The sequence below is a fragment of the Excalfactoria chinensis genome, chromosome 1, assembly GCF_039878825.1.
Source record: "Excalfactoria chinensis isolate bCotChi1 chromosome 1, bCotChi1.hap2, whole genome shotgun sequence".
In the NCBI taxonomy this organism is placed as follows: Eukaryota; Metazoa; Chordata; class Aves; order Galliformes; family Phasianidae; genus Excalfactoria; species Excalfactoria chinensis.
In genome coordinates, this window is record NC_092825.1 from 8,941,280 (window position 1) to 9,013,368 (window position 72,089).

Genomic DNA, 72,089 nt, shown 5'->3' on the forward strand with positions numbered 1-72,089 from the left:
AGGTCAAAATGAGGTCTCCTCAGAAAGTTCTCCAAGTTGAACAGGTTCAACTCCCTTAACTTAACACAAATATATTTGAACAATGACACCAGAATGATGGTTCATTTGACCTGCTGTGAATCACTGCATGGTGAAATCTGTCTTAAATGCAGCTTTCCTGTTTCCATGCATATTTAGTCCATTGTCTTACTGAGATCAAAACTCTTCTCAGACTAGCCTTTTCATCATCGTCCTAAGGACAGTAATGCTTATTGCACACACAGATTTCTAGTCCCTAGAAAACAAGAGGCCTTCAGAAATTAGGTTTCATTTCAGAATTATTTTAGTTGTTGAAATATTCGTGCCAAATACAAAGGCCTTAATTTCTGTGGTTTTTTTTTTTTTTTTTTTTTTTCTGAACTAAGTTCTTCATAGAGAGAACAGGCTTCACAAAGAGGCTGTGGATGCTCCATTCCTGGAGGTGTTCAAGACTAGGTTGTATGGAGACCTGGGCAGCCTGGTCTTGTACCAGATCTGGAGGTAGGTGGTCCTGCTGTGGTAGGCGGGTTGAAACTTGATGGTCGTTGGGGTCCCTTCCAACCCAAGCCTTTCCATGATTCTATGATTCTGTGACTTTAGTGCAAGATTTTAGCAGGAAAAAGGAGTGACTATAAGTGGGATGCAAAAATTAAGTAGACAAAGGAGGGCTGCAATATTGTGGTAAAAATGGCAGTGGAGTAGTCCAAGGCTTAAAGTGTCCATAATCTTCTTTTTATGAGAAGAGGCACTAGAATAATGCTCAGTTCTCCAAAATTTTCTAAAAGTGGTTTGTTTACTGGATAGTAATTTTACCTCCTCTTATTCACAGAAAGTTGATGTTTCTTTTATTTCTACTTGATCTTTGGAAATAATTCATTCTTGAATTAATTTGTGAATTTACTTCTTCTGAGTTTTCTTGAGAATAAAAAACAGTGGTAGTGTCATTTAATAATTAGAGTCACCAATTCATCATATGAACATGAAAGAATCTATTAAACTGAGGATTTAAGGGATTCACTTAGGATTTGGAGAAAGCATTCACTGTTAATCCTACAAGTAGGAGCAATAATGACTTTCACATCTCCCACTCAGCATCAGAAAATAACAGAGTACGTCTAATACATAAAAAGTCTGTCCTGCTTGAGATGTAACTTAAAATGAATTGTTCTTGTGAAGTATAACTAAAAGAAATGCTATAATTACCAAGTAGGAAGGAATAAGACACCTATCCATGATATTTATTTAGTATTCTTTTGAAAGTAACAAATATCCAGAAGAGAGTGACAGAGAACGGGAATTAAATGTTTATGTTCAATCACTGTATGTATCTCTAATTCAAAATTCGTTTTCTGATACTGAGTTTTTTTTACTGACATGTCATCGTACAGGGGAAATTTGATATTTTCGGCTTTTTGCTATGCTCATGAAACATGTCACTTGAACGCCAGTCCAGAAGATGCTTAGAAATAGCTTCATTAAGAGTACAAAAGAATCTCTGATTTTCTAGTCAGCTGAAGGCTTACCAAAGTAACTCAGATGTTCACAAAAATTTTCAAACCTCTTCTTCCATATGAACTTCAGAATGTAGGGAAGCGCCATTCCTTCTCTTTTAAAATAGAGGAACTGAGGAGCAGAGAAGCCACAAGTCTCTTTTCACAATGTGTCACACTTCCATGACTTTCTCAACTTTACTTTGTAGATGATGGATCTTACAAAATTCCTTCCTCTAAGAAGAAATGAAATAATAAAAAAGACTAATTTCAACACTATGTTCTGAAAATCATGCAGTTTGTGCATGTCTAAAGAGGGAAAGTAAGCTCCTACTAAGAAGGAGTAAGCACTCATGCCAACAGAAAGTGCCTGGAGACTGTGTCTGGTCTTTGAAGCAGATTCAGGCTGAATACATCTGGGTAACCGTCGTTTGCAGTCTCTGCTCTAATTGATAACAGTAATAACAGGCACATTCTTGTCAGTAGCTTTCAGGATTCAGAGAAGCATTTACAACCTGGGGGCACTTTATTCTTGCTTCATCCTGGGCATTTCAGATGACAGAATGAAAAAAAAGAAGCTACCTGAATGGTAGTTTTAGGGTTTTTTGTTTGTTTGTTTGTTTTGTTTTTTTGTATTATATTCTGTTCACAATCTCATCTAGCTTGACTTCAGGTCATCGTAGAATCTAGTATTATTTTTTTCTTTTCTTTATTTTATCACAGAGGAACATAGGCATGCAAACAGCTTTCCTAACAGAATTCACTGGATGTCATCTTTGTTCAGAGAACTTTGATGTTTTTTGCACTATTGCTCCACAATGAGGTTTGTTTTTTTTTCTGTCATGGGCACAAAACTCCTCACCTGGTTCACATTTGTCTCCTACATACATATGATGATGTTTGCTCAACAATTTAGTTTATATCTAATTTACATTTTAAAATAGAAGAACAGCACAGAATTAGAGGTCTATATTTCAGGCATTTAAATTTAATCTAGATAAATTCCACCTTGGAAGCTGCAACTACTGTCACATGCAGAAAGCCAAAGGAATGCTGAGATCTTAGGAACAGCAGTTCTGTCTGGTAAGCAGACTAGAATGATATGGTTTAATATTGTGTTTATTTATTTATTTATTTTTAATAAGTCCCGTGCTCTCTGAAATCCTTTGCTCATGGGTAGACTATTGATGTTATATGATATGCACAGTGCTGGCTCAGGAAAATAATTCAGACCTCCAGACTCCAGATTTATTTAACTCATACTTGCCAAGAATGGATGAGTCTGAGCCATTCAGGACATTAGGGTGATATCGAGCTACCTGAAATGAATCACTATTTCGTTGTTTTAGTGAAAGGACATACTCTCTCTGATGAGGACGGTGTGTTTTCAATAATTTTTATCATATTTCAAAACACATGTTATAGTGAAGAGGTAAAAAACATGTACAGTAAGCACTTTAATGGCTCAGAAACACAAAAATAATGAAGTATTTCAGTTTTTTGTTTGTTTTTGTGTTGTTTTTGTTTTGTTTTTAATGATTTTTGGCCTTCAAATGCAGCTGCATTTCAGCATTCCCTGAAAAAAACTGCAGAATTCCTAAGAATTTTTTTAAAGAGAAAGCACTGCATGCCAAGGAATTGCAGTGCACCACATGTAAAAGACCAGCATCTGACCATATGAAGGCACACCAATATTTATGTAGTTTTATATTACATTAGAACAGTAAATCTGTGTTTTCTTAATGAGATACTATAAATAATGCTTATCCTGACTACATTAAATGCTTACTGAAAATAATAAAAAAGCTTCAGAATAATGTAAAATGAGACTTTCTTGAGGAAATGCTTCTGTTCAGACCATGAGCTTTAGTCTCATGTCTAACACAATGCTTTTCACATTCTTCAAATTTACCATGATTTTGTAGAAAATATTTTTCTGATATCAGGAGACTCCTCAAAGCCACCTTTACAGAATTGCAGTTTCAACATACAGGGACAAAAGAAGAAAAGCCAAGGCTCAAAGAGAGTTTACAAAGGTCAGTGAGATGTCAGTCAACATAAATAATCTTTTTTAAGTAAGCCAACAGCAAGACGAGATCTAAGGAAAACACGAGACTTATACCTGAAGGAAATAGTCACTTAACAAGTAGGGAAGAGGATAAGGCAGTGGTATGTAGTGCACTGTAATGGCTTACTTCCCCTGCCCCCACCCACCTTCAGCCTGGCCATTATGCCCAAGGCTGATAACATTTTCTTGCTAAATACTATGATTGTTGAGTCAAACACCTTACCCTAAAATTAGTGAGCAAGCTAAGAGTCCCTTGAGCTCTAATATTTATTGTAAGGGACTAGTTGCATCAGCTGAATATTCATAAGTCAGTGGGGCCACATGGGGTTCACCCCAGAGTACTGAAGTTAGTGGACCTCATAACTGGACCCCTCTCAGCAATTTACCAAAGGTCATGGGAGTCTGGGGCAGTTCATCACAACAGTCTTCTACTCTTTATAGTTTTGGTTATGTATAAGAAAAAGACAAGCAGTAGTGACTTGTTTGCCTTAGAATTAGATGTAGTCAGTAATTACAAGTCTCCAGACCATTTTTCCAAGTATACAACAATCTTATCTTTGTTTTAATGTCTGTGATATACTCCATGTCAATAAGCATACAGTAGAGAATCCTATAGCCCAGTCTGTCTCTGTAAGGAACATATACAAAGAACTATCAAATAAAATTCTTTGTAGTAGGAAAAAAAAAAAAAAAAAATTAAATTGTATACTTTTTTTTTTTTTTTTTAATAGTGTTCCTTCTTATGTTGAAATAGTAGAAGTCCAGCCCAAGGTGTAATGTAAAGGACCTGCTTGCTATACTCCCTAGTTTGATCCTAATTTGATGCATAAACGCAGAAGCCAGGAAGAATGACCATCACTCCCTAGTGTAATTAACTGAACAGTAACCAGACACCAGAACTAGGCACGTAGCTACACTGCTTATTTTAAACCTTGTATGAAACTAGAGGTTATAGCATTCTAAGCATTCCTTGAAATGCAAAGTAATTTTGATATTAATCATATCAAAATTTTAGTAATATAATGTTCAGTTTGTTTAGCTCAGAATCTAAAGTTAACTGTGGCTTTGAAGATTTTCTACTTATGTTAATTAAGCCTTAATGAAAACTTCCCATAATCAAGCTTGTTAAAAGTCAGCATTCATTAAAGACTTACTCCCCAGTATGGATTAAGTGCAGAAGTGCTTGAGCTTCCATAGACATTCTCAATTTATTTGTAGATATTCACACCATTATGTGAATAACCACAGTTATGGAATTACTCTTGCAAGGAGTCAGGAATAGACACGTGGGATTTTCAGAAATACTTCAATACTTTGTAAGAGGTCAGATTCTGAAGAACATAATGTATTTATGATTGAGAATATCAGTGATGGAGAAAATGGAAAGTTCAGGTCTTATGTAAAAGAGCTGATTTCACTCTTTGCTAACCAGAGCAGAAATCTAACAACATTAAAAAAGTTATTTTTATATGTCGAAAAGATAGGAATTATTACCAAGATAGGCAACAACCTAGAGATATGAGAATAAGGAATAAATGAGCGGGGAAACTCTCCATGGGAAAATTCATTGAGGATCACATAAATCTGGAGATCTTTCCTCAAAGATATGTTATGTTTTTATTTAGAAGGCATTCATTCATTGAGGATGAAGAAAATAAATCCTTTGGTTTTAAGGTACAGTGATAAATTTTGAAAAATAGAAATCTTTCCCTGAAATAATAAACTAAATAAATAATTACTGATCATGTTATGGAAAATAATAATAATAATAATAATAATAATAACAAATTCAGGAACTGCAGTTAATTTTTATTTTAAATTTTGTTTGTTATCTGGAAGAAAAAGACCACTAGTAAGCTGCTATCCTTTTACCCTATATTAGGATTTCTCAAAATCATCAGCTAAAGCTTCAAGTTGGAATTTTTGTGTTTTAAAGTCTGTTTGTTTTAGCAAGCAGCAGATGGCAGCAGCAACCACAAAACTATGTGCATTTAGGCAAAGGTGCTCACAGATAGCAAGTTTTATAACTTCCAGAAGGAGGAGAAGCTGATCTGATGAATCAGAACAAAAGTTTTAAAGAAAAAGGAAAAAAAAAAAAAAAAAAGAAAAAAAAAAGAAAAGAAAAAGAAAAGAAATAAAATGTAAAACTGTATTTTTGCCTGATCAAATGGTGTAAATAGTACACACATTCTTGAATCTGTATGAGAAGTCCTGGGGTAGCCCATAATGTTCAATTTTATATGCTGGCTGTGTTGTGCAGGCAGATCAAGCTGCTCAGCATCTCACATGTGTGGGACAGGCAGGGGTCTCCTTAAATGGTGCAAGGCTGTGCAGCTAAAATTTATTATACAAAAATTAATTATGAATCCTGCTGACCTGCTACTAGTGGGTGTGTGTACGTGGGTGGGTGTGCTCGTTTTTTGGCGGTTATTTGCATGCAGAACTGAGGTTCTGCATGTAACATTTTTAGCTAATAAGAGGCTCTAGAAAATCAGAGGAAAAGGAAGCACTGAAAAATTAACAGGATTATAGTACAATTTCTTCTGAAAGGGACTGCAGGAAGTTATGTCTGGTCTGCTATGGTTTGATTTGACAGGCCTGTTGAGTCTGAAGCATGAAACAAAGCACAAAGTATTGCAGAACAATTTATGATCACCTCTTGATGTGGCAGTGTGCACTTTCTAATCTCAAAGTTGATTTTCTGTACTTAGTCATCAGATGTCAGACATGGATTAGATTCTCCCATGCCCTCATGAAGGGATACGGATGGTTTGATTAAGAAAGCAAAGGTGAAAAAGTTTGTCTTTTCTCACAATGAAGTTCTACCATAATATTTTATGTGCTAAAATTCAGAGAATGCAATTTTTCCACGCAGATGTCAGTGTACAACTGATTGTTGTGTATTCAAAAATTCATTAGTATTTCTGCTTCTATATCCATTTTCCATTGAGTAATAGCATGGACCCACTTGTCAGATGCTATTAAGATAGCACAAGCAGTTGAGGATTGTGGCAACTAACATAAGATGGAGGTTTAAACTGTGAAGGTAGCACCAAGATGGCTTGTTGGATTTCACCTAGAGCATGTTTTATTGATTATGAGCAAACACTCTGTTTTGCCAGGAGATGGTGCCATAACTCAAGAAAAAGTTGATTTTGCATTTAGTGTTTTTAGTCAGAAGGTAAAGCAGAAAAGCAGGATGCATTATTTACTTATTTATTTATTTAACACTACTATGTATTGTTAACCTTAAGCATTAAAAATGAAGATAAAATAAAAGTGCAAAGGTTTGAGCTCCAAGCTATTCTGTGTTTCAGATGCTCACTAATTTTTTTTCTCTCTTCTCCCCTTCCTCCTTTCTCAAATTGTCCTGACTCGATCTGTTCTTATAGAATCCTTACCTTTCATTATTGGTTGGTTCTGTTTATTTTTTAATTCATGTGTTGAAACTGTTTTGCAGACAGAATATTGATCCAAATGTCAGTTTTTTTCTTATGAACTAAGAAAAGAAAGTGAAAGATATTTTGGACTGATAGATAAAGAACCACGATCAGAATTATATCAGAATTAATGTTGTTCTGCAAAACACTGGAAGAAGACCCCACTGCTTCAGGAAGCTTGGATACTCTCCTGAACCTCCTTTCCCGTAAACATGGCCAGAAACCATAATTTTTAACCAAGAATAGCCCATGTAAATTGCATGAGCTCTTCACCTTTTCTCGTGCTTCTCATTTTATTTTTCTTTTTGAAATATTTTGTCCTAAAGTAACCCTGGACATTGCTATACACAACAAACTGTATCACTTACATGAAAAGTTTCAACATGGCAGCCAAATGTGATTAAGCTCAGCCACAGGAAAAGCTTGAAGTGCTGGCCCAAGGTGGGCCCAAGACCCACCTGAGGTCAGGTCACTTACCAGGTGCAACTGTCTTTTCTGCAGGTGCCAGGGGGTTCCTTATGAAGACAGCACAGTCTGTTTATTCTGCTTATAAACCCAAAGAATAATCACAAATCTCTACCTTCTCTCCATGCCAAAATTGTGATAGATTATCCAACTTAAATTTTTTGCACAGCTTACTCCAGGCTTATTGTTTCTTTCTGTGATGTTGCCCATTATTACTAGGAACTGCAGTCCAATCTCACCCATAATCTTCCAGGAATGTATCCAGTTTGTGGGTGAAAAAAACTAAGGCATTTTATTCCATTTCCTACAACTAGCACATAAATGTGTTTATTTATTTTGGAACTAATAGTGATACCCCCGGTGGTGCACAGTGGAAGAACTGCCTCTTGCAGCACCGGAGGCCTGGGTTTGAATACCAACTGTGGTGCAAGTGGTAGAAGTGCCGCTCTGCAACACAGAAGGCTCGAATCCCGGGAGTTGGACTCGATGATCTCTAAGGTCCCTTCCAACTCACACGATACTATGATACTATGATACATGTCAAGAATCCAAGTTACTGGCAGATCTGACACAATCCATATATACTGAAGAAATCTATCCATAGACTTCATTTAGATATTAGAAATTTTGTTGATTTTCATCTTAGAATTGATGAATATATTAGTACTTGTATTCTCACAGTTGACAAAAGGCATATATATGCATAATAAGACTTCACATTCAAAAAAAATTTGCATAGTAATAATTGTCCTTAGTTTTAATGAAAAATACCTATAAATACTTAAACACTAGGTTTTTACTGCATTTAGAGAGCCCCATGCTTGCTCTGAAGAGCTCCTGACTTGCAGCTCTGTTTTAACACACCAGTGGTAAGCTTGGAGCTGTGCAAAAATGGCTTTATAAGTAACAAAAGGAAGAACTAAATATATCATTTGGTGTCTAACATATGCAGTAGTCATTGCATATTGTAAATCTGCACATCACACAGAGGTTAAGAATGATGAAGAACAAGAAAGGTACAAATCTATGTTAGCGTTTAGAAATGACCCTATATTCTCTTTCAGGATGAGAAATGAGTTGAGAATGTGATGGTGCAGGGCTTTGTCTTGATCTCAATAAGAGAGCAGATGAATTAGTTTGATAACTGCTTAATAGGAGAGAATAAGAAAAGGAATACAGATAATGAGCAAACGTTACATCACTTCAGATTCTGGGCACCTTGTCAACAGCATTGGAGATATCTCATACAGAAATTCTCATAGTTCAAAGCACATAAATCTTATCCCTACAGAAAAAGGAAATGAAAAGGGACTGAGGAGTGTTGGTTGATGCTCGGCTGAACGTGAGCCGATGGTGTGCTCAAGTGGCCAAGAGGGCCAATGGCATCTTGGCCTGCATTAGAAATAGTGTAGCCAGCAGGAGCAGAGAGGTAACACTGCCTGTACTCAGCACTGATGAAGCTGTAGCCCAAGCACTGTGTTCAGTTTTGGGCTCCTCACTACAAGAAAGACATTGAGGGCCTGGAACATGTCCAGAGAAGGGCAATGAAACTGGTGAGTGGTCTGGAGTACAAGTCTTTTGAGGAGTGGCTGAAGGAGTTGGGATTGTTCAGTCTGGAGAAGAGGAAGCTCAGGGGAGATCTGTTTTCTCTCTACAACTTCCTGAAGGGAAGTTGTGATGATGAGGGGCTTGGCCTCTTCTCCCAGGCAACGAACAGGACCCAAGGAAATGGCCGCAAGTTGTACCAGAGGAAGTTCAGATTAGACATAAGGAAAAACTTTTTCTCTCAGAGAGTAGTCAGACTCTGGAATGTCCTGCCCAGGGAGGTGTTAGAGTCAGCATCCCTGGCAGTGTTCAAGAGGCATCTGGATGAGGAGCTACAAGATATGGTTTAGTGGCTTGTGGTAGCAATGGTAATGGGAGGACAGTTGGACTACCTGATTTCTAGGTCCTTTCCAACCTTGTGATTCTATGATTCTATGAAAAGCCATCCTTGGTCTTTTAACTTATTATAGAATTTCCTTTTAAGAAAACAACAGTATTCTTGAAGAATGCTCACATAAAAACTTCTTGCTGTACTGATAGAGAAAGACAAGGCCATACAGATATCAAGTGGGAGCTGCCTGCAGATTCCCCTGTAGCAAACTGCTGGCTGATGTGGTTCTGCAGTCAAGAGGTTTTTGCAGCACGACACAGCCCTGAGAGCTGTGCCAGAGCTGCACTCAAGCTGTTGTGTGGATCAATAACATCTAAGTGTTCAGCAGTTTCTCAGTCAGGATCAATATATTCCACTCCTTGATTGACATCCAGTTTACCTTTCCCAAGAATATTATGTTACAGATTACATTAATAACATACAGGCTTCTCAAGCCCTAAGTACAAGCCCCAGTAGAGCACACATATCCTGCTGAAGATCACTAACTCCTTAAATGCACTGTTTTCTGAAAGGCTTCCAACATACCCCACACTGATTCTACAGTGGGGAAGAAGAAATCATCAACACGAACAACATATTCCTTCTGACAAAGGACTCCAAATGCTTACAACACACCACCCACCGCCACCAGAATGAAACTGCCAACATTAGAAGCCAGAGAAGTGCAGAAAAGATGAACATCAGGAAATGTAGTAGGAACAAAGTGTATGTATAGAAATTTAAATATTCTATTACTAACAATAAGACTTTCTTTCTATATCCTCTCAGTATTCTACTATCAGTATTATATCTGAGGTAATGATAATTAAATTCTGGATGTTTTTATTAAACTAGTAATAAATTTTTGGTTTTGTATAAGGTGCCACTAAGACTCATAACTCAGTTGGATACGCATAAAAAAAAAGAATAAATAAAATGATAGAGTAGTGGTACTGCTTTTAGGGTATATACATTTTTTCACTCTGCTAAATTTTTGTAAAAATTATTTTTCTCACCTTCATCCAGAAGATAACTATTTTATTGTATTATTTTCTTCCTCTTTCCTACTTCCTTAGTCTTTTCTACTGACATTATAAAATTTTCTCCACAAGAACCACACTTCTTTATCTTTCAGAGATATTTCATGTCTAACAAATATGTCATGTTTAACAAATATTTTTTAATTTCTGCTTAGTTTTGAAGTGTGCTCAGTCTTCCTTAAACCTAAAGAAGTGCTCTGGTGCTCAAAAGATAGCTACTTTTTTTCAGCTAAATCAGTGCAACATAAAAACCCTTCACTTTTTAACAAATGTTAGCAAAACTCATTTTGATCTTTAATTTGATCTCTCTATGAAAAGTAGGCTTTCATGAAAGGAGCTTGTCAGTTTTCTGCATTGGTTTCTAGGCTGAAGGTTTCTTATCATTCTATTTGTGTGAAAAAGGCACATGATATTTACTGAATTGTGAGTCAGTCCTGAGATTTGAGGAGATCATGAGTCATTCACACCTGGAGTTTTTAATGTCTCAACAGCAAATCTCTTTCACTCCAAACTTACTTGCTACATGTTGACTTGGCTTACTTGCTAAGTCTGCCTTCACTGCTATACCACTTCCAGTAAGTTCTTCTTCAAATATGTGATGCTATATTGTCTGAATGCATGACCCATTATGGACATGATGTATTAGGATACTGACTGGGACATTGTCTGGTACATAACATTCATTTAATTTTGATGCTAAAGCAATATAGCCCTGAGAGCTGAGTACAACCTGAGCTGTGCACAAAAGAGACAACAGACAGTATGTATTCATCACCTTTAAAACCTTTAAAACAGAAAGGATGTAATAAGAATGCATAGAGAGAAGTAACAGCCCTTATGGGAACAGAGGCAGAAGGGATAACATGATTGCTGCAGCCTTGTTTCCATGGGGAAGGATACCGTGCCATGGCAATGGAGATGGGTATCTGCAGAAGGTCCTCCAATTCACCTGGAAGAAGAAGAAAGACAGTTTTCCATTCACCACATTTTGTTGCTGCAACTCAGAAGTCATTTCCCATGCGTTCTCTTTTGCAGTGTAACTAGGTTAAGTAAATGAGAATTTTAAGCAGGTGTGTGGGTATGTGTGCCTATGCATTTTCTCATCCAACCTGCCTTTGTAGTAAGGTGATTGGTACTGCAGCCCTAAGTTAGTAAGCTTGGATGCAATACAAACAAGATGTAGAATCAGCAACAGCTTCATGGATAATTGTTTTTTCTACAGAACATAGCATGTACCTTTTTTTTTTCTGTTCTTTTACACCCATATAACTGTATGCAGTATACAGCACTTCCTAAGCATTTAATGAACATTTTTAGACCATACCAGTTATCAGTTTACATATACATTTATGATCCTAGCAGTTTTAAAGCAATTTTATCCCTCGCCTTTGTGGCAAAATTCTTCAGACTATATTGTAAAGGTGAAAAAATAAGTTACATTCACACTAGTGGCATTTAACTAGAAGAGCTTTTTTTGTCTGGCCGTAGTACAATCATTCCTTCAGAAAATAGTTTCACATATAAGTAGGAACTTTCCTACTGATTTCAGAGAAAACTGGAAAACTAGAAGACAGAAATGTGGGACCAACAAATCTATTGCCATCAATAAGTCGATTTGTCACCTAATGCGATTATAATTGCAGATAGATCAAATTGCTGGAGGAACATAGTAGCTTTTAACCCTGCAAGACCTCTCAGATAAGATTTACATTTCTTCCAGAAGGAAAAAGTAGAAGTAATTTAATGAATCAGAACTTGCAAATGGGTTAACTTTTCTAAGATGTGAAATGGAAAGATAAGGTGGTACATGGGGAAATCATGAAGGGAATAAAAGGATGCAAGGAATACAAAGTATTTAATTGGCTCAGCTTATTGAAGCAATAATACGCTTCAACAAAATTATCCTTCAATAGTTTTCTGCTTATATATATCTCACTAGTCTGAAACATGTTTTATTTATGTAATCATTTATTTTAATGAGGCAACATAATTTAATGATTCCTACATAGAACTATTTTCCTTGATCTTATTGGCTAGGAAGTCTAATTATGATACTGCAGACCTTTCCAGGCTGCTTTTTGTCCTCTATGAATGAGTACACTAGATGGCACTCAATGTTTATTACTCAATGAATCTAAGTCTTATCCAGAAATTAACAGTAACCACCAAACAATTCCTGAGATTCCCATTGCCTTGAGCCTGAATAGTTGAAACAGGTATAGACAGCAACAGAAATTAATAATTTTCCAATGATGCCAGAAGCAGAACAAAAAGGTTCTATACACACATCCAAGTAACGTGCAATGTACTTTTAACAAGTCAAATAAGAGTCACCTTTAAATACCTCACCTGGAAAAGAAGCTTTGCTATATATGCATTTCACTGTGAAATTCTATCACTGTTTATCTCAGTCAGGCAGATCAGGTCATTCTTCACCACAGAGCAGGAATATGCAGAGTTAATGGGAACATCTCCAATGCTTCTTTTTACCATTTCCTCTTGGAATACGTGTTTTCCCTATCACTCATAATCATGTTCTTCTCCAAGCAAGTAAGCCTAGGGATGGAGCCAAGTCCAGGTCTTATTATCTCCCAGACTGAGATAATTTCCAAGAATAATAAGACACAAAGCAGCTGCAAAATTAGCCACCTAAAAATACCAAGCAGCTATAGCACTAGCAGGGTTTTAGAGACTGATACCATCTCAGATCACTGGTTTTTATTTCTCTGCCCAACTTTCAGATAACCAAACTCTCTGGAACCCATCTAAGGCTTGGTTATGAGCGCTCTCTTCACTCCTCATCAATCATCACAAGACACTGCATACTATACACCTGCCAAGGCTCCAAGCAGCCAAGTGAAAGATAACTTTTATAACTAAGTAACAGTCACAGTGAAGTCAGAATCTTTTTCACAGTGATCACCTGAGACAGAATCAAAGACAGTATCTAGCCTGTGCTACACAGCTGTATGAATATAGTGCAGCATTTTGAAAGGAAACTGGACAATAACAATTCAAGTTATCAATTCCTTTTAAAGACTGTCTGCCATTGTACTAAAATTTTTACTACTGTAGGCTTGTTATTGCTACTGACTTTAAAAAATCTGAAAGCTTACAACTCTCTAAATCTGTAATAGAGAAAGAATATGCAATGACCCTAATCTGTAAGCAAAGATCAGGTTCACAGTCACCAGAGGAGCCTCAACATCCATAAGTCTATGAGTCCTGATGAGTTGCATCTCAGAGTCCTGAGGGAATTAGCTGATGTAGTTGCCAAGACACTTCCAATGATACCTGAAAAGTCATGGCAGCTAGGTGAAGTCCCTAGTGACTGGAAGAAAGGCAATGTCACAACCATTTTTAGGAAGGGTAGAAAGGATGACCCAGGGAACTACTGACCTGTCAGTATCATCTAAGTGTGGAGAGAAGATCCTCCTAAAAGTATGATGAGACATATGGGAGGAAAGGAAGTGATTGGGGATACTGAGCATGACTTCTCCAAGTGCAAGTTCTGCCTGACTAACTTAGTAGCCTTCTATGATGGCAAAATTACTTTAGTGGACAAGGGAAGAACCACTATATAGTTATCATCTATCCAGACTTCAGTAAGGCCTTTGGCACAGTACCCCATAACATCCTTCTCTCCAAATTGGAAAAATAGGTGGACCATTCTATGGATGAGGAACTGGTTGCAAGTCTGTACTGAGAGAGTGGTGGTCAATGGCTCAAAGTCCAGGTGAAGATCATTGACAAGTGATGTTTCTCAGGGGTCAGTACTGGCACCAGTGCTCTTAAACATCTTCATCAGTGTCATTGACAGTGGGATCAAGTGCACCCTCAGCAAGGTTGCTGAAGACACCATGATGTGTGGTGCGACTGACATGCTTAAGGAATGGGATGACATCCAGAAACCTAGACAGGCTTGAACAGCAGATCCAGGAGTCATCCTGTTGCCAGCTGGGTCATGGCAACCCTTGCTATCAGTACAAACTGAAGGATGAAAGGATTGAGTACAGCTGTGCCAAAAAAGACTTGGGGACACTGGTGGATAGCAAGCTGGTCATGAGCCAGCAATGTGCACTTGCAGTACAGAAAACCAAACTGATGCTGGTCTGTATTGAAAGAAGTGTAGTCAGCAGGTTGAGGGAAGTAATCCTGCTCCTCTACTCTCCACTGCTGAGAATCTACTTGGAGTACTGTGTCCAAATGTGGAGTACTCAGTACAGGAGAGATGTGGGCCTGTTGGAGTGCATCCAGAGCAGGGCCACAAAAATGATCCAAGGGATGGAACACCTCTCTGACGAGAACAGGATGAGAGATCTGGAGCTGTTCAGCCTGGAGAAGAGAAGGCTCTCAAAGAGACCTGATAGTGGCCATTCAGTAAAGGGGAGCTACAAGAAAGAAGAGGACAGATTCTGTAGCAGACTTTGTTGTGATAGGACAAGGGGAAATAGTTTCAAATTAAAACAGGGGAGGTTTAGACTGTATATGAAGAAAAAGTTCTTTACACTAAGTGAAATGAAGAACTGGAACAAATTGCTCAGAGAGGTGGTAGATGTTTCGTACCTGCAGACTTTAGAGGTCAGGATGGATGGAATTCTGAGCACTTGATCTATCTGCAGACGTCCCTGCTCATTGTATGAGAGTTGGACTACATGCCCTTTAAAGGTTCTTTACAACTCAAATGAGTCTATGACTCTATGATAATGCCATTCTTCAATATCATGCACTAACCCATAATTTTTCTTCAGTTTTATTAAATCTTTGTGCGTACAGAAGGAAGGTATTACTGTCACTACAGCTGAAAGTAGAAGTTTAGGCCAGCATTTTAGAGTCAGAACTGAGCAGCCTTCCTCAAGACAAAAACTTGGAAGTTTATACATTATATCTGGATGAACAACCCTGAGGAAAGATTGGCTAACATAGAGACCATGTAAACAAACAACAGATGTGCAGAGATTTAAACTGCTTTCACCCTGATATATGAGTAAAATGTCACTCTCAAACTTAGTGATGGAAAGACATGACAGAGAGGAAAACAGGATTATGCCTTCATCTACTGGTAAATCCTAATAGGAGAGTTCTGTAGAGCTTCTCCTAATAGGAGAGTAGGTTATCTAGATCATTGGTAGTCCATTACTGGAAAAGGAACAGACAGTGATAGAGAAGCTCAAATTTACATGAAGATCCAAACATGACTCTTCAGTGGAGCTAACAAGTAAACAGCTGAATGATTTTCACCACATTACATGAGTTATTTCACTTTATCAGCAGGACATCGCAAAGGACAGATACATCACTATCTTCATCACTTGGTCCACAAAGAAGATTACAAAGATTCTACTCTGTATTTTTTTAAGTTGAGTAAACTCCTGCCTGCACAAATTCCAGTAGAAATCTAAGCCCCACATATTATCCCTTTGGCTATATGGCTGCAATATTTTTTTAGATGAACAATCAGTAACATGTAACCTAAATCCCTATTCCTAATTCTTGCTGTTCAGACTATGAAGAAAGGAAGTTAAGAAAGTTTTAAGTACTTTCATCTGAAGGAACCATATTCAGGTGACATATTTATTACTTTGCATGTCTTTTTATAGAAGAGAGAACCTGGAAAAAGTGACCAAAGTACATAAAGGTTGCTGTGTTTGGACTTTAAGCGTGTCTTTCCTCATACCAAACATAATAATATATTTGAAAAATGTCACAATGTCACTGTGAGCTGTAACTCCATTGCAGGCTGAGTCTGCTCTACAGAGAAATGTTCTGTTTGCCCCCGAAACTTTGGGTTCACAGCAGAGAGATTTAGAATTTAGTTACATGAAATGCAAGCATCTATTTACTTTCAAATTATTAAAAAATTTAGTTTTGTTGCATGAATTCAGTAATAAAGATTTATTTTTTTTTTTTTTTAATTTGGGTTATGATTACATGCTAACTGGATGAAACCTTCTCAGCAGCTTTTCATAAAACATTTCAGCAAGCCTAATTTGTTACCTTTTTGAACCTAAGAATTTCTGAAATTTGTACATCAGTCAGTAGGTATACCAGTGGGAATCCTCTCATCAGGAAGCCAGAAAAAGTTTGGTATTGCAGCTTTTGCTGTAGTTAACTTTTACCTTTCAATAATAGTCGATTCAGATGGTAGAGGAAACTTTAGGCTTTTTGATTATGAAAAGAACAGAAAGCTTTTCCCGATAGGATGTGTCCTTTTTTTAAACCGAATAGCCCATAGCAAATGAAATTGCCTTTTATGAGGAACTCTTCAGTATTTCACTGTTAAGGAATAAGACTAAGTGAAGGGCTTTTTCTCACATGTAGAATGTTTCTGAACGGTGCTATTAATATAAATTCTGGCTTCATTGTATTTTGTTGCTACTGGAATCTTAAAGTAATTTCATTTGCTCTGTCTTGTGTTCTGGAAGCTCTCTATCCCTGCTTTATTTATTTATTTATTTATTTATTTTTTTAATGATGTTCTTTCTGTAGCCAGTGGGGAAGACATTTTTATATTTTGTTTACTTCAATGATAATAATATACATAACTTGAGGTCTCAGTATGACATCAGTCCAAACAGCAATAAAGTCATATTAGAAACAGTCATTCCATTCAGTTATTTTACATTTTATCCAGGCTTTTGCTGCTGATTTTCAGTAATACTGGACAGTTCAGAATTATAGGAACCCCATTAACTTACTATCTAGAATATATACATTTACTTACTTTATTAATTAAAAGACCATTTAGATGAATATGAATTGCAAGTGTTGCAGATACAACTACCTCAGAGTAAGGTGCGATGCATCAGGCATAGTATTAGAGCAATAGAATATTAAAAGTAGTATAATAAGCATAGAAGAACAAGTTCTACTGCTTTTTGCAGGAAGACCATAGCTACTCCTTAAGCCAGTGTATTTCAAAAAGACCTCTAGTCACCACTGATAATCTTTTCATTATTAAATCGTCCCTATGCTTCATTGTATTCAAAATTTCTTTTAGTCTGAATTTTTATTATTCCACTATCTGGCCTTTGAGTCATCTGCATATATCTAAAATGTAAAATGCTTGTCCATCTTTCTTACTTACCTCGAGTTTACACTGCTTCATGAAAATTTATCTGGTTAGCACACAGAATTTATGTGACTGTAAGCAGGATTCTAGTTCAGCTATTTAGGACATTTTCCTGCAGTTTTTAAATGACTACCTGTTTCCTGAGTACAGGGAACTATCAGGACAAGACAGACACCTGGACTGATTTGTAGACTGGATTCCTGAACTTTCTTATTGAAGTAACATGACACTGTTGTCTCGCTCCAATTAAGGAGAGAGGCAAGGTTCTTTTGATAAGTTATGCCCGGCGTGAGATTAAGAAGAAAAACATTCAAATGTTGATCCGGCCAGTTTATTAGAAATAATAGACAGCTGAGGGAATGGGAAAGGGAGAGCAGAGAATATCAAAATTAGGGTGATGGGGACAGGAAAGTGGGCGATAGGAAAGGTGGAAAAAGGCGAAAATTACAGGAAGGTGGGGAAAGTCACCTCCTGGATGCAGCAGCGTCCCGTTGCACGTTGCTTCGTTGGTCCAGGGAAAAACAAGCGTAGGGGAGAGCAGCAGCAGAGTGGCAGGCCGCAAGCAGCAGATCGGTGTAGCGCAGAGCAGGAGGTAGAAAAGACAGCAAGGTCTTGGGGAACAGCGTGGTCTCACGGAGCAGAGAGGTCTCATGGGCAGAGTCTCGAGCAGTAAGCCCAGGTGAATCTGTTAGCAGCAGTAGGACGACGATGGGGGAATCTGAGGCCAGAAACCTAATTCCGTGGCTTGTCCATGCCCTTTTTATCCTACTTCTTCCCAGCCTTCGCAACATTTTTGGAAGGCTTGGGTCATATTGATGTGAATACCTCGGAGATGGCCCTCTTCCTTGAGATAGGCCCACACAAAAGACCACTTTAGAGCCATTCATCTGTATCTTATCTCCCTTTTGTAGCTCCTGGACTTGTCCATCTGTCATGTCACCTTTAAACAAAGGGGTTCTGGAACCTTGGTTAAGACTTTCCTGGACTTGTCCTCCTGTGTGTCTCAGACAAAGGGAGTTCTGGAACCTTCGCCAGGCTTGACTGAACTTGTCCATTTCAGCAAACTTCGAGACAGTAATGTAGAAGACTTGGCCTCTTACAACTGTGGTGGTAGTTTTAGCATACAAGGGTTATGAAGCCACAAGAAGAGAAGGGAAATGGGATTCTGGAACTTACACTGACATCATCGAGTTTGGCTGAATAGTAGAGGTATTTGGTCCCAGCTCCCAGGAAACGTTTTGGATTTTTTTACCTGATGAAATTGTACAATCGCTTTTCACTGAATCAGTTTCAAAGCATTCTGCCTTCTCCAAGGGTTTTGCTCCAGTCACAAGTGTTTGAATCAGGCTTTCAGTAGCCAGTTCTTTAATTTGCTTTAAGTTTCCTGCATGCCTGCCTATATAGGCATTGAAATGCCACAGTTCTGAAGACTGTCCTGTCCACTGGCGTGTGAACGTTACCTGGTCATCCACTGAGACACGGTTAATACTCAGAAAACTTCCATGTCCTCAATTCAGACACTTATGAATGTGCATAGGCAACTAAATTCAGCATCCAAATATTTATGGAGCTAATCTAGGAACAGTCAAAATTAGAAATGCTGGATAACAATCTGGGATGAATACTTGAGGAATGAGCACTCCTAGACAAACAACCTCTGATCCTTCTGGGAAGGCTATTAAATGTAATTAGGAGAAACAGACAGTGTGTTGGGAAGAGCTAACAACATAGCCAAGTCAAAAAAGTCACATCAAGTTAAATAAGAAGTTTGTAATTAGATCTCATCCATACACAGGCATAACAATTTTAAAGAAGATCATTTGTTTGATTTAGGATATGATTTTCACTTGTCTGTGTCTATGACTATGTATCTTACTACCATATTTATGTAGAAAAAACAAGTTGTTAAAACTTTACTTGTTGCGAAAAAATAATTTTCAAGATCTGAAATACTTTAACTATACCAACGCAGCTTAAATGATGGAAGCAGAATATGAAGAGGCTTTTCCTCATCTGCTTGTCTTTGAAAGCACTGAATGCCTGATAGTTTAAAGTTACTATCGTAGCTAAATTTGTTTTACTTATATTTCAAAGTCTGGTTATCAGAATTTGTAACAAAAGTCTGTAGAAATCTATACCAATCTGCAAAGTTATAAGCTTCTTTCTAATTACCATCATATTTTACTTTAAGTAATTCTTTATTTTAAAAATCTTCCACTTTTACAATATTCATATTCAGCATAAGTTCAATACACTAAAATATTATAATTCTCAAAACAAAGTAGTTGCTGCAGTTCTCTTAAAGTTATTATTGCATTCAATCTTATTTATGAAGATATGGTAGACTTCTGAAATATAACGCAAACAAAGAAACAGTTAACAAGAAAACAAAAATAGCTCATTACATGCTTAGCATGGTGGTTTCATTACTACCCTACACAAATTTCACAGTTGTAATAAGATATGTAGTAAATGTAAGTTATTCTGAGACTAAAAGCACAGCAGGACCATCTTCTGTTTTGCTTGGCAATTTTTAATTTTTATGAATCATAATATCTTAATTTGAAAATTGCATAAAAATAGTGCTAAAATGAAAGGAAGGAATTTTAGGACTCTAGTTCATCTAATTATTCATCCTAAATGTCTGAATCTTAAGAATTAATCATCCAAAATAAGTTCTGTAGGGAGACAGGAGAAGATATTTCTGAAGGTTTTAGAAAGAGATCTGGTCTGTTTAAGTTTGACATTTAATGGGTAAGCTGCCACCAGTCCTAATCAGTTAGGCCATATAACCAGTTATGTTACTGTCATGCAGCTGACAATGCCCTATTCTACATAATCACATTGTTTTTAGAAAAGCAGGCAGAGTCAATCTATGCATTAGGGTAAAATATCCTTAACTAAATAATGCAAAACATATCTTAGCTTTTTATATGCAGCTTGTATGTAAGGTAAGTTCTCAAGAAGCTCAGAATATGAAGGATCTATTAACTTTCATGAAGAATGTCCCCGTGTTATAGAAATAAATTGTGTAATTGTCTTAAGTGTTAGAGGAATGTGTTATGTAAATTCAGTAATTTGGCCTACTGTTTGTTCGCTTTAGCTTGTTAGTGGAATGTTAGGTTACAAGCCTAACCCCAGTGATCATATCCTGGACATGGAATTCTTAGTGATAAATTCATACAGTCCTACTCCACACTCTACACACTCCACTATGTGTATTTGTTGTTTTAAATATATCCATTCCTGACTGAGAGTGCCCTATGAGTATCCAGCTGTGTAATGAGACATTGTTTTTCAAGGTACAAAGACATCAAATAGCTTCAATGGTGGGGACATGATTCTTTTTTGTGGGCCTATTCTAGTAGCTGTATCTTGTACTGAAGTTAACAAAGGCTTTATTATGAATCATTTGTTTGTCATAAATACAAATATAGTGTGGGTGGGGAAGTATACTATATCAGGGAATTTTCTAAGGGAGAACTTTGGAAAGAAACAAATCTGGGGAGAAAACTTTTGCTCTCATTACTCTAGAGTGTCTCATGATTTCCAAGTATGAAACCAGTGGGAGTCTCTGTTCTGAATTATCTTTTGTTTTCATTAAATTTGATTTTTAATATATTTTTTTTAATTTTATTTTTTTTTCTCCATTCTTTCACTGTGGGAATAACTTGGAGTTGCACAGTGCTTGCCAAAAAAAAAAAAAAAAAGTAGAGAAAGAAAAAGTGTTTTATTTGCATTTACCTCCAAAACATAAAATTATACGTTTTTTTTTTCTTTTTTTTTTTTTTTTTTTTCTCCCTCAGACACCACTGTGACAAGCCTCTACCCAGACATAGAGCCAATGATCACAATCCTCTGACTGCAATGATCCAGTCAATCACTTACCCAGTGAATAATCTAACCTTCAGATCCATATCTCTACAATTTAGAGTTAAGAATATGATATGGGATGATATCAAAGGCCTTGCAGAAGTCTACATAGATTACATCAGTTGTCCCTCATTTGTCCGCTGTTGTCACTCCATCATAGAAGGTCACCAGATCAGGCATTTGGTGAAGACATGCTGACTCCTTACCTTGCATATGCCTTAACATAGCTTCCAGAATGATCTGTTCCATGATCTTCCCACAAACAGACACGAGGCTCTTCAGTCTGTATATTCCCAGATGTTGCTTACTACCTTCCTTAGAAATTGGGGGTTGATAAGTTTTATGCCTATTGAACTGGCTCCTCGCAGCAGTCATTTTACATTTTTAAGACCTATCTCTAAGAATCTACTCAGAAATTTGCAGCACATCTTTTGTTTGGTGTCACCATATTAGTGTCTTTCAAGCATCAACATCACCAGCTTTAAAGCTGCAATTGAAGAGCTGCCCTATTGCCACATTTCTGTAGCAATACTAATTATTTTCAGATACTCTGGGGAAAAAGGGTACAAAGAATAGATGCTTATTAAAAAACAATCTACTTTTGAATGAAAAATGTAACTAATCACTTGCCTATGGTAATGAATATCCAATCAGGTACATTCATCACTTTCTACTTCACTGCATTGCCCTTTAAACTGAAATGTAATACTGTTCTTTAGAGACTCAAAGAGCAGATTTTAATTAGCAGCTCAGCATAAACTATGTACTTGTTATGACTAAATGCAGAACATTCCTGAATGTTCTGCTTCAAATTCAGCTTCAATCACACTTGCAGCATAATTCCATTGACGGCAGGGAACTCAATATACACTGGGGATGAATTTGGTCCTAGGAGTTTAAAGCTTGAAGAAAAAATTAAGGGAACCAAGAGAAATAAAGAATATTCAATGAATTTGTGGTGCGTATATATCCTTCTGTTGAATTGTTTCCAAAGGCTTTTTTTTTTTTTTTTTTTTTTCTTCATAATTTGTTGTTGTTGTTGTTGTTGTTGGAAAAAGCTGTTCAAGATTTTTTCATTTCTTTATTTTTGTAAAATAAAGAAGCAGCCATACCACAAAGGATTATAAAATTATCATATATATTAATCTGATGTAGAGAAAGAAATTTCTGCCAAGATTATAAGATGGTTAAGTAGTAGCTCCCACTACTCGCAGGGAATTTGAAATAATTTAGGCTTCTGTGATCATGAGTTTCCCACCTTTAATATGTCCTGCAGCATACACATGCCTCTCACATCTCTCCACTCAAGTCTATATTTTCTAGGGATGTTATGAAATAATACTGATTATATTTGAACTGATGGCAACCAAAAATCTTTTCCTGATAGTTGCTGTTACCAACTTATCAATCTCAAATTTAGGTTAGCCAATTTCATATCAGCTACATCAGATACAGTGTTGTTGCACAATAGATGATTTTGTAAGAAGTTTTCATAAGGCTCCACTACAACAAACTGCTTGGAACACTGTTTTTTATTTTTATTTTCCAGGTATGTGTTCAGTCCTCCTTGTACAAACACTTCAGTACATAGGTAAGGAAATCAAACAGGAAAGAACACAAATTTCTAACTCTAACTGCACTGATTAAAACATGACAGCCATAAAATATGCTTCCTTAGCATAGAGCATCAGCAGTAGCCAGTACTTTGCTAATAATTTTGGGAATACCAGATGTTGTTCTTTAGAATATTTTTCATCATACCTAAGGTTATCTGTCTAGCTTATGGTGGACAAGCCTTTCTAATTAAGATCACTGACAACGGGCTGAGCTATCAGTTAAGGGCAAAAGCACACATGCAAGGCATTGATCCAACAATGCATCCAGACAAACTCACTTTACTATTTTGATGTCTTCTGTGAAACATTTATGTGTTGAAATTACTTAGGAGAAGGCAGCTGAATTTGGTCTATGACTTGTAGGCATTGTCGTACTGAAAATAAAATAATTGCCATCTATTTCAAAGTAAATTCACCAATAAAAATACAAATAGCTTTTATTCTATTTTATTATTAAATATTAAATATTATTAATATTTTATTATTTATTATATTATTAAAATATTAAATATTATTATTAAATTCTATTTTATTATATACGAATAGATTTTATTCTTATTACAGTACAATATTCAGTACAAGAATACAGCAGTTTTTATTTATTTATTTATTTATTTATTTTTATTACTGTTCTAGTATGTTGAATATATCCTTATTTGTGTCTGGAGCAGATCTCTTTACCCTGGCATCTTACTGAAGTAAGTGCAGTACTCCCTCCAACTCTGGTTTCACATCACTTGCACTACCTGGCTCCCATTGTGGTAGTTTACTCCCTTGCCTCTTCATCGCACATAACTAATCTCTAACTTCTTTTTTTCTAGTGTTTCCAGTTCTTTGCCCTGCTTATCCCACACAGTGTTAAAACAAGAAGGAAAACTAAGATAGATAGATGTTTTATTTTCCCTCTTTTCTACACAAGCATATAAAAAGGGGTTATTATTATTGTATATATATATAGACATTCCCTACATTCAAGTGCTTTGAGCAGTATATATAGCAAAGCATGGAGTAGCCCAGCACAGATTTTGAAAGCCATCTTGACTGCTGATCAGAAGGCATCGTATTTGAGTCTAGAAAGTAATGGAGACTGTTTTAAAGCATAAATGGCTCGATTAATTGTGATTAGTTTTAAAGACGTAAAGTCATATTTCTGAATTCAAAGCTTACCTGCTAGCAATTTATCAAATTCCCTTTGCTTGCAGTCTCTAGAATTTTTTAAAAAGAATACATTTTCTACCAAGCCACATTTGCTTCACCTTTTCTGAGAAAGCGTAACTGCCCTGAGTTTCTATAAATAAATGGACTTAACAACAAAACTGAGGCAGTGATCCAACCTGACCATTTTCAGCCCATAATTTGATTCTGAAACAACCAAAAGAGGGTTATTTTAGTGGCAGAAAAGTAAAGCTACCCATCAAGTGATATAATAAATAATTCCTAATATTTTTTTTCCATTAAATTCAATGAAATTTTTATTTTTCACAATAATTACATGAGTAAAATCTCATATATGCTAAAAAGAGAATAATAATAATAATAAAAAAACTAAATATATTATTGGATAGGTCTACTAGATCTCCAGTCATTGATGATGCTTTTCATATTTCTCTGGAAACAGGATGTAGAAATATGCTTGTTCATAGAGAGAGGGCAGTATTATGACATAGAGCTATTACACTTTATGCAGAACTACCTGGCTTAGATATTTTAAGATGTATTAAAAGGAAATAACATTTTCAAAGCCACCTAATAAATTTGGATATACAGAGTATTGTTTTTTGATTTTCTGCTGTTGTATGCTTTCAGTAGTAGGCAGCAGTAAAAGAAAATATCATAATGTTGTTGGAGGCCCATAATCCTTTTTCATCTATCTATGTATGATATATATATATATATAAGAGAAATCTGTTGTGAAGACTATCCTGAGGATACTTAATCGGTCTTTGAAAATACTTACATTTTCACTCACCGTTGAAGTAACAAAGGTTTACATGAGTTGACATTTCACAAGAGCTCATCCTTGTGTTAGGTGGTGGAACTCCAACTTGAATCCCTACGCAGTACTACAGTAAGCCTCAGGTAAGTATTATTTGACTGAAGCTAGAATACTACTAGCACCACTAACTGAGAAGCATTTAAGAGGCAGAGCTCTTGATGAGTCTACAAATGGAAAAACTTAGGAAAGGCTCTACAATCCTAAGAAATGCAGTGAATAAAATTATTATGATTCTGTCTCAGGCATATTTCTTATTAGTTAAACGAAAGTTTAACACATTTGCAGCTTTTAAACTGGAGACTGCAGAATTTTTGTGTTTTTGTTTTGTTTTGTTTTTTTAAGCTGATCATTAAGTCTGTAAGATTTTTAACAGAAGTAATATGAAAATGGAGGCATTAAAGCCTGATATTCATAGTCAAGAGAGAATCAAAATATCCTAAGAGCATGTACCTCAGCAAATCTCCTTTAGAAACATTATCGAGATAACAAATTAATCATATTATCCAAGAACATCATTACTCACATATAGGATTAGGCAAAGAAAGGATTAGGTTATAAAATTATAATTTAATTTGCTCTTTTGGCAGAAAAGTTTGTTCCTGAGCTGGAGCTCGGCCTGCATCACAGAAGTGAACAAAATAAACACAATTATATTCAAAACCAATAGGAAATGTAACTGATGTTAGAGTGTGTTTGTCATTCAACATCTTTAAATGGAGGTTTTCCATCAATGATTTTATTTCACAGCCTTCAAAGGCTGAAACATTTGTAAGATACTTTATTTTTTCCACATTGATATTCCAATTAACAATATCTGTTCGATTAACTAAGATGAGATTGAGTACAGTTAAAATTGAGACTGGCAGAAGACTGCACACATTATTGGTTGATTAATCTACTCAAAAAGTGCGGAAATGAAAGCAGTTTCTTCATGTGACCATTTTATTAGATATAAATAGTTATATTTATTTGTTATAAATGGATGCTACAAATCCTATGCAAACATCTAAGATTGTTATAATGATTAACTCACCTCATGTCTTTTACAGAGAGCATGTGAAGAGTCCCTCATCTGCGAGTAAAATGTACACACTGGCCAAAAACCTCTGCTAAAAATAAAGGATAAAATAAGTAGGTATTAGTCCTTTATCACATATTGATTTGTACGTTCTACAGAAATGCACAGCTAATGATGATATGCTTTTACTGACATATGATAATACAAGCCAGTTTCTCTGCAGATATACAATTAGCACTTACTACAAAATAAAGGCATAGCAGGAAAATCACTGTAAATGACTGTAAAACATATATCACTGCAAATGACTAAGGTTAAGTTGTGACAATATGGTATTTCTTCTATGACCTAATAAATATTTAGAAAGTACCCTGTGCAACTTGAGTAAAAGCTTAAAATAAAGGTTTTGTGTTTGATACAACAGTCTGAGATCCCAGAAGGAAAAACAAGCTGAGAACAATTGAAAATTAAAAATGGATGATATGCTTCATGTATTTGTAGGAATTTTTATATCAGCTTAGCAGTTCATTTCTGTTAGTTTCAGTCTACACATTTTTTTTTTTTTACTTTTTTTTTTTTTTTTTTTTTTTAATTTAATCCAGTAGCTGCGTATTGCCTTAGTGACTCTGCACTCAAATATTAGTATATGAATTTTAAAATATTCACAAACCTAATTAAACCTAATATGATTTCAAGGGCTGTTACCATGCTAAACTTGATGGAGCTGGTTAAAATCACTGAATTAAATGGAATTTCTTACTCCATAGAAGTTTTATTGAGTTTATGTGTTGTGGATGTACTCATAACTAACAAGAGGGTGGAAAGATGGCAGACACAGAGATGATGCAATCTGTATGAGAGACAGATTTGGACGTCCATCCATACTGGAGAATCAATATACATACCACTTCAATTATAAAGACCTTTCTATTAGGAACAAATAAACAAAGAGCAAAACAAAACAAAAAGCCCCCCCAAAAAAAGAATAGAAATGGTCCACAGTTGTATGCTAAAAAATGTAGTGCAATTATTGCTAAAAGACATTATTGTGTGCCTCCGGTGGCGCAGCGGTAGAATTCCCGTTTGCAACACCAGGGGGCCCGGGTTCGAATCCCCCGCTGTGGAACAGGGGGTAGAAGTGCCGCTCTGCTACACAGAGGGCTCGAATCCCGGGAGTTGGACTCGATGATCTCTAAGGTCCCTTCCAACTCGCACAATACTATGATACTATGATATGATTATACCATGAATATATGCATTTCTCCATTAGATCAGTTTCTGAAACAAAGATTTACCATCTTTACCTACTCTAATAATTCTTATTCCTCTCCAGGAGGAATAGGAATTCTAATGAAACACTTAGAAAAAACAATGAATAAATCACTGAGTTAATCTCCCTTGATAACACATGTACCAAAAAACCTAATTCTTAATTTCCATTCACACACATAAAAAAAGAATTTTTCATTAAAATTAAACTAGCAGATATGAGGTGTTTTTTATTAAAATTGATGGCAAGTAATAAGTTTTTAAAAGCTTTTAATACTATAAATGCTATCTAAGATATGAGTAAAATATTCCCATCCGTCTGAACTATGATGCTTAATAGTTATTAAGATTTTATTTTCTCCATTGTATTAAAAAGTGAGAAAGAAAATAAAGCACTAACACAACAGCTCAAGCCTAATTATATGTTCTTTGTTCAAGAGACCTACTGAATGTCAACAACAGTTATCCAGCAGCAAGTACAAAAGCAGAGAGGAAAAAATCTCGACTTTCAACATATTGAAAGAATGCTACTGAATAAACCGTTCATTTAACATTCTTCTTTTATTGATGTTTATGTTCATTTTGTTTCATTAATTTATTATATTTCATTATGTTCATTTTATTCCATAAGAAACACTACTATATTGTTCTTAATGTGTTCCCCTATAAATAAAATCTAACCAAATCCACAAGATTATGTTGTCAGCTCCACAGCTTCTTTAAGAAAAATAATGAAATAATAAAAATTATTTTTCAAAATTAGAGTACAAATGAGATCTGTGATGGAATATCCCACAGAAAATATGAAAGCTCAGTTATCTGAAGCTTCAAATGCAATGTGAGGCATTAAAGCTGAAGGTTTAGAAAGAATTTTCTTTCTTTAACTTTCTGTTACTAGAAAGAATTAACAGAAACCCTTGGTATCATACCAGATTTCCTAAATGTCCGTGTATTGTCACACATGTAAGTATGATCAAATGTTGCAATTATTTGAATCCAAATGTCATAATAGATTGAAACAAGTCAGGGGGATCAAAGTGTTTTCAAGATGCTAACAGCATCCTTGAGACAGGATAGTGGTTGTGATGGATCTGTAATCTGACAGAAATATGCTAGTTCTTATATTCTTATAGTCTTGTAACAGTGCTTTGCTTCTTGGCCATCATTCAAACTTTAAAGTGCAAAAGCAAAGATGTAGGAAAGCTAACAGAAGCACAGCTTAAAATGGGAGACAAGAAAAATGTAGAGAGGATATGCCCTAGGCAACTACAAGGGCTGTGGCAGCAATAAATGTGTGACGTCTCTGTATCAACCATGAACCAATGCTCAGGAGTCTTCCTAGATCCAGAAAATAGTTCTGTTCTTTGGGGCACATACCTGAAAAAGTGATGAGGGAGAGACATAAAATATAATCACCCTTCTTGAAGTGATAGACTTTTGATTGAGATGAGTCTGAACATGGTAAGATTCATAGTGCTTGGATTCCAAATTTAATAGTTCTTTTCTGCTTCTTCTATTTTTTACTTACCCAAACACACATAGATATACACAAATACTTTGTTTCCCCTTTGTGTCTGCTTCATTTAATGTTACACTCAAAGCTTGTGTCCAATGATACTTCTGGGCATGATGCTATTTGCGAAGTGATATTTCTGAAAATACTATTAAATTTCTTGAAGCAGTATTTTAGAAAACAGAAGGTAAAATCCAAATTTAAAGAAATGTACTTAGTTTAACAAAGCTCCCAAAATAATTTGTTTTGAATTTGTAAAAATAAAATAAAATAAAATAAAATAAAATAAAATAAAATAAAATAAAATAAAATAAAATAAAAATTAAAAGAAAAGGGAGAAATAAAAGAGGATTATAAGAACATAAATGAGGAAAGAAAGCATACAGAAAAAATATTAGCTGAAAATCTAAATAAAATAGTAACTGAAAAAAATTAGTCCACAAAAACAAAAACAAACAAACAAACAAACAAATGCTTTGTCAACATTATATTAGAACAAGACAGTCTCACGTGAATTTCATCACATTTGGATAGAGCTCATACATACATGCACAAAATTAAAGACTAATTCCATGGAGCATTTAGGGTTCAAATGAAAAGGTTTCAAATGTTCAAACAGCCCCAAAAACCTCTCCTGAACATGTATTTTTATCATGCTTCTGTTTTTACCAAACTACTTAGTATTTAATTTCAACATTCATCTCAAAATTAAGCAAAGCAACTTTGCCCTCTTCAAACTTTTTAACTGCCAGCATATTCCCTGATCTAGATGTGACTGCCTAAGCAGAAAGCTCTAGCTGTATTTAAGTACAGCATTACTTTGAACACTGTTACAACTTATGCATATGGAACAGCAGACCTCTGCTTTCTATCTAAAGATACAGTAGAAAACAAAATCTGCAAATAGAGTATTTACAAACAAGGTAGAATATAAACATCTTAATTCCACTTCATTCTTATGCTGAGTTTCATATTCCAGGATAATATGGTCAAGGTAACAGGGTTGGCTAATGTTAGTTTTTAAGAACTCCAAATTCCTTACTTTCACTTCATCATCTCCCAATTAAAGCACATTTTATTTTCTGTAGAAAAGTAATCACATCAGATTATCCAGAAGCAGGAGTTTCTGTCTCTTCAGTAAGATGCTCCATACTTCACACTTTGACAAGCAGATCAGCACACAGAAACTTAGATTGAACATATAATACATTCCAATTCATTCTTTCTTGCCCAGATAATAAATTGCCCATTTTTTTTTAAATGTGGAATGCAATATAAAATATATACAGAGATGTATTTAGAATCTTATGTGTATGACAAATTGTATCCTTCTAGTTTTATTCCATAATAGTCATAAAAAAATACTTTGAAGAACCTGTAGATGCATAAATTATTCCCTTAAGCCTACTCAGATCTGGTGTATGATGAATGTAGGAGTTTAAGTGAGAGTAGCTTATATGTCAAGGAGTAGGAAAAAAAAGAAGAATGACAAAGAACAAATTCAATAATAGGAAAGAGAGGCATAGTTCATTTACACATTCTTATACTTTCTCTTCTCTAAGTATGTAGAGTGGCCTCATGTATACTTCCTTGTATCTTAGACAAGCAGACATTACTGGAACTGAATGAGCCTGCTGGTTATATTTAATTTTGATTTATTATTATTTTTTTAATTTACTTTTATTTATTTTTTATTTTATTGATCACAGTATTTTTAAGCCCATTGTCCCCATTCATAAATTCATACGAAACTTAAAGACAGTCAGACAACGATAATCATTACACTCTGCACTCACCCTACAGTTGTGCTGCGTCTCAAGTATTCATCACATGCACTCACAAATCACAATGCTGGCTTAACTGAAATCTGAATTCAAGATGATATTTTGGGTGTTTTGATAACAGTAATTTAAAAACACGGTACTGAATACTTATAACAAATGGTAATAACGGCCACGCAACCTACGACTCCCACTATTACAGTCAGCAGAACCCACATTACCATTTGACAGGATACACATTATACCCTGTCACTGCAGGAGGGACCAATGATCTAGGTCACTCCTATTACCAGTCACCTAAGAGAAAGCTATTGCTCTTTTCCTTGCACAGGACTTACAGGTTCCCTTCATGGAAGCTTCCCAGGAGACTTCCCAGCCCAGCCAGCAACTTCACCCTTGAGCTCACATTCCTTAGGAGACTGAGAATACACTCTTCTCCATACTCTTCATGGGATGGTTCCTCATGACTCTGACTGAAGTTCCAGAAATCAATAGTGTTACTCATAACTATTTACCTCTGTGTGACTATGACTACATTAATTCTAGACAATGAGGAGTAATGGCAAAACTATTTATTTTTATTTTTATTTTTATTTTTATTTTTATTTTTATTTTTATTTTTATTTTTATTTTTATTTTTATTTTTATTTTTATTTTTATTTTTATTTTTATTTTTATTTTTATTTTTATTTTTATTTTGTTGTTGTTGTTGTTGAAAGTATATCCTTTTATCCTGCAGAAATTTGCCCCCACTCCTACAACTCTCTCCTCTTAAAAAAGAGTAGGCTGGTGCTCATAGACAGTTAAAGGAACTAGAAAGCTACATTAACTCTGGCACATTTCCCATGCCATGCCACTTCTCTGTCCCCAGTTCTCCTCCCAGCCTTCTTGAGCTCTTTATTGCTACAGAGGGTCATGCTTCTGTTTACAGTGCCTTACTTAAGTGCCAACACTCATCTCCCTTCTAGGGTCTACTGATAATGTCAGGGATCAAGGGACTGCTTAGATGAAGTCAAGTAGAAGACAGAAATATGACTTGTAGACACAGACTAGCGTTCAAATCCACTTCCCAATGAAAGAAAAACAAACAACAAACAACAACAACAAAAAACTTTCTTTGTCTGATGCTGACAAATTTTGTACTATTTACACACCTGAAATTGTAGCATTAAAAATTGAAGCAAAGTGCTCAGGGCCAGGTTAAGATTTTATAGAGGTCTGTATTTCTAGATGTCTCTGTTTAGATAATATTCAATTGAATCAACTGAAAACATGGCAGAACTATTGCACTGAGATGGATGTACTTTTGAGATACATAGTTAATCTTGAAGGGGAAGAAACATTTATTGCTATCTTTGTGTACTAGAATCCCCAAGAAGCAAAAATTAGTGTATGAATGACATATTGCTCTAATCATTTTAATTAAAGCTTGTAATGCATCAGTAAATACCTAAAAACAAATATCATTCTCTCACTCCTTCACTCCTCTTTCCTCCCCAGATATACACAGCATGTGGAATGAAAAGAAATGAAGACCATCAGCTATAGGTCTCCTTTCAGTATTTTAAATATCTAAAAACATAACCAGGAAACCTCTGCAAGGCATTCTTTGCAACAGAGAAGATTAGGTTCAATATTTCTGTGGGGTCTTTCAAAACTAAAGAGGATAGCAAGGATTTTTACCAGAGCCAGTCTCTGTCTCTGCATCCTGGTGATTGAAATAAAATTTCCGTGACTAAATGCCTAATCAAATTTGAAGACAGAAAACACTGCTTAGAAAAGCACTTGCTAAAGACCAGACATATCCAGATGTAATAAAAAATTTTGCTGTAATCACAGGAAACTGCAGAAACGGGAATTACCAGTGGCAGAACCACAAGCTTTATATTGGATAACATATGCTCAAGAGTTCTTTCTTATTTCCTGTTTCTTCTCAGTTTGAAAATAGAGTACTTCCTTAAGCCCCTTACACTTTTAAGCACACCTTCCTTTCCTTGATGCCAGTCCCTCTGATTGCCAAACCAAAAAATGCAGATTTCATCCTCTGTCTCTGCACTGCAGACACAATTGTACTGTGGGCTACCCCAAGCTTCTGTTTGTGAGCCTACAGATCAGCTCCTGAAAGTTTCATTAGTACTGACTATATAATATTCACACACATATGCACTGGTCTGTCTTTCACAGCAGGATTTATTCAGTAGATGGTCTAAAACTAGCTGGAAACTTATTTACAGGAACAGTCTTTTTAGTATGAAAGAAAACAAGAGAAACAACAACAACAACAACAAAGGATTACAACAAAACTTCAGTAAATATTCCATAGCTAACAGTATTGGAACACTGCAGTGAAAAGCTCTGCTTGACTATGGCCCACAGCTATCCATGTACTTGAAGTGCAAATATCCAAAGAAGATTGGATCTTACCTTTATCTTGATTAAGGTTACTGAACCTCAGTAACACCCTTCACCATATTATAAGTTATTAGTAAGCAACACAATACTTATATGAAATGTAAAGTACTAATAGAGCATGCAAACAAAAGTACAAACAGTACATGTGAATTTAATTATATGAGCTAGAAAGCTAAAAAAGTAAGGTTGTTTTCATATTTCTTGATATTTCCAGCATTCATTGGATTATTTCATATCCAATTTATTGTACCAATATGAGCTACAGATCTGAAGTAAAATCAAATGATACATATAGAAGGTGTTCAAGAATTGTAGCTGTACCTGGAATGCTAATGGAATCTGAATCACATAAAATGTTTTTTCTTTGTTTCTTTTATGAAGCAAAGATAAGCATCTATCACGTTGCCTTCTTGATGTTGCCTTGAAACTGATAAAAGTTAAAACAAGCTTCTCAGACTATGTTGTGCTCTGTCTGATCATGCCAGAAGTAAACAGGAGAATGATTTCAGTGTAAACTTTTTGATATCTTGAAATTTCCAGGTAGGATGTCTGTGAGTCTGTATCTTTGTAACCAACATTTAACAATAAGGTAAGAAACAGAAATGTGGATGTTAGATAAGTATGGGTTTTAGTTGTTTATGACTTTGTTAATCATTACTCATTCATTCAAATATTTTTTTCGAGTCTAGGGGGAGAAAATATTTCTGCAAAAACAGTTCAACTTTTCTGCAGAAAGACACTTTGTCCAAAAGTATAAAAAAAAAAAAGTATACATTTTTGATATTTCGAATCCCCACTGCCTGGGGAAAAAAGTGAACAAACAAACAAACAAACAAGAAAGAAACAACCCACTTGACAGAGATTTTATCCTTGCCTCAGAGATGTTTTAGGATCCCATGAGATCATCTGCAAATGTGAGTTTATGAAAATCTTTTTCTGTGTGGAGTTTTGCAGAATATCATATCCGCAGTGACTGCGTTTCATGCCAGGCCAGACAGGTATTCTTTCGCAGAAAGTAAGGAATTCCTACTCATTCATTTTCTGTCTTTCTTTGCCTTTTTCTTATATATATATTCTTATATATATATATACATATTTCCCCTAAGTAATGAAGTTAAACGAGCAAATGAGAGAAAGGAGATTTTGGGAACTACAACATTCCTGTATCATAACTCACATGCAGGGGTGTATAGAGAATGTTGCATAGCATGCTATTAATTACATGTAAATAAGAAATACAAAGATCCTTTACTTAACTTCCCTCTTTTTCCAGCTCAGGCTATTTTATTGTATATTTATGTTCGCTTAAGTCTTACTTTAGAGGAATGAATATTCAGCAACTTCTCCTAGGAAACATTGTCCTATACTGAAAAGCCTTTAGGGTGTTTTTTCCTCCCTTATTGTGTATAATCAACATTTATTTTTTCCTTTTTACATTTGTATAAGATTAGATCTAGTTCTCTGTTCCTTTCCTCATGCAAACAAAATGTCCAGAGATCTGTTAGGGTAGGCACAATGTAAAATAGTAAGTGATGACCTCCATGCAGGGAGCAGGAAGGAGTAAAGTTCCAGGGCAGTTCTGTTGGAGGAAATAAAGCTGGGGAGGATTGAAGAACTGATCATTGTATACACTCGTTCATGCAGCCTTCCTCAGCGGTCCATTAGCTGCTAGATTTAGTGCAGATTAGTGTGATACCACCAAGAACAACAGCTGTCAGCTCCAATGCAGCCAGCAAACTATGTTGGAAAGCAGGCACAATGCATTGCAGTTTCCCCAGCTCCCAACTCAATTTCTTTTGATATACGTGCATCAAATAATGCATTGGATTCTTTCACACTTAATCCTTATACTGAAGTCCATATTTCAAGTTTTCCTGTGTTTCACTCTCTCTTATTTTTGTTTTTACCTAAAACAAAAATGTACTGCAGGCTGGGTTATTTTTAAGGCCATGTTTAACAAAACAGTGTGAGATGTATCTGATTAAAAACCCAGCCAACAATAAAGTGATTATCTCTCAGCACAGTGTGTGGTGCCATATGGTGACTGAGCAAGTGGGAAGAACTGATGCTTAATATGCAGCTCCAGTGATTTACGGTTACTGACTTCCTGTAGAAAATGACTGTTTCTTTCATAAAAACCTAATTAGTTTTAAAAGTACACGTTTGCAGGAAAAAAAAATATATATATATATATATAATGATAAATTTGATAGTGAAATTTCCAAATATATTAATAATCTATAAAAAGATCAGATGAAATTGGTATTTTGAGCTACCTGTCTCAGTCTGCTCTGCTGACCTCGATTAAAGTGCTGCTTGAAATAACAGCTGATTTTACTGCTTTGTTGTTTGTGTTTGTTTTTTTTAATTGTCATTATATTTACCAACTGTATACAGTAGCAGCAAATAAGGTATAAAAATTTTTATATAAGCAAACTAATCACTAATTATACTTTGGGCTTTTATTTTTTCTGCTGATAAAGCTGTAGAATTTGTAAAAATTCCTGTTCCATTCTAAATTCAAGAGGTTCTCTTTCCCTGTACCAGTATGAAAAGCAACCCGAGAAACACAGAAAGAACAAAGACAGCAATCACATCTTTATCAAAAAAGTTTCATACAAATATTTGGTGGTGTTCATAGAACAACTGCACATTTTCCTTATCAAATCCATGCAAAACATCTCCTCTCTTACTATAATGTAAATCCAAAATAATTTTTCTGATTCTGTGTTAATAGATATCATTCTGAAAAATAGATGCTTTGAGAACCAAAGCTATTACCTGTAAAAACTTTCGGGAGCCTTTTCACTTACTTAGGTCTCTAATTCCACAGATTAGAGATAAACACATTTTGTGCATAAGATTTTAGATAATTTCTAATGCCCATAAAATTCAGTCCTGTGGGATATAGCAGCGGGATTTCATTACTCTCATATTTCCTATTCAATCCTTTCCTTTAATATGTATGTGTTTAATCCCTCCACTTTAGCTCTTGAATGCAATATTATTTTAAAGAATTCCTCTCTGACATTTGGTCTCATGGTAATAAAAGAAAGGCAGAACCCCTCAGAGACCTGTAGTATCTCCAGACACTTCACTTCCCTCTGAAGCTAACAAGCACAACTGTCCTCTGTCCTCCTCATTAGTACAACCTCATTTCTGATCTATCCTTTCTCACATATATACATATATATATATATAAATCCTATCATTTTTCACAGGATTGCATACTCTAATTCTTTTCCATGTATTTTACCTATTTCAGTTTGTTGACACATGAGGTGTCATTTTCTGTATTTATGTGTTAACATTAGTGTTGAGTAGTATCCAATACAAGTAGTTTTACTGAAAATGTCAGCTACATTAAAATTTTAGTTAGAATTTAATTCAAAGTTAAACCCAGTGGAATGGTCAGTAATTTTGAATTTGGCCTTATCCCTAAAAAAAAACCAACATACAAGAAAAGGAATATCTGCTAACTCTGTTTCATAGGTAGTACGGTAACACATATGATGTGGGGGTCAACTGGAATATCAGACTACAAGACATTAATTCACTTTTATTAGAAACTAATAAATAGAGAGGGTATAGAATAAGGTGTAGAGCACAATTAATACCAGAAAGCTGAGTTTCTTTGGTGACTTCCTGTGGATTTCAGATCTTTATCATGTGGTCCAGAAAAGTTTGGAAAGGGTCCAGAGGAGGGCCACAAAGATGATCAGGGGACTGGAGCACGTCCCCTATGAGGACAGGATGAAGGAGTTAGGCTTGTTCAGCCTGGAGAAGAGAAGGCTGCGGGGTGACCTCATTGCAGCCTTTCAATACCCAAAGGGAACCTACACCCAGGAGGGGAGTAAACTCTTTGAAAGGACTGAAAATAGCAGGACTAGGGGAAATGGATCCAAGTTGAAGGAGGTAAGATTTAGGTTGGATGTTAGGGGGAAGTTCTTTACTAGGAGAGTGGTTAGGCCCTGGAACAGGCTGCCCAGGGAGGTTGTGGATGCCCCGTCCTTGGAGGTGTTCAAGGCCAGGTTGGATGGGGCCCTGGGCAACCTGATCTAGTAAAGGTGTATGTTTGGTGGCCCTGCTAGGCAGGGAGGCTGGAACTACATGATCCTTGAGGTCCCTTCCAACCCGGGTCATTCTGTGATTCTGTGATTCTGTGGTCTAGAGAAATTGAGAAAGTTAGCCAGAAAATTCATAGACCTGCCCAAGGATTTAACCAGTAGCTTATCTTCTCTGCATGAATACCTTCAGGAACTTGTAGAAAGGAATAAATAAATAAATAAAAATAAAAAAAGAATTAGACAATTTAAACAAACATGCTTTAATTCAGAGTATAGACATTCTAAATTTCATTAGGTATTTAATGTTGAGTAGTTAGTTAATTGCTTTGCTAAATTACTTAAGTTTCTTGAGATCATGTCTACATCCACATTAGAAACACAGTCAATACAAAGAACTTCACAATTTTCTTATGTGACTTTTTTCTGTTGGAAGGTTTTTTTAAGTAATCTGAGTATAAAAAATTTAGTAATTGTTTGTTTCCAAGATTAGGAAAAGGCATGTCATTCATGACATTGTTTTCAACTACGTACACCATGTTTCAATATTTATAGAACATAGAACATCAATATAAAAATTACCTGTATGTGTTCGTGTGCACATATAAAAAGTATAAAGGGCAACGTGAGTTTATATGGCAATAAAACTACCTCACTTCATCTAAACCTTGAAATATAACAACAGAATTTAACAGAAAAAAAAAAAATAAATCTAAGCAGTGTGAAATAAGAAGTAACAATTTCTTTTTCAGCTCTATTTTATGTGATATTTTTACTCAGACATCTTTAAATTTCTTAAAATGAATTTTAATCAAGGCACTAATATTAGAACCAGAATTTTTCATAATAAGATATTTAATAACTATAGTAATTTAATTCTTTAATTTTACCTTTGATCTCAAAGACCTCATTTTTAACAAAAGGAATGTTATTACCAAAGATTAATTGTATTTGAGAAAATGTGACGTGATATAGAGGTATGCAAATAAGGTAGGAACTTTGCAATAATTGTAACCTGTAGACTAGCAGAAATTCAGAAGCTGTAATATAAAATTGGCACTTACGTGTCAACACAAAGATGAAAATGCAAAATAGACAATCTCATTTAAACACTGCTCAATAATAAATCAACAGGCCAGACATGACTCAGAGTCTGCTCATAAATTAGTTGTTTGACATGGAACAAGGAATCACAAGGAAAGGGAAGGGAGGAAAGAGAAGAAGAAAGAAGAAAAACTGGGCTTTATTTGTCTTTCATCTCTATTACTCTTAGACAATTACATGAAATATTAAATAGAGTAATTACTGGCAAAACAAGAGTTCAGGTACAAAATGAGGTAAGTTTATTGCTAATTAAACTTCATTCTGTAAGACACAAAACTGAACCCAGAGATACGTTTCTCCCAAAAGACTTCTCTCTGCCAATTCTACTGAGAACAGAACTAGTTATTCTGTGTTCCTACTGATGACAAATACAGAAAGGTAAAAAAAAAAAAAAAAAAAAAAAAAAAAAAAAAGTTAATTCTAGCTAACATTAACAGTTTGCATGGACCAAAGTTACTTAACATAGAAATCTCATATTATGTCTACAGTCAATGCACCCAGGATTTTTTATATTCCACTGAGGAAACTTGTTTGATTTAGAGACTGTAATTAGGGTTTATATTACACACTATAAATCCAGACCTGTCATGTTGAAGTTAGTTGACTGATGCTGGCTGGAGATTGGCAGCACAGTCTCCTCTGCCTCCTTCAGTATCAGTAGAAAATAGACTTATCATAACTCTTTCCAAAATCTTCTGTCCCATTTTCAGTAGTGTAAGATGATGAAGATAAGAATCAGCTCTCTATCTTAGATGAAAAAATTGTTTCTGAAGCTGAACTTATTCCTTTCACCTTAAACAGTTATTTCAGTTTCGATCCAAAGATGACGCTAAGTGCAGAAAACAAAAATAGCAAAAATTCTGTCCTCAGCAGTGCCGAATATGAAGATCTATAATATTTATATTTGTGTATACATTGGAAGTAGTGTCATTATAAAAACTATACTGTAGGTATTGTGCTTAGATGTGAAATTGTAGTCTAATTAAGCATGCAGAAGTGAGATGGTTCAGTTAAACTCATAGAAGAATTTAACTGTTTTGCTGTAGAAAAAATAAAATAAAAATCTCTTGAGATCTCTTCTAGGAATAAGGACAAGGTGTAACGTCTTATATATCCAGAACATTTCCTACACAGAAATAAAGCTAAAATAAACTGAAACTAAAAATAAAACTAAAACATGAAACTAAAATAAAAATCTGCTAATATGAACAGGAATAATGCTAGTATGCAAACAAAATAAAACAATTTGTATAGTTATTTCTGTAATTGCTATTAGCATTCAGGTCTTGCTAGTTTAGCGGCAAGGCAACACTTCCAGCCAGTACCAAAGCCAACCAAGATGTCTTGTATTTTACAGCACAGTGTGAGGCTGCATCAAAATTTAAATTTCTATTCAAGTTTTTAAAAAAATAAAATAAATAAAAAATTAAGAACTTTGAACATTTGCCATGTCATACCAGGGAAAACTAAAGAGGGCTGAGCAATTATGAGTTCCGGTAAAATAAATCCAAACTGGTAATCAGTTTTTCAAATGTGTCAAGCTGAAAGAATGTTAGGAGGGTGTATGGGGTGGCATCAACACTGCTGCTAAGAAATAGACAGGTCCTGATTTTATGTTCCCACTTTGTGATTAAAAAATGGTGACAACTGAAGTGTTAAAACTGTAATGAGAAGGAGATGAAAGTGAAAACAAGATTTTTTGAGTGTAATGGGCTCAATTAAGGATTCAAGAGTATGAGAGTAGCAATACAAATGAAATGATGGAAGTTTACTTTAGCAATGATGATATTAACTGCTTTGTTAAGCCTCTGAGCATGCCCAGGATAATCTAACATTTTTAATACAGATATAATTGTAACCTCATTAAATTTTTATGCAGCAGGAATTTATTTGTGAAGAGTTTCATCTAACATTGCATATCTCAACCCAGCATGATCCTGGGTCCTGATCCAGTCAGCATGCTGAGTGCAGCCCTGTTAGTGTTAGTGTCCAGCACTGATGGCCTGCTGCACTGTGCTGATATAGACTGATGGTAAATGGAGACAAATTTTAAAGCATCTGGGTCAGGGAAAAAAATGGGTCTTCACTCCCTCTTGTCACATAGAATCATAATAGGCTCATAGAATGGCATAGGCAGGGCCACCAACCTCTAGATCTGGTGCTAGACCAGGTTGCCCAGGGCACCATCCAACCTAGTCTTGAACACCTCCACATGATGTAAGATGTGCTAATTTCTGTGTGGACTCTAACAGTTATGACTTGTTCCTGCCTATTCTTTTTGCATGTCAACATACTTCTATGAGTCAGTGAAACTCTTTCTGTTAGATTAATTCAAAGGTATATATTTCAAATAAGTCTGCAGCTCTGCAACTTCCAATAGCCAGAATGTATGGGTAGAAACAACATTTTCATTTTCTACAAGAGACTTAATGTCATCTGCAAGAAGGTACATGCAGACATGAGCAGCTGAAATTTCCCATGAAACGCATGGATACCAGCCCATAGATTCCAGCTATGATGTGTAGAGCAGAATCAGAGGACAAACTGTTACTCAGCCCCAGCTCTGTAAGCAAGATCCAGAGGTACTAAAAATTTCCTATTTATTGATAGGATTATTAATCTCTTTTCTGCAGTACTAAACATATGTTCGTGCCCAATTCTCACTGAAGTGAGAATGGAGGATACAAGAAATAGAGGAAGAGAAGCACTTTTATTAGGATTACTATCTAACTGGAGTTTGCATTAAAGAATAAGACCACTGTGAAAAAGCTTTGAAAGGCATTTCCCAGCATGAATGTCTAGCTTCAATGAGCTTTCAAACTCGCATTTCTACTATTTAGTTAAAATTTTGCTGTTTTCAGTTCTCCCATCACAGTCTGCTTTCTTCAGCTTCTCCTTTAGAATCCAGGCATCATAACTGGCCCCTACCCATGGTTATCACCCATGAGCCTCCAGATGCTTTTCTCCAACCTATCTATATTAAATGTTTTCCTCTATAATACAAATGTAACTTGATATCAATGAACAATAGCCAATCACCTAACCAAGAGGACAAACAGAACAAAAACAAAACAAAACAAAAAACAAAACAAAACAAAACCTGGAAGATGCACTGAAATGATGTATTTTGGCAAGAGTGAGAAGAGGAAGACAAAAGTCATAGTTTACGGGAGGAATGAGTAATTGGCTGCATTTGGTAATTTGGTTGTATCTGTGAGCCTTTTTCTGAGAAATAGTGTTCTGGGTGGTTAGGATGATGAGTTGACAGGAAAAGTAGATGAATGAGCGGCCAGTACTATCACAGTTGAATAACTGAATAGGCCAAGAAACACTTAGCTTCTGTGTTTGCAGTTGTTCATATGAACACTGAACCGTGTTTGTACAGTAAAACATCATAGCGACAGGATTGAGACTGGTGGTGTGTCTCCTGAAATTTGTACTAGCACAACTGAAACATGTGAGTCTTCCTGTATGGAGTAGCAAAGAGGTGCGTGAGCACTGGGAAACTCAATACAAGTCTGGAAGCAGCTGCAGTTATCTGGAAACTGTTACAGGAATAGGCTCAGACAGCTATTGGGAACAGAGGAACCTTAGATTAAAATTAGAGGCCTTTTATCTTATGTCTGTGCTTTGCTCCTGTCCCAGAAGAATTTTCCCAGTCAGGATCAGAACATGCAAAATGGGATATTGCTTGTCAACATAGAACAAAACTAAATAATATTTATGCATTTTTTATGTTGTAAAGAAGAAATGGAACAAACATTAGCTTAATTAATTATTAATAGTACCTTTTAGTATTAGTTTATGAATTACAATAAATAGAAAGCAATGCATAAAACCACTAGAAAATTGAAAGTGCTTTTTTGTATGTGTGTGCATGCGTAGCATATTTACCTTAAGGATTCATGGTGCTGTTTTCTACATTAACATGGTTTCTAGCATCTTAATCTTCTCAGTTCAGTGTGTGTGTGTGTGGGGGAGGGGGGGGGGGGGGGGGGGCAGGGGGAGGGGAAGAGGGGGAGGGGGAAGAAGGCTGGGAAAAAATAAAAAATAAAAAAAAAAATTGAAATACCTGATACAAACAGTTATTCTTATCACTAGGATTGACATGTTTTCCAGATGACATCTTTTAATCAAGGGGTACTGATCCAATTACATTGTTGTTGAAGTTTTCAAACAGAATTTCACTCCCCTTTTATTTATTCTTTTTATTTATTTTTTTGGCTGTCGAAATATAAAGAAGATATCAAGCTACAGCTTTGAAACATACCAAGGCTGCATAAAAAGTCTTTGACAAAGCTTTTGTATTCATAGACTACTCTTGTATTATTACAGGATATAATAATTATTGTACTTACTTCCTTTCACATGACTAGCTTCAGTAATCAAAAGAGAAATTGTCTCAGTTATATTTAAATCATTAATGGTAGTGAATCAAACATAAGTTTTGATAATTTTTAGTGATCTTGCTTATTTTTAAGGCTTTGTATGAGGTTTTAATTAATAATACTCTAAGTAAGATAAAGCTCCATTGCATGGCATTTGGATGGGTACACTGCAGTTCAGGTTGTTGACCAGCACGTGCTTAACACACAGTAACTCAGATCATGACAGCACCTTGTCATATACAGATATGCAGTAGTAAAATATAGAAGAGACAGTGAATTCCATTAGCTCCAAGATAAATTTTTCTTTCCAGCTTCTACTTAATTCTAGTGTTTGTTTGTTTGTTTTTACATATGTGTCATCCTCCACTGTAAATTAATAATTAGCCATTGACTATTACATATATTTTGAGATAAATGTTAAAGTTGAGTGGTAGTACCATTTGACATGTTTCAGGGCTTTATCACCATAATAAAATCTTTTTATTATTATTTTCATTTAAACACTGGTAGTTAAAAAATGGGAACACATAGCAAGTGAGAGAATAAAAGCCCTTGAACAGTGCTCTACAGTCCTCAGAGAAGATCATTTTCTCATTGGACAAGTTCCCAAATAAAGGGCTCAGATTTGATCTACCTGAAACTAAGTACAAGGCAGATGAGAGGACAGTGTAAGAAAGGAATAAGTAGAATTAATGGTATAATGAAAGGATAAAAAACACTTTAGATATCAGATTTACCTCTTTTTGTTCATCATACCTTTTCTGTAATAAAGTTTGTCTCTACAGATTATACAATCCCATACAAAATCAAGACCCAGGCATGACAGGGAGCATAAAATCCAAAACAATTTAACATTGGACTGTGAGTTGGAATGTTTAAAACCCTCAGAAATCTATGGTTAGTTTCAAAGTCCAAAGAATTCTGGACTGGGAAATTTCTAAGAGGAAATTTTTTATATTGATCTCTAGTTTACCATGTGATAATTAATTGTCAATACGAAAGGTAAGTACTAGCATACTAGCACTGAAAAACTTGACACAGATCAATTATGCTATAACTTTCCTGTTGCATTTTCATAATTTTTGAGTTGTTCATTATGATTAGCCATAGACCGGGCATCTGCTAGGTTAAGAAATCCAGTGCACTAGAGGTGCATCATTTATTGAATATGCAGAACAATGATCATATTTAAATTAAAATAAATAAATAAATAAATAATAGATTGATAATTTCTACATTTTCAATTGAAGTTTGTTTTTACAGATCTGCAATTTTGTCTTAAATATTCAATATTGCATTCTTTCTTGACTACAATTATATCTAATGTATCGACAGAAAACAACCAGACAAGTTGCAATGATTTAAAGTGCTTTTTACACTAGCTGTTCAATAAAATTTTAATGGGTACACACAGTGATAGACATTAATGTATCCCGTAGAAGGCAGACAAATCTGCAAATATTTTTTTTCAGGACTTCTAGCAGTAAATACAGAGTTTATTAAAAACAATATTTTACTAAGGCTTATAAACTAAATGGCTTCTACATCCTGACAGTATTTAATTGGCTAACAGTTTATAGAAGTTATTTCCACATGATTAATCGATTAATTCTAAAAAGGAAGGTCACAACTTCAATTGTAAATAAATAAAATAAAATAAAATAAAATAAAATAAAATAAAATAAAATAAAATAAAATAAAATAAAATAAAATAAATCATCTATTAGTACTTACAAATGAAGAAAAATTGTTGCTGAAAGAGTTGTTGTGTACAATGCTGGAGTACACAAGTACACTGTGGCTGGTCATTATCACTGACACTAACAGGCACATACTGAAAGCTTCTTTGATTAGGAGCCACATAGCCAGACTAGGGAAGAAGTTTGCAAAGTGGACATGAATGCCATTCACTCTTTCATGATGAAGATTGCACTAGCATACACTGCATCCCTGACTGACTCATGCTATGAACAGTGAAGGCTTCTCTGTGAACTTCCATAGCAACTGTGGCTGGAAAGCTCCCAGACGGAAAGGGACCTTGGTGTGCTGATGGACAGTCGGCTGAATATGAGCCAGCAGTGTGCCCGGGTGGCCAAGAGGACCAATGGCATCCTGGCTTGTATCAAGAATGGTGTGGTGAGCAGGACTAGGGAAGTCATCCAGCCCCTGTACTCGGCATTGGTGAGGCCTCACCTCAAGTACTGTGTTCAGTTTTGGGCACCTCAGCACAGGAAAGACATAGAGGTACTGGAGCAGGTCCAGAGAAGGGCCACGAGGCTTGAGAAGGGCTTGGAGAATCAGCCCTATGAGGACAGGCTAAGGAAGCTAAGGCTGTTTAGTCTGGGGAAAAGGAGGCTGAGGGGAGACCTCATCGCCCTCTTCCAGTACCTGAAAGGTTCTTACGGTGAGAGTGGGGTAGGTCTTTTCTCACTAGTGACAAGTGACAGGACAAGGGGAAATGGCCTCAAGTTGCTCCAGGGCAAGTTTGGGTTGGATATTAGGAAGAACTTCTTGACAGAAGGGTAGTTAGGTACTGGAATAGGCTCCCCAGGGAGGTGGTTGTCATCCCTGGATGTGTTTAAGAGCTGTTTGGATGTGGTACTCAGGGATATGATATAGTGGAGGGTTTTTTAGGGTACTGGTTAGGCTGTGGTTGGACTTGATGATCTTTAAGGTCTTTTCCAACCTAGGTAATTCAATGATTCTATAATTCTATGATTCAATTCTGCAACAGTTTAACCACACTACTGAATCGTCATGTAAGATGTTTCAGTAGCTATAGGTTTGCCATAATGTTTATATGTATACGCATGCTTCCCAGCATACTGAAGGATCTGAACTGTGCACAACAGCCATGTCACAATATGCAAAACATTTTACTGTTCTAAATTTATGATTATGGAATAATAACAATAATTGAAAATATATCTATAACTTAGGAGAAATGAAATAAAGATAGTTGACAAATACATTCAGTTGAAACTACTTTAAAGTATTTCTGAAATCTATGGGAACACTCAGACTTTTAATTTCTTGTATCATCCTTTAACACTTTCTTTTCTGTAATCCTGGGCAACACAAGTCCACATAGCTACATTATGTTCTGTTCTAGTAACAGGTTCTCCATGACAACAGCTTTGCAGCTTGAAAATCGCAAAGGTTACACTAACCTGAGTCCCTGTAAAAGGCATGTAAAAGATTATCCTGAGTGCTACTGAAGGGCATTTAAAGAGCAAAGCTTTTATCGGGTGCAGACAAGAGCTCACCAAGTCCTGCCTTAGTAATTTGAACTCCTACAATAAATTCTCTTGGTGAATGAAGGGAAGGTCATAGATATAATCTTTCTGGATTTTAGTAAACCTTTTGATACAGTTCTTCACTGTATCTTCCTGGATGAATTTTCCAGATGTGAGGTGAGTGGATTCATTCTGGGTAATGAATGGGCTTAACAGTAGACCACGAAGGGCTACAGTGAATGGGGCTATCTCAGGTTGACAGTCGCCAGTGGTGTTCTCCAGGTGGTCTCAACGCTAGGGACAGTCCTGTTGAACATTTTTATCAGTGATCTAGATGCAGGAGTGGAACACATTCTCAGCAAATTCACTGCTGATACTAAACTGGGAGGTGCTGTTGTTGCCTTGAAGGGATGAGAGGTCTTGTTGAAGGATCCAGACAGACTGGAGCACTGGACAGTCAGTAACTGCATGAAATTCAATAAAAGTAAATGCTAGGTGCTGCTTCTCTGATAGAGTAATGTTAGTCAGACTGGAAGAAAAAGGAGTTGGCTAAAGAAATCATTTCAAGTTGCTGAGGATTTTTCTTCCCAAGAATATAGTACATCACACACTAACTAGGACAAATGACTTAAGCTTCTAATTACTTTAGGTTGAATGAAAACAAAATGAGATGCTCAAACTCAGACACTTGACTTTAAGTTAAAAAATAAAATTTACTCTCTGATAGAAAGCACATTATATGGTGGGTTGCATATAGCTGTCTTGTTCTAACAACATAACTATCTGGACAATGCTGAACATTACCTAAAATCCTACATCAAAACAAATACATGCATATTAAAAATTGAAATAAGTTAAATCTTATGGATTATTTATCTATAAGTCCTTTTAATTTCTTAAGCACCAAGTAATAATATATCTTTAAAACAAACCTGTTCTTTTTGGTTAGATGTACTGAAAAGCTGGCATGCAATTTGTTTTCTGTTCAGCAATTTTAATTTCTTAATTCATATCATGAACAGAATAGGTAAGGGACCAGAAAGAATTCATTCTAATTTTGAAAGAAAATGAAATTAAATGGTTTGATCATCAATGTACACTGAAGTAGAGAGAACACATTGTAATGATCTGGGTAGCATAATCTTGTTTTAAGTAAAATTGAAAATTTATGGCAGAGGTATAATTTTAAATAAAAAAATATATCTCAAAAAGTGAATTAATTAGATTATTTAGGGAAAAGAACTCAGTTGCCAGTTCTCTAATCATCATGCTGTGCCCTGGTTAGGACTCAAAAAAATTATCTTATTTCATCTGTGCTACTTCATAATATTATGCTTAGTATTTCAGTGCAGTCATGAAAACAAAGAGAATGTCTGTCATTAATCTTGTGCTAAATTGTGTTCAAATAAGCACAAAGAATATACTAGTGAACAGCAATCACTAAGAAGTCAGCATCTTCTGTCAACTTTCCTTTTTCCTAGATATGATCCAAGTTCTAAAATTATCACAGTTTGACATAGTTCCCATGACAAGAGGGCAAAAGGACCCACAGATCCACCCCCAAGAAGGATAGGGTAGGTGGTAATGAAAATGTAGGGAGGTGGGCCTAGATGAGGGAAACAGCAGCAACTTAGTTTTCTAAATATAGTATCAGAATGTGAGATAATGCAGTATAATCCAAAATGATTAAACCTTAAGCTAATAAATGAAATAAAATGAGAGAGAGTTTCTGAAACTGGAGTCCTTACTCTAATGCTGTAAGTAATGTGACCAGGGAGCAAAAAGGGCAGTCTTCTGACTCTTTTTATCTTTCCCTACAAAAGGAAAATGGAAACAGAAAAATGAAGTCTTCTCAGAGTTTGGTTGGGAACTGAACCCAGGCCTCCTGCTCCATGACAAGAATTTAATTTGTATTTGGTGTGGTGATCATGTTATTTTTACTCTGTTCAGAACATTTTATTTTTATCATAAGCTTTGGATTTTGAGACCTAATGCACACCATCCTTCACTAGCACTTGTATGAAGTAGCCGCCTTTTGGGACTCTTACTTGAGCTTCCCTTTTGCCTTTGAAGAATGCCAAAATCAAGTCAGATCTTTCTCTTCCATAAATTCCAACTTCACAAAGATGTCCACATAAGTAAACAATGGCAGAAGAAGAATCTTAGCTTGTGTGAGGAGTCTTCCCTTTTATTGTATATTTGACACAATGACAGAGACACACAATAACTGGTCTTGCTCATGTTAGTTCAAACAGGTGCAAAGAAAAAAAAGGAAGGTTCATGATCCCATGCAAAATCTTTTCTAACTCGAAGCCATCATAACCAATAAGAATCTTCTCATTGATTTTGAAGGGCCTTAAAATAGACCTTTAACAGTTGTTTTTTAGAGTTCTTACATTCCAGGAGAAAGAGCTTAGCTATAATGTTTATTATCAGAACTACAACAAAATATCTTCAATGTAGAACATTTGTCATACTTCCAAAATGGCCTCTTACAGTACTGTTAGTGAGTTTCCTTGTTTATTGATCTGCTTTAGATTAAAATTTATAGAACTGTATTGACAGTGGGAACTGCAAATTGTAATTTTCTTGGCTAAAGCCAAATATTTCTGGTGTACAGGCAGATGGTAGTGTGATCAGGTGTTTTTCCCATAATCCGCTGGCATTGTATGCTTCTTCTGAAAATGTCTCAGTTTCAGTAACCCATGCTATCATGAAAGTGATGTCAGAAAATACAGCATCAGTCCATTAGGAATCCCTGATTAACCCACAAATATGACTTAGACCTGATAACACCTATATCGCTAAATTTTAATTCTGTATAATGATTACTTATCTGTATGCTCATTATATTTACAGATATAGGGAGATATATCACAGTTGTGTCCAATGAACTTTTGAATATTTTTTATAAACTCTTAAATAGATATCAAGTGATAATCATATCCACTGTCTATTTTAGGCCAACTTTCATTTCCTGAATTATTCAACTGCACTTTCATTACTTCTACTATAAAGAAAATATACGTGTATATATGTGTGTGTGTGTGTGTATATATATATAAGCATAAGCATTTTCCTTTGTTTATGAAGTCAGTTGTATTCACTAAATCCTTCTGATTATAAAACATACTTTAAGTGTATGGACAAAAGTAACAGTGACCTGAGCAGCTGTGGAGTTTTTCTATATACAGATAGTGCATTTGAAGTGGCTAGTCTGATCAATATTTACAGACTATTTTTTTTTTATAAATTTCCTCTTCATGTTCTTTTCCCTAAGTGTACATTCTAAGAACAACATGAGATTCTTCAACACTAGCAGAGAACTATACATTAATGCAAAACAAAATTTTGCTGTTTAATTTACATGGTTTGAAACGTCGAAACACTTTCACAAATGGACAACGCAGTATTTCTTTCAGGGCAAAGTCCTTTACTTCCACTGAGCCCCTGATATATTGGTAATGTCAGGCTGTCATGTCATAGTGCCTTTTCTCATGAGGAATGGCTTCCAGCAAGCATTTCTGTTGCTTTTGGTCAGAGCCCGTGCAGCAATCTGCCATGAATATCTTCATGCATCCTGCACATTTCTTTCCCGAATTATAGGCCATGCACCAGCCAGCTTCAGATTTCATTTTGATACTTTTTTTTGTTGACCAAGGTGGAACTGTCACGACTGTGAGTATTGTTATATAGCACCTATAAATATGCTGAAGATGAATGATTCACTGTCATAGTTTTTATTGCCACATTTTAATGCAAGGCATTTACAGTATTATGCTTCCACCCCTCTGATTTTCCATAACAATTTCAATATGCAGAACATTGGAACAGTAATTTATTTTTGAGTACATTGCCTTGGGTGCCACATTTGAAAATCAGCATCTGAAATACTGAGAACAAGCAGAGAAAAAGTGCTCATCAAAACACTTCATTATGAGAAGGGCAGTGGTCTCATGCCAGTTCTGTTATTTATTTATATGTAACACAGAGAGTGTTCTCTTTCTTAGCACATCAGGAATATGAAATAAACAGTTCAGCACATTTAGGTCAATATGTTTGTTTCACCTCTGGAATCAGGAGAAAAAAAACTTTTTGTCTTTGTTTTTGTTTGCTTGTTTGGTTTTTGGTTTTGTTGTTGTGTTTTTTGTGTTTTTTGTGGGTTTTTTTGTGGTTTTTTTTTTTTTTTTTTTTTTTTTTTTTTTTTTTGCGTGGGAGTTAGTAGAAAATTGGTCTCATCAGCTTATGACTTATGCAAGAAAAGTAAATAGTGTTATAAAAGTGTTCTGCAGACTTTCATGACACTTTTCCACTATTTTTCATAATCTAATTCCCCTTTACCATGAGTTGTTTGATGAGGGCTCCTGAATCAATGCATGAACATTGTATGTGAGGAATACAATGGAAAGCTATATCAATAATACCTTTTACAAGACTCCAAATTCTTGTCATTTCTCATCAACACCCACTTAAATATTAAATAACATCAGCATTCATGACTCATCCTGAAACAATTGTATGAAATAATATGTTCTATAATATGTTGTATGTTAATATGTTCTATTAATAATAGCATAATTCAAGACCAGATCTTTATAGTCCACAAGGAGTTTTTTCCTTAAAGATTATGAAACAAAACACAGGTGCAAACAAGCAACCAAGGAAATAATGAAAACACACAGAGCTGGCATTAAATACAGTTCTCAGAGCATACTGATTTAATGTATTCAAATTATTTTGACATTGGATGCAAATTTATTGAATGGAAAAGAAAGCATATAAGAAAAACAAAGCTCAATAAAAGCTACATAGAATCCACTCCACTTATGAATTTTACATACACAAACATGCCCTGCAAAAAGCAACTAAAGGAACTAGGGCTGTTTAGTCTGGGGAAGAGGAAGCTGAGTGGAGACCTTATTGCTCTCTTCCAATACCAGTAAGGTGATTGAAGTGAGAGTGGGGTTGGTCTTTCCTCACTGGTGACAGGACGAGGGGAAATGGCTTCAGGTTGTGCCAGGGGAGGTTTAGATTGGATATCAGGAAAAACTTCTTTATAGAAAGGGTTCTTAAGCACTGGAATAGGCTCCCCAGGGAGGTGGTTGAGTCACCATCCCTGAAGGTATTCAAAAAACATTTTGATGTGGTGCTCAGGGACATGATTTAGTGGAGGGTTGTTAAATTTAGGGTAGTTTGGTTAGGTTGTGGTTGGAATTGATGCACTTTAGGTCTTTTCCAACCTGAGCAATTCTATGACTCTATGATTCTATGATCTCATACTTTCACGGGCAGTTACTTGTCCCTATTAATGCTAAAAGAAAATGAAGGGTGTCATTGGTATCTGAAATAAAACAAAAATATACATTTTATCCAAATGTGTAGGATAATGTAACTGAATTACATAGTTTTGTGTTTCATGACACACCATCTCATCTTCTAGTCTCTGCTACTGCTGGCTTAAGCCAGTTTGCCTATGCTCAAGGACTGATCCTGACATGTAATAAACTATCTATATAAAGGACCACAGAGAAGGAAATAATTGATTTTATAAAAAAATGTAAAATATTTTCCATGAAGATTCAGGTGTCTTAAGTACTGCAGATAGATTTATCTTCATTCAAGTAAATGCTAGGAAAAATCGAGTCTTAATAAGGTGAGACCAAGTTTGAAGAAAATGGGAAAATCAAATAATCTAGTTTAAATCACATTATCTTAAATACTTCTGTTAATGTAATGTGTACAGTGCAAATATAGAAAGAAAAGTCACAATAAATAGGAATAAGTGTGTAACCATGTTCCTGAAATAGCTGTAATAAAAAGCATGTACAGTAACTTGCTATTTCTAGGTCATACTGTTGTACGCTAAAAAGCTTGGCTCAACTGACTGGCATAATGTCCATTTATGTTCATCAAGGGTTTAGACTATAATGCTTACATTGCAGATGTTATGTCTATTTTCACCATAGCTTCAGGGAGAAATAAATACTCTGATGCTTCTTTGAGCATTACTACTTTCTTTCAGATGAAAAAACTCTACATTTCCCCAAACTGTACATATTTAGAAAACATAGAAGTACTCTTTATGCCTCACCTAATCTTTGTAATTTCTGAATTAAGTCCCACCCTGTCATGGTACAGATAGTAAATTTGTCCAATGTACTTCAAGCTGGAACAGCTTGGCTCCATGAACAGGACTGAACAGCTTTATCCCCATATCACCACGCCAGGGATATCCACACTACTGTCCTTCAGCTGGTCTTCATTTTCTGCATGAAGTGTTTTGATTAAGTTCAGGTAGTAACTTGTAAATTGTCAGTGAAATATATTATAGTTCCTATTTTTCTAGACTCTTTAATGACTGCTTGGGTTGTTCCTACAGGATTGTTCATGGGTGCTCCAGAAAAATGAGAGTAGTGTTTGAAGATGTTCAAGTGGGTGAACTGTGTTCCCTGCAAGTAGATCTGGATGTGAACCCAGCCAACCATATCAGAATACCTGAAGCACAGCCCTTTTAAACTTCAAATTTGTTTAACTTTAAACTTTTAAACTTAAACTAAAAAAATATACAAAGACGACCCAGGAGCCAAAACAAAACAAAACAACCAAACAAAATAACTGTCTACAACCATTAATTAAGATTCTAAAGCATTATTTCTTCATTCTCACTTATCCTTCTCTCTGGTACCTGGAAGTCAAGATGGCTGCTTTTGTACTGTATGGCTCTTTCTTTAGAAAAGAAAACTAAAAACAGTCTTACTTTCATAGTGCAGCTCCTGGGTACAGACCATTCATATTTTATCATATTAATAAATGTAGCCAATACTGTAGGATCTCTGAGATATATTTTGGGGATGGCCTTGTATTTTTCTGCATATAGTGAGCAACAATGTCATTCTGCACTGCTGCCATCCTAGTTTGTATAAAAGTTTGTCTGCTTATTTGTGTGAAAACTGGCATACTGCTGGAGATGAAAAAACTCTTAAGTAGTAATTGGCACGTTTAGGATCTCAGGCATTGTTGTATTTTTTAGCATTTTAGCCCTCATAATCATATGACATAACAGATGTCAGCTGCTATCAAAAACTAACATTTCCATAACTCTACATCACAACACAGATAAAAAGAGAAGTTAGTATCCTAAGGACCTTGCTTCTAAATCAAGTACAATAAGCAACAGCTATTAATAAGAAAAAGACAGAGACATATATGATTGGAGGTTCAACTAGTGGAATGAGTGCAAAAATTGCATCAGACCATTAAATTCTTATGATGATGATCTGGTATTAAAATTATAGACTTCAGTGGCTTTTTGCATAAGTGGTTGTGATAACATGGACATAAAAACTGATTGACATTGAGTAATGTTATGACACTAATTTTTCAGAGTAAAGCTTAGCTTCTGCAAAAGAGATTTAGTGTTCCTTGTGACTGGACCCATCAGATTTCCTGTGTGTTACAAACTTGCTTATGGACAACTACTGCAGAAGGCTTCACTTTCACACACCAGTTTTCTCATTACAATTTAAATAGCCATGCTCTAAATCAGCATTTCCATACATTTCACTTTGAGCAGCTTAATAAACCTATTTCTGTCCAAAAAGTTTTCTTTTTGATCCTAGAGCTTCTTTTGTTCTTATTCACGCTTCTTATGTTGGTTGTTCATAAACTTATAGGTGAAGCTTTTTTAAGCTGCATTTGGTGCAGCCATATGAAGTACATACGAAGTACCAATACCAGAGACTTTGTTAAGAGAACACTGTTTACACAATAAAGGAAAGCTTCATCTTTCCCTCTTCCCCTTGAAGTCTGTGTCAAGGAGTACCTCAGAGTGAGGGCAGTGATTTCACTCAAATACCATGACACACTGTCACAGAATCATAGAACAGTTTGTGTTGGAGGGCAGCTTTAAAGATTTAATCTGCACAAACTAACAAGCTTTACAAGTCTGTTGATATGCATCAGGAATAAAACCAGCAATTTATCATTCGTTGGACTTTAAATACATGATTTATAGCATGATTAAACTAGAATGTAATTCTTTCTAGATATTTATTGATTGGAAATTTTGAGTCTATATATGTTCAGCAGGTATTTTCGAAGTTCCCTGCAAGAGCAGTTGATTTTTAGAGATTCAGTTATTGGAAGCATCCCTCATTCTGAAAAAACAAAAACAAATACAAAAAACAAAAACAAAAACAAAAAACCCACAACATTTTAATTGTAACTTTTAATCTCAGCAACTTTTGCTCGTTAGAATAAACTACTTGTGTAACTGAGAATTTAATATATGAAAATTCTAGGATCCTACCAAGAATATAGATATATCTACAGCAACCTAATGGATAAATCCTTAAAAGAAGAGACAGAGGAAGGATCAGAAGAAAAAGAAGCAGTCTTGAGGTGAAAATAGTACACCTGTCTTAGGGCGGTAAGGGATAAAAAACAATAAACAAACAAACTACAGAAAAAAAAAATTAACATCTTATTACTAATATATTATCTAGACAGAAAAATGTATTTCATAATAGCAGACTCTGCAAAATAAAGAATATCATTCAAACTATTTCTATAAGCATGCACCTAGATACTAGGTAATTAGAAACGAGAGACTAGATAATGGCTCATAATATATTTGCAGCAGTAAAGATTTCAATTTCTACATGGGCATGGAAATGCCACAGTGGGAAATCAAACAGTTAGTGAATACCAAGCAACATGAGAAGCATTTCCAATAATAAACACAATTAGCAATGTAGATGAGAAATCTTTGTGATTTATGGTCTGCACATGCAATTATAACACATTCATAAAATGTTACCCACAGAGCAATCCAATACATTTGTTTATCCATGCTCCCAGATTAAGAAAGTAATGTTGTCAACCAAGCAATTGTGGGTATTACAGATTCAAGATTAATTACCATCTGCATGGGACAGATGTTAAATCTTCAGATTCTCAGCAAGGCATCTATAGCTTATTTCCCATGGAGTGCTTCATTCTCTGATCAATAAATGTATCAGCCTAGCTGTTCATCTTGCCACAGAGGTCAGAGGAATGACAGAGATACATCTGTTTTTGTGTCAAATAAGGGCTGAGGAAATGAATCCTATCCAAGCAGATAAACAGCCCTGATGCAATTGTCTTTCAGTCTTCTGCTCAGCTACTGATGATGATTAAGTTTTAAGCATTTGGGAATCTGTTAGAGATGGCACATTATATTAAAACAAAACAAAACAAAACAAAACAAAACAACAACAACAACAAAATAGAAAAACAAAGCAACCCCACCCTTTTTCAGATACTCAAACTGGAATATATGTTCTATTTTTATGTATGGGACTGATTCCCCACTTAGCTAATTCAAATGAGCTAATACATGAGATTCGATTTTGTCTAACAGCATATCCTCAGAAGTTTTATTCTTCTTTATTACTGTTAGTCACTTGAAGAAAGGATGTCAATAGTCTGACTAGTTGTCATGTTAGTAACCAAAGAGTGTTATGTTTAAAAAAGCCCATGCATACACAAAACAAACAAACAAACAACACCAAAAAAAAAAAAAAAAAGAAACAAAAAAAAAAAAAACAAACCCAAAGAACAACAACAACAAAAATAGATAGTAAGTAACACACTAAAAGCACCTTTCAAAAAATTTCACAAAAGTATGTAGAGGAATATGCTTGATTTATGACTAGACCCAGAGTATTGCAAGACAGAAATCTCACTTCATTTAAACACACATCTTTCTGATTTTTAGATACTTTCCTACCCTCCTTGAAGCTCTCTGTAACCTCACCAACCTCTGATCATGTAATCCATGACTGCTTTGAATTGCTGGCCCTGCAAACATGTAGAACATCTAATGCAATAATAGACATTTGTTTATGTTCTGCTTTTGTTCCTTGGAGATGTCCAAGGAGTCACAGCTATGCTTATCTTCATATGATGAAGTGGGAGCTCACCTCTCCTATGTGTGCCAAGTTGCCCAGTTCTTCCTGGATTCATATCCCTATCCTAGAGCAGTGCATTAGGTGCCATGGACAACCCTGAGTAATAACACCATCTTGACTCCTGCTGAAGAACAGCCACTATGCAGTCAGGTGTGCAAGAGCCAAAGAGAGAGCAAGAGGCCTGGCAGTAGCCAGGAAGGAAAAAATATCTTGTTCCTGTAACAGGGAGTGATTTAAGCAAACCCATTGATTCTGTAATATAAAACACACCTTTCTAGAAATTGTGTTTGAAACTTCACATTCCCTTAACACTGGAGGGGAAGGGTTTTCACCAGAACAATCCATGGCTAAATTGTCCTTTTATACTTTGAGTTCAGTCCCTGTAGATATGTAGAATGGTCTCACTTCTTGGGTGAGTGATTTGGCTTCTGGACAAAAATTTAAAGATGACACAACATTGGCACACACTGCACCATTAAACATGCTCTTCCTGCTAAGTCTTAGCTATATTTTCTATCAGGGGAATGGTGATGTCAGACATTTCTGCATGATTTCCTGAACTGTCAAAAAAAAACCCCACAAAAACAACAACAACAACAAAAAACACAATTTAAATGAATCTCCATGTGAAGAATAAGAGAGACAATAAATTAAGAAGACTGGGTCTCCTGCAGAGGCAGATGAGTGAAGCATTCAGATGTTTGTATTTCATTAGGCTATGCGGAATTTCCTCCCTGAGAGTCTGTATGTTATATTCCTATGAGGTAACATCTATGGGAGACATAAAAAGCAGGATTTTTGTTGTTGTTGAGTTTCAAATTCTACCTGAGAATCTGGATTCCACTAAAAATACACTGTGTGGCATATAACATAGGATTAAAAAATGATTGCGAATGAGCATTAAAATAGCATGTCACACTGCAGAAAGGAAGAATTAAAGCTGCATAACTAAATTTTATTCTGAATGTTTTCCGTTCATCATTTTACCTATTTAGAATACTGTTTCTTTTTCTAAGCTGTGAAATGCTATCTGCCTTTAATAAATGAATAACAGAAGATGAGTATATATTCAATAATTTGACTAAAATTTCATTTACTTACACACATTCTAAATCACCAAGGTCGACCACAAGCAAATTAATTATTTTTTATTTTTAAAAAGTGTTTCAAATATACTATAATGACGAATGCGATCCAAGGTTTATTCTGTACTGAAAGCAGACATGCTGTTCTCTCTTGAGATGTTATGTCTTACGGACATTGTGTCCAGGACTTTATGAGAATCTGGTTTATGATGCACCTTTTTATCTGATTTCATTGATAGTGCTCTTATAAAGCTGAATACACAGCTGTGCTGCTAGAGATTCTTGCAAGAAAAACTTGTTGACTTTGAACTCTTGTTCTCTAAACAGTATCTGTTTTGATTAAAAAAAAAAAAAAAAAAGAAAGAAAAAAAAAAAAGAAAAAGAAAAAGAAAGAAAAAGGTCTCTGAATCACTTTATACTGTATGTAGAAAACTTGAAAATTTCATTTATGTTCTCAGCCATGAACTATAGGAAAGGTAGCATTGTCTGGATAAATATAGTTTCCATCAAAAATAAGCTTTTCTAGTTCCTATTTTTTATTGTTGCAGGAACATTTAAAATGGGAACCAAGTCAAAAGATAACACTTCTATTAAAGACCTGTGGGGAGTTAGAAAGAATTTCAGTTTGCTTAAGAAAGTCAAGTGTATGGAAAGATACAGGCAGTGGAGCTGATCTAAGGAAGGGGTACAGAGGAAGGCCAAGGCTGACCAGCTGACAAAGCCAGTACTGCATGAAGCTGGAACAATTCATGTGCAGAATGAAAAGCATTTTGAAACTGGGCATAGAAGAACAGGGATTTATGTAGGGGGATTTCTTCTTTCCAGAAAGCACTATAAAAACTGTAGTTTATTTTCCTTGGCATCTGCACCCATTATGTCTTCTGCACTCATTTTTAGGTTACTGCAAGCATACTGCAGAAAATGAATTTATCAGCTCTGTACACAAAATATCTTTCTACCTCATGGATTAGACAATGATGTTGTTAAAATTTTCCCCTATGCCTTTAAGTCTAGAATTTGTATCTACACTTCTTCAGTTTAATAAGTCTCATTTGGCAGAAAAGAACTAAGAATGCAATGAGAAAAAAAAATAAGAGAGGCACAGAGGAAGAACAGAATTCTGAGAATTCTGCAGATACTGACTAGAGAGAAAAGTGGTTTGGGTTTTTAAATTCACTGACAAGCAGAAAAAGGAAGACAAAGCAAGGTATGTACTGTGGCATTACTCATCTAGGGCAATCAGTCTTAAATTCTGGTGTTCTTTTTTTGGAAATGCCTCAGGATATAATACACTGACCAATTGTTTAATAAAATAAAGAAGGAAATTTCTTCCCATACATGCTGTTCACGTCTCAAAATTTGGAGATAAATGAGGTTTCAGAGATGGTCCACTATGTAACATCTACTGCCTAGCTCTGGAACTTTCCAATCAAGGACAGAGATTTCCTGGAATTGCTACTGAAATTCATAGCTATGTTTTTAATAGTCTTGATATTCAATCTTATACTGATTTGTATTGTGTATGTGATGTATTGATTCTGCCTTACCTCTGTTGTATGACATTTGTGAGAAAACAAGAAAATAAGTAATCAAGAGGAAAAACTAGTAGGTGGGTAATGTTAAGTAACAACTACAAATATGGTGGATTTCTAGGATGGAGAAAAGGATGAACCCTGAAAAAAGTTTGAAGAAAAACTAAAAAATTTAAAAAAAGTTGTTTCATGAACTAACAATGAAATTTTGGAAAATTTGGAGCAAAACCAGCAAATGGGCTGTGCTCTGCAATACTTTTCTTGCATAACATAACTGATAGCAATACATTTTAGTATGTAGTTTAATTCCAGGCTGCTCAGGAGAAGGTATGTCATGCAGAGAGGCCTTGACAGGCTTGAGAGGGCTTATGGGAACCTCACGAAGTTCAATAAAGCCAACTGCAAAGTCCTGCACCTAGGTTGGGGCAATCACAAGCACATATATAGTACCTATAGTAAAACTGAAGAGGAACTTTTACAAGAGTATGTAGAGACAAGGGGGATTGGTTTTATACCAAAGGAAAGTAGATTTAGATTAAATATAAGGAAGAAAATCTGAACTATGAGGGTGGTAAGAAACAGGAATGGGTTGCTCAGAGAAGTTGAGAATGCCACATCCCTCAAAATATTCAAGACTGGGTTGGATAGGACTTCAGGTAACCTGGTCTGGTCCCCATTGCAGAGAGGTAGAAGGAGATAATCTTTAAAATGTATTCCAAATTAAGCCACTCTATGATTATTTGAATTTGTGAATCATAGAATGATTCACAGATTTGTATGAATGAATGATTCTACAATTTTATGATCTTTAAAGTTGCTTCCAACCAAAATCATTTCATGATCCCATGACATGATTCCATGCATTTGACTATGGTCATGTTGATTATGATTTTCTAAATTTCTCATTGGTGTAATAAACCTCAGGTGTGAAACTCTAAGATTGACACTAAAACTATACTTTTGATGGATACTTGACATTACTGAGAAATCAACCAAATATAAAAGACTTGTTTCACTGGAATTTCAGATGTTATAATCTCCAGACTGGAGTGAAATCTACAGAAATATCCCATGAGAAAAAAACAAACATGGGGCATGTTCTAGGTGCAACCTGAGTTGTAGGACAGAGGAATATGGTGCATCCCACACCAGATACTGGAAAAAAATAAAAATAAAAAATAAAAATTAAAAAAAAGGATTATAAATTACATTTCTTGTTTTCTGTTTAGTACTTTAAAATTTTTTCTGAAAGAGTAATAATAATGAACAGTGTGGTTTTCTCTAATACTTGCTTCTATTCAAGCACAAATGATATTATGGTTTTCTTACATGACTCTTCTGCTATGATTTCTGTTCTTCATGTCAAAGTCTTTTTTTTTTTTTTTTTTCTATTTATGAAAGAGTACAATGAATCATCAGTCTTTCTGGGAATAAATAGGTTTACCCCCTGTAAAGGAGGATCAGGCTAAAGAACATTTAAATAAATTGGACAGACAGAATGCACCTGCAAGTGCTGAGGGAGCTGGCTGATGCCACTGAAAGGTTACTCTCAACAATCACAAAAAGGTCATGAGAATCAGAGGAGGTTTCTGAGGACTGTGAAAAAGCAAATGCCACTGTTATCTTTTTCACAGGCAAGGAGGATCCAGGGAACTATGTGTCAGTCAACCACATCTTGTTCTCAGGAAGACGATGTATCCAGTTGTCTCAGAAGCGAGTTGTGTGAGAAGTGAGTTGTTAGAATTATGTTAAAAAGGGAAAATTGTGCCTGGACAATCTGATAGCATTCTACAATGAAATAACGAAGGCAGAGAAAGAAGGGAGAAGAGGGAATTTTGATTTTGATTTTAGTAGGGCTTTTAGCACTGTCTCCCATAACATCCTCATAGGCAGAATGATTTAGTATACACTAGATAAGTGGACAGTAAGATGGATTAAAAGCTGGAAGAACTGCTGGTCACAAAGTGTAGTAATCAGCAACCTGAAGTTGAGCCAGAGCCCAATCACTTCTACCCCAGAAGCTGACACCAGGACCAATACTGTTAAATACATTCATTAGTGGTCTGGATGATTGGATAGAGTGCTGCCTCAGCAAGGTTGAAGAGAGTACAAAATTAGGAGCAGTGGTTGATGTACTAGACCATTTTACTGCTATCTAGAGAAACCTGAAAACAATGAAGAAATGATCCGATAGAAAATTTGTGAAGTTCAACAGAAAGAAATGCCAAGGTCTGTGCTTAGGTAGGAGTAACCTTATGTACCAGCACAGGATAGGGGTCAATCAGCTGGAAAGCAGATTTACAGAAAATGCTCTGATGAGGTACTGGTGGGCATCAAGATGAACGTGAGCCATCAATGTTCTTTCACAGAAAAAAAGGCCAGTAATCTCCTGAGCTGCGTAATAGGTTGTGGGAGATGATTCGTGCCCTGTACTCAGGACTGGTGAGATACATTTGGATGCTGAGTTGAGTTCAGGGCTGAGACACACAAGCGTATAGGGCTGTGACACATGGACATACTGGGATGAGTCCAGCCAAAAAGATGATTGATTTCTTGAAGTCTTTGACTTACGGAGTTACGAGAAGAGCCTAAAAGAGATGAAGCTTCTTAGCCTGGTGAAGAGAAGGCTCTGGATAGATCTTTTCAACGTCTATAAACTAGGCATCTCTTCTGGAGTGGAGCAGACTTTGGACATGATGACATCCAGAAGTTCCTTCCAACCTCATCCATTCTGTGATTCTATAATATTTATAAGCATGAATTCATTATCTAGATTTTTTATTTTATTTTATTTTTTATTTTTTTTTGATGCGTCTCTCAGACTGATGTGAGTAGCACCAAGATTCTGTTCTTCCCTGGATGAAAGAACTCTTATATCCTCTTATATCTGCTAATAACTGTTTCTGCTTCTTTACTCTCTGCTTGCATTTCCCCATCCTCACGGTAATATTTCTCCTCTTGCTACTGTGTTTTGACTCAAATGTGTTTAATAAATGACTCATAACATTAATCTGTCTTGTATTTTAATAAAGTACTATGCTACAGTAGAATATCAGGTGGATAACTTATACCACATCATGAGACAGCAAAGATACGGAAGCAGCAAAAGTGTAATTTCAAAATGACATGTTTTTACAAAGTGTATAAACATCAGGCAAATACCTATAACCATGGGTAATGAAATCCTGCGGATACCTTGTCAGAAACCTCATAAGTGCAATAACATGACAGCCCACAAAGGGGCACCCAGATGCTGTGTTTAAAGAAATGTTTTCCAAGGTTTTCTCTTGTGTATTTCCAGATGCTTAAGCTTCTGAAGTTTCCAGACAAAAGTTTTCCCTCACCATGGCACCACTCTTGAACCTCAGTGAAATCTCAGCCTTTGGAGTTCATTTGAATATACATTTAATTAATCTCTCTTCATTTATCACAATGGCAACTATGATACAATGGTAATTTAGGGGTATTGCTTCTTTACAAAACCACTGACACACTTTAGACTAATGAAACTGAAGCCAACTAGAACATTAAAAAACAGAGGAAAACATCCAAGTCCTTATTTGGCCAGAATGTTTATTATAAAAACAACATTACAGGTACTCAAATTCTTATCAGTTAGATGCTTCTTGAATCTGCTCCAGTTGTGTTTGTCTATGCCCTTCCATTTTCTATTAAAGTATATCCATGCAGACATTTCTGTGTTGCCTCTTTACATTGCTGGCAGCTCAGATATGACTCAGCTTTTCCAGCAATCCAACTGCATTCCTGCTTTTGCCTGTTACAGTGCACTTAACTTTTGTATGAGAGTCCATTTTGCGGTGAAATCTTCTTAATAGGACCAGTGGAAAATAAGAAAGGGTGGAACCAGTGTTGAGGCAATACTCAGCTGATAAGAAATCTGAAATCAAAGGTTTTTATAACAGTTGTACATCATAAAAACAAACAAACAAAAACACAACTGCATAATTAATATATTTCTGTAAGTTCTGCACAGAATATTTGCCATACCACCACTGTAATTGGTAAATGGTCTCTGGGAAAGCAGAGATTTGATTACTTTTTAGCTGAGAAAGGGAAACAAGAAATCAGACTATCTCAGGCAATTTACATAACTGCTTTACTGAGAAAAACCTGACTGGTAACTATATATAAGCATACTAGTGATCCTACATTCTGACTTACTGAGGATATTCTACTTCAGGGGATATGACTGCTTGTCTAGAATTATCCATTCACTGCTATGTTATCATTGGAAAGGGGAATGAAATTAATTCTGTGTCTACAAATTCAGCCTGATAATTCTAAACCTATCATTACCTTCAAAGCAAAACATACTACCGTACGATGACAGCATCTGAAAATGTGCACTTCAGGTTTTTACAGCAGTTTACAAAACTAAAAAACATCAAATTTCCAATGCAAATCTTCCATTGTAGCAAACGGTAATAGATATTTCTCAAGCTGTGAAAACAGTTGCTGGGGAATTGTAGTCACTTGTAAGTAGTGAAATTTAAGAAATCTTATTTGGATTTATGTATTATTGTTTGTTGCTGGAAGGCCAAACAAACAACACTTAGCTATTATCCAAGAAATATGAAATAAAATTGATCAATTCTATCTCTTTGTTTTCAAAATTGCACAGTAAAGTGAGCAATCCATGATATGGATTCCAGCTATAGATGACAAGTCCACTTGTTCACTTGTGCTTTTTCAGACTGAAGTAACAAAGACTGTAATGACACGTTATCAGCAGCATCCTGGAAATGTCTCCGGCTATTTGTCACCACCTGAACTTGTATTAAACCATTAAACCATTTAGCATATGCTTGCTTAAAATCCTGCTGCAGAGTGAGATATGAAATGTCATAAGACTCAGCTGTAAGAAAACAGTACATAGTCAAGTACATTTGTATCTTGATATGTCTAGTAGAAGAGAAAGATTAACTATGTTCTATTCATTTACTACACATCTCAACCAGAGTTGTAATTGACTGGAATAGTTAAGACTTGGTTTAAGGCAACAACTCCATCAGCTTGGTTTTTGCTAATAGGGCATAAGTGTTCCATACAGCTTTATATCTTCCTGTGTTATAGACTGTCCCAGGTTAACTGTGTTCTGCAATCTTATCTGCTCCTACCTTTACATTATTTACTATAAGGGAATATAGATGCATGTACTTGATCACTCTGTAGTGCTACGCAAGAGAGTAATGGCACTTCTTGGGCCTCATGCAAAATATCAACATTTTCAAATCAATAGTGATTGTTAAGTGGTTTGCAGATTCTGTTTTAACTCACTAGGACATTTGATGGATTGAAGTGATCAAAGATAAATATCCTTTGGCATCAGATAGAGGTCTCATATTATATTCTTGTAGACTAATGCAGAAAAAATCAAATAATTAGATGACAAAAAAAAAAACAAAACATTTTTGAAGTGAGTAATTATAAGTATGATTTAAGGCCAATACTAGTTGAATGGCAACATTTTAAAATATATAAGATGAATCACATTAGGAGAATGGAGTGTAATGAAATAATAAAAAGCCTAATTCTCTTATGGAAATGAACAATGTCAGTTTCAATCAGAATCCTAATTACATAATTGTACATGAGGTCTTTGGCTTGTTTGTTTTTCTCAGCTCAGATCTGTGAAGAGTTTACAATTATTTTCTTAACAGCTTTTACTTACTTTTTCTCCTAATACTCCCCATGACAGGATGAATTGTACAAGGTGTTTCATTTCTGACACATTATGGCAGGGATTTGCATTGTCTCTATGTTTGTGAAGTTATGTATTAATAACAATGTCAAGTTACTTTCCCAGGTGGCTTCCCTGTTCATTTTTTTAGTAGACTATTGTGTGTAGGACAGAACTTCTAACAGAACTGGCACCTATTCTAGAAGCATGACAGTTCCTGGAAGCTGATGGTTGAGGCATGTTGGTGGGGCAAATAATATTAAACTCAATACCCAAAGCAGCTAGCAACAGACTCTTAACACACCATTAAATAAAGAAGTTATATTACCTGCAGCATTTCTCATGTGCAAGAAAACATAAAATTGAACTAGGCATGTTGCAGATTGGAATTTGCAGCTCACTCCTGCATCCTTCAGTCAAAGGATCCCCAAATGATTTCAGGTTAGAACTATAGTCACATCCTTGCTTTTGCAGAAAATTGTCTACAGTTATATTGACAATAGACATTAGAACAATTACCAAGAAGTAATTCCAAAAGTTCAGAATTCTCTTCTGTCATTAAAATTTCTCATTTGATTTGAAACAAGCATTGGTTCTGAATTCTTCTATTGTACATGCCAATAACATACTGTGGTGTTTTCAGTCTCCCTATCTAAAATGTTGGCTGTAGTTTTCCTGGGCTTCCTTCTGCCCTAAATATTCATCTTTCTGTGACAGTGTGAAAAGCATATAGTTGAGGACAACACAGAAAATCCTCCAGATCTCTCAGCTGAAACATAACAACATAGTTGTGTGTTCTCCTTACTACGATGGAGAAAAGAGCTCTTTTATTTGTTGTATAGTTGTGGAGAAAAAGAGAAAAAAAAAAAAAAAAAAAGAAAAAAAAAAGATTTGGAAGTGAAATCAATCTGCCTGATATAATAAAGAAATAGTAGTTCTGTGTAACATTTGAGGAGGTGATGTTACTGATGCCAAGTACAAAGGCAATATAAAAGTTTGGTTGTAAGACATAGGTTGTTCCACAAGCACAACCTGTTATCACATTTGCAAAGGTAATGCCAACATGTCAGTTTCCCCTGCTATCTTTTAGGATCAATGAATTTCAGATTTCACTCTTTGCTTATTTTTGTTTTGGTAGAAATGCAGCTTAGTCTAGATGCCTGTCTAACATACTGTCATGGTTTTGCAATTTTATAATTTTGCTATCAGTATTCCACATCATAACATCATGTTAAGCATAGATAATTTTGACGAATCTGCTGCTCACAAAAGAAGACTGAATGTCCCAGGGAACACCACGGTCAGTCATATGACAAGGACTCTATATAATCTCACTTCGGTGCTGGACTCGCTCTCTTGGACCTTGCCAGCCAGGGGGAGAGCCGTGTGGGAGCGTTCCAGCCGTTTCGCCTAGAGTTACAGTAGGCCTCTCGGTTTTGGGACTCACTCTCTCTTATTTTACTTGATTCGTTAGCCTTAATTCCAATTATATTGTATTATATTGTGTTATTCTGTATTCCGATATAGCATTTAGTAAATAAGTGTGCCTCCTTAGATCGTTGCCGCTGTATTTATTTCCTTTTCCCTGTTTTTCTTTTCCTTCTGGGCCAGTGGCCTGCGGGCCAACTGCCCCCCTGTCATGGGTGCAGGTAGATTTTAGGGTAACCTATGACACATACATACTTGAGATCTTCTCCTTAGATTCTCCAGTAATCTGGGCTCTCAAGAGAAAAGTGAATGCATGGGTTATTCAGAAAAATCAATATTTTAATGAACTAAGAATTGCAAATTTTGGAGCAAACATTGAAGTTCTGGTTATTTTTAAAAGCTTTGTATGAGCTTATTACTTTCCACAACCACCCTTCATCTGGATCTTGGCTGCTATGAGAGTTTCACATTCTAAACTATAAGGGACTGCTTATGCTTTCCACTTCTTTTGCCTTTCTCATAAAAGCTAAAATATAAAACTATAAACATAAAAGAGGTCTAGAGTACTGTGATCTGTTATTCAGAATTTTTTATCATTTTCTTTTCTTCATCAAAATGTTAAAAATAAGATTGTCTTTGATACAGAGCATTAATTCAAGGGAACTGATTTGAAGACCGCAAATGAAACTTGTCATCCCCCACCTGCAGCTTCCTCAAATATGAGGTGGTCTAATTTGCCAAGTTTCCTAGAGATGTCAGGAACAGCTGTTACTCATTTACAGCTTATAAACAGGCTTTAATCAAAGCTGTGTGGATTCTTAGGGCCAACACTAATGGCAGCAAAAAAATCTGAACTCAGTAGGTCCATATTTATTAGTGTTAGGTTAATAGGTTTTTGAGAAGTTATATCTGAATGTTGCAGTTGGAAAAGTTAGCAGGGTAAATGTAGGTACAGTAGAGCCTGTACAATAAATATTTGGTCTAGAAGGAAAATCAACAAAGATGTAGCTTCAAAAAGATAAATGTTACAGTGGTAAATGTCAAGTATTAGAAGAATACTAAGAGAGAAATTTAATATCAGATGTCTGAGGGAGGAGAGCCAGATAATGAAAGCATTGAGATTATGTAGAAGACTCTTCTTCACATTATAATTTAAGAGCAATAGAAAGAATCATGAATGCTAATAGAATGAAAATCTAGAGTCAGACTGAGATGCGAGTTTGTTTAGCACTCTAAAATTACTGATGAGCTTAAATATTAAACTGTCTCTGAGTGGACCTGAGAGTTGAACAATAAGCAATGAACTTCATGAAAATTTTGGAAAGTTTCAATACAAATCTCTTTCTATCCTTATTTCTATGGAAGCTTATATTTTCAATAGGAAATGTCAGCTTGGATCACCTAGTTCCAACTCCCTGCCATGGACAGAGCTGCTACCCACCAGATCTGGTTGACCTGGGCCCCATCCAACCTTAATCACCCCTGGGAATGAAACATCCATAGCTTCTCTGGACATCCTGTGCCTGTGCCTCACCACTCTCTGAGTAAAGAATTTCCACCTGACATCTAATCTAAATCTCCCTTCTTTTAATTGACCATTAATTAACCATTTCCCTTTGCCCTATTATTTTAATAAGGCCCCTCTGAGTACTCAGAGGAATCAATGAGCCTTCAGCCTTTCTTCTTAGAAGAGGTATCCAGTCCTGTGATCACTAGTAAAAAAACAATGACAAATTTTGAAAAGCTAATCTCCCATGAAGGCCCAGCCTCTATCATTGAAGGCAGTTTTCAGGATTTATATATAAAGACTGACTTACATCAGCATCTCACAATTCAGTAATTTGCTGTACAAAAAAATCTATGATGTGAAGTAGATAGCAAGCTGTATTGTACAAAGGTAGAAACTCCAAGACTTCGCATAAGCTGCAGTTTTAAAGTGAAAGCTTTTCTGTGTCAGTAATGATCTAATTATGAACTAACTGATAGTTGGATGCAGTGCCCTTTCATTATCAAAAAAAGAGCCCTGATGTATCTGGCTGGCTGCTTGTAAGTAGGTAATGGATTATTTACATGGGTGATTGCAGTGGTCAGGGGATCACAGGCTAATCATAACAGGATGACTGTGTGCCAACAAAACACTAATGAGAAGCTATTCCCATAATCAACAGTTTGACTTGTAGCAGTCATGAAGAGGGCACTGCATAACGTCTGATGCAGATGGGACACATCCAAGTCTGGCCTAGTATGTTATTTGCCTGTGTAGATAAAATTAAGATATGACATTGGTAAAGCTTAGCCATCAGCACGTGTTAAATATCTGCATAAAATCATCGACCAATTTAGAAGCAGCTAAAAATATCTCCACGAGGTGCTGGGCACAATGAAGCACATTTTAAATGTTTATACATCAGCATTCACAGCATGAGGAACAAGCAAGAGGAGTGAGAAGTCTTGGCTCAGTACCAGAGCTACAACATCACTGGCATAAATGAAACCTGGTGGGAAGAGTGCTGTAACTCAAGTGTCAACGATAGACTGTTATAGGATCTTCATAAGGGCCAGACAGAACAGAACAAAATGGGGGGAGGGAGGGAGGGAGGGAGGGTTAGTGCTGAGTGTGCGGGAGGAGTTGGGTTGTTCTGAACTCACAGATGGCGATGACACAGTTGAGAGCCACTGGGTAAGGATTAAGTGGCGAGGAAATAAAGTTCATGGATGTCACAGGGTAAGTGTACTATAGGCCACCCAGCCAGGATGACAACACTCATGAAATAGTGTTTAAAGAACTAAAAGATACCCTTAGCCACCCTTGTCCTTACAGGTGATTTCAAATTGCCATTATTAAATGAGAATTCCACACATGTCCAAGAGATTCCTAAAACAGCTTGATGATAACTTCCTGGTACAGGAATAATACAGATGACTAGCAAAAGTGCCCTCCTAGATTTGTTGCCTGTAAACAGAGTCTTGTGAGTGGACATCTTGGTCACAGTGACCATGAAGTTTAAGATCTTTGGTGACAGGAAGAAAACTGCCTCCAAAACTTCAAACCTGGATGCAGGAAAAGCAGTCCTCAGCCAGCTCAAGGAAATGGTTACCAAAGTCCCGCAGAGACAGTTTTGAAGGCATTCGGTGCTTTGTTTCATAACTGCCATCTTTTTAGGGCTCAGGAACAGGCAATTCAAAAATGTCAGCAGTCATGCATACAGAGCAGAAGGAAAGGTTTAGCTTAACAGGAATCCTTGAGAGCTTAGATGGAAAAACAAAATTCATGGCAACTGAAAGTAAGATCAAGTGACATGGAAGGACAACAAGGATACTGTTCATCATTTTGGGGAGCAAGTCTTTGTGGCCAAAGCTCAGGTAGAGTTGAAGCTGGTCTATACTGTTGGAGACAACACTAAAATATTTTTTAATTATGTTCACAGTAAGAGAAAGATGAGAGATAATATCGGTCTGTTACATGATGAAGATGATCACTTCACAAATAGAGATGCAAAGAAAAACAGCTGATGCCTCCTTCACCTCTGTCTTCAGCACCAACTATGGGCTCTGGGACTCCCAGAGCCCTGAGCCAGTGTACTGTTACTGTGATAACAATAAACTCCCAGCTAGTCCCAAACTTGTGTGGGATTTTCTACTCCACCTGAATGCATTAACATGTACGAGGCCTGATAATATTCTTCCCAGCATACTTAAAGAGATGGCTGATGTCTCTGAGAGACCTCTCTCAGTTATTTTTCAGTACTCTTGGGAATCTGGAGAGATTCTTTTTGATTGGAAGTGGCAAATATTGTCCCAGTTTTCTAGAAGGGCAGAAAAGAAGACTCTTGTAATTACAGGCCTGTCAGTCTCACTTCAGTGCCTGGTAAAATTATGGTGAAGATTATTCTGAGTTACAACAACACTTGAGAGGTAATGCAGTCATTTGTCAAGAGAGGAAAGTCTTGTTTAACAAACTTAATTTCCTTTTCTGATGAGGTTACCTGCCTAAAAACCAGCTGACAAAATCTTTTAGGCATACTTCTGGACAAAATGTTCAGCATTCATCTAGATAAAAGCATAATGTGGACAACTGATTGTCTGGTCAGACTCACAGCATTATTGTAAAAGGAGTTATATCATGCTGGTGGCCAATCACTTGTGGGGTTCCACAGGGCTCCATTTAAGGGCCAGTTGTCTTCTATGCTTTGTCAGTGACTTAAATAAAGGACTTGAAAGTACAGAAAGTCTGCAGACAACAATAAATTGAGAGGAGCTGTTGACTTCCTCGGGGGTATAGAGGCCTTGCAGAGAGATCTTGACAAATTAGAAGGCTGGGCAATCACCACCAAGCACATTAGCTTAATCAAGAGCAAGTGCTAAATACTGTACCTGGGACAAGGAAACCCTGGATATATGCTCAGAGTTGGAGACAAGAGTCCAGAGAGTAATTTCACAGAAAGGGATCTTGGGTTCTGGCTGATGAAAGTTGAATCTGAGTCAGCATTCCGTAGATCCAGCATCAGATCCAGCACTGCTACCCAAGCAAGAGAAGGGATTGTCCTGCTCTGCTCTTCACTGCTGTAACCTCATCTTGAGCACTGTGTGCAGTTTTGGATATAAAATTACTATATAGTGTCCAAAGGAGGGCTATACATGTGGTAAAGAATCTAGAGGGCAAGGAGTTTGAGAAGTGGCTGAGGTCCCTTGGTTTGTTCAGTCCAGGGAAGGGGAGACTGATGGGAAGTCTCATGATAGCCTGTGACTCCTTGAAGGGTGCAGAGGAACAGCACTGATAATTTCTGTCTGGTAACAGCAAAAGAACCTGAGGGAATGTCATGGAGCTGTATCAGGGGAAGATCAGGCTGAGTATTAGGTAAAGATTCTTCACTAACAGTGTATGGATAATGAACTTTTCCACATTCCCAGATTTTGAAACTAAGCACTTTTTCAATGTCACTTTCAAAATGCAGATTGTAGTGATTCTGAAAACAAAAGTATGAATAATATTTAAATGTGGCTTTTCAGCTGTTTCTGGGACAGATATCTCTAATCCCTTCTAGTCTGTCTGATTCTCTGCCCATTTACTCAGGGAAGTAATGTCTTTCCTGTGCTGTACTTCAGCCACCTTATCATAAATGTTGACCTTACTCTGGCTTAGCTCCACGACTGCCCTGTTCACATGCTATAACATCTACTGACCATCTTTCTCCACTAGCTTTTGGTTTTTTTTCGTTAGTCTGTCTTTAAAGATTATTTCCTGCTTTTTTTTTTTTTTTTTTTTTTTTTTTTCCCTACAGATTTCATCCCAAGATCTTTCAAATATCTGTTTTAGTTATTTATTCTTTCTTTCTCAGCACAGTACCTTCACAAGCTTCTATCCAAAGATTCCATTCCTTGAGAATGGCTCAAAACAACAACATAATTTTATAAATAGTCTTCCAGTTGGTCAAGCAGGAGAAGCTGAGGAACGAAGTGCACCTGGAATTTTCCATCTCAAAGTCCTAGTTCATTCTACAGTGTTTTATACCTAAAATGGAAAGGCTTGCTAGACCTAATTTTTAACCTTTGGATGACAATTGGAGACTCATATAATTAGAATTCTGACAATGGGAAAAGGTTGTTTTTTAATTTGATAATTAAATATTTTATAAACTTTGTTGTTTGAAAACTTACATTTTGGAAAATTAGAAGTAACAAATTGTCCCAAAGTTTCTCAACACTGAACAAACTTCAAGCAGATTTTAACCTCCCAAAACCAATACATCCAAAATAATTCATGGGAAAACTGGTCTTGTACCTTGGAGCTTTCATTATTACTTACAGTAGGCACATTGTGAGACATGACCCATCAGTATTTTGAAAGCATCGTAAATTCACAGAAGAGAAGGTTATCTTCTTATCTTTCCTAGACCTTCTTCCTGTTCTTTACCCTTCTCGCTACTCGCTATGAATACACACCATACAGAGACACAGATATTAATGCTTGTTTGTTGAGTCACCTGCTGGGGGTTGGAACTCAATGACATTCAAGATCCCTTACAACTCAAGACAGTCTATGGTTCTATGATTTTAAGAATCTTATCAAACCTAAGCTGTTGGCTCTGTATTACGGGTAGAAAAGTATCACCCCCCACAATAAGAAGTGTGTGTTGCTGCTAAACAGAATTTCTAAGCATTTACTGTCTCATCCAACACTCACTGAAGTCCCTGAGGAAATTTTTATTAGTGACGAAGATCATTCCTATTTCCTTTTTAAGAGATTAGTGGGTGTTTATACAAAGGCCTTGTAGACATTAATTAATCTGTATTTATATAGCAAATTCAGAGCTTAAAAATCTCTGACACTCTGTACTATTGGTAGCTCAGGAATTTGACTTGGCTAGCAACAGGATGATAGCATCCATCTTTGTAAGATATTAAGCTATAAAATTTATTTTTAACTTTGGACAAAGACAATTCCAGAGTTTTTAGTCTTGCTCACAGCTTTGCTGAGAACACTCAGAAAGAAATGTAGCAACTGTTCAGCTTCACAGTTACAGGTCCAGATCATGTGGGAAGAAAACAAACCGTCAAGAATTGTATGAGTTGTATATTGCAGCTAATTCTCAGTAAATGCTGAGCAGCAACAGA